This window comes from Myotis nattereri (assembly GCF_964212035.1).
Source record: "Myotis nattereri genome assembly, chromosome: 6".
Classification (NCBI taxonomy): domain Eukaryota; kingdom Metazoa; phylum Chordata; class Mammalia; order Chiroptera; family Vespertilionidae; genus Myotis; species Myotis nattereri.
Window position 1 is genome coordinate 70,513,471 of NC_138081.1, and position 72,089 is coordinate 70,585,559.

Sequence of the window (72,089 nt, forward strand, 5' to 3'; positions counted from 1 at the left end):
TTTGGTTTATTTTGTTGAACGAGGTGATCCAGTTGGCCAGTTACAACATGGTGTACCTACTATAATCCCAGGAGTTTTTATTTGTGTTGTACAAATAAAAATAGTAAATAGTAGTATTTACTATTTTTAAGACCCTGTGAAAATTTGGAAAATGTAATAAATATATATATATATTCTTCTGAATAAAAAAGCAGACCAAGCAAAGAAATAGTAGGTTGAATGGAATTAATAGCATCATGCTCTTCAATTTATTTATTAACAAATAATGCAATAGTAGGATGGAGAGAGGAGTTTGAAATTATATTTTATCAAACTGTAAGAACAGGCAGTTCTTTGTCATTTTTTTAACCAAAGAGTAAAGGAAAAATAAATTAATATGCTAGTGAATATAAAGGTTTTTTGAGTTATTCAAAATCTATAAAGGCCTTTAGGTGTTAGAAGAAATTTCCAAAATTTTCATTCCACTTAAACATTGAATTTAAGCCCAAACAAAATTATGCCATAGAATACCACAATATATAATTTTACCAAATTATATTCAGAGGACACACACGGGCGGGGGGGGGGGGGCAGGGGGCCGGGGGGGGGGGCGGAAGGAAACCTACCAACTTCATCTACTTTTAGTATTTTCAGCTTTCCCCTTCTAATTTTTGGTCCACTTCAGTCATGTTCCCTAATCCTATTCTGCCCTTCTGAGTATTCAGGTGTATCTTGGATGAACAAAACAGGTCCAGAGACATGGAATCATGGAACAGACTAAAGATTCTCAGAGGGAAGTGGAATGGGTGGGGTGGGGGTGGGGGCTGGAAGAGATCACACAAAGAACTTGTATGCATATATGCATAATCCATGCACACAGACAATAGTGTAGTGGAGGACTGGGGTGGATGGGAGCTGGGTTGTGGGGGACAAGGAGGGAAAAATGGGGGATATCTGTAATACTCTCAACAATAAAGATAACTTTTTAAAAAAAGAAGAACGTGCACCACTTTCTTTCACTTCCCAGTTTTACTTTCTCCTCTGCAAGTGCATGTTTTAACATCTTGCCACTTGGTAACATTTCTAGTTTGACAGGTTTCTTCCATGAACAGATGAAGGTTATGAAGAGAATCCATGTTACCTCATTTTATGCCCTTTTAAGGGAGCATTAGACCAGGGTAAACCACAGGGCAGGGCAAAAGAATAAACTAGTTAAACATTCCTAGCTGCAAGAGAAATTCCTGTCTTGTCACATGGAAGCTAAATAATTTCTTTTTATCTAGGGGTAACATTCCTCGTATAGCCTCTTTACCCGTAGATCCTCTTCTTGATTTTGTGCACAACCTGTTTTGAAAGAGTTGGAGCACCAGCTCAGCTGCTGGCAGCTGGGAGGCCCACGGGGCCATGCACCAGTAGCTCTGCCAGGTCAGCCTCCGCAGGGAAAGAGCCTTGTAGCCCAGATGAGCTCACAGCTCAATGGAAGGGCAGTGTAGGGTCCTCCAATCTCTCCTTGGTCTTCAACTCCTTCAGGGGAAGGAATGGTTTTTCACTTATTTCTCTGCACAATACACCTGCAAATCAACAGTTTTATATTGAATAAGCATTATGATCCCTAAGGAGTCTGTATGTATGTGTGTATGTGGAGTGGAGAGAGGCATTCCCCTACATACTTAGAATGGATTGAGGCATCTCAGGGTACCCTCAGATATAGAGACCTCAGTGATTGAGAACAGTTGAGGACTGATGCCCAGAGCCACTGTCTTGAATCACAGCCTTTCATGAGCAAAGAGCTAAGTACTTCACACAAATGACTCTGCTAGATGTCAAGATATATATATACACACACATACACACACACTAGAGGCCTGGTGCACAAAAATTTGTGCACTCGGGTGGTCCCTCAGCCCGGCCCCCTGTGCCCTCTCACAGTCTGGGACCCATCGAGGGATGTCCACCTGCTGGCTTAGGCCCGCTCCCTGGGGGATTGGGCCCAAGCTGGCAGTCAGACATCCCTCTGGCAGCCCGGCAGCCCTCAGGGGATGTCCACTTACCAGCAGGGAATGGGCCTAAGCTGCAGTCGGACATCCTTAGCGCTGCTTAGAGGCTTCTGCCACCACCGCTGTGCTGGCAGCCATCAGCCTGGCTTGTGGCTAAGCAGAGCTCCCCCTGTGGGAGTGCACTGACCACCAGGGGGCAGCTCCTGCATTGAGCATCTGCCCCCTGGTGGTCAGTGTGTGTCATAGTGACCAGTCATTCCCAGTTGTTCTACTGTTAGGGTCAATTTGCATATTACCCTTTTATTATATCGGATAGAGGCTGGTGCACGGGTGGGGGCCGGCTGGTTTGCCCTGAAGGGTGTCCTGGATCAGGATGGGGGTAACAACTGGGGTGCCTGGCCAGCCTGGGTGAGGGGCTGATGGCTGTTTGCAGGCTGGTCAAGCACCCCAGTGGGGACCTTCACCCCATGGGAGTGTGGCCAGCCTGGGTGAGGGTCTGAGAGCTGTTTTCAGGCTGGCCACGGCCGCAGGCTGGAAGCAGGTATCTGGGATTTCTTTACCTTCTATAATTTAAACTTTGTAGCCTTGAGCAGAGCCCAATGCCACCCAGGGCAGGTAGGAAGCTTGGCTTCCTCCATCGCCAGGGTAACCCAAGCCTCCTGCTCGCTCCAGCTCCGTGGCCACCGCCATCTTTGTGATGGAGTGACAGAGTGATGGTTAATTTGCATATCACCCGTTTATTAGATGGGATACACTAGAGGCCCAGTGCATGAAATTTGTGCACATTGGGGAGGGTCCCTCAACCCTGACTGCGCCCTCTCACAGTCCAAGAGCCCCTGGGGGATGTCTGACTGCCGGCTTAGGCCCACTCCCATGTCGGACATCCAGCCATGAGCCCAGCTTCTGGATGAGCAGCACTACCCCCGTGGGAGCACACTGACCACCAGGGGGCAGCTCCTGCATTGAGCGTCTGCCCCCTGGTGGTCAGTGCACATCATAGCGACCAGTCATTCCACCATTGGGCCCAAACCAGCTCTGCAACATCCCCTGAGGGGTCCCACATTGCAAGAGGGAGCAGGCCAGGCCGAGGGACCCCACCGGTGCATGACTGGGGCTGGGGAGGGACATGGAAGGTTAGCCAGCTTGGGAAGGGCCGCGGGAGGGCTCCTGGGTGTGTCCAGCCCATCTTGATCAGTCCTGATTGGTCAGACCCCAGCAGCAAGCTAACCTACTGGTCAAAGCATCTGCCCCTGGTAGTCAGTGCATGTCATAGTGAGCAGTTGAGTGGCCTTAGCATATCATTATACATTTTTTTAAAAAAATATATTTTATTGATTTTTTACAGAGAGGAAGGGAGAGGGAGAGGGAGTTATAAACATTGATGAGAGAGAAACATCGATCAGCTGCCTCCTGCACACTCCCCACTGGAGATGTGCCCGCAACCAAGGTACATGTCCTTGACTGGAATCAAACCCGGGGCCCTTGAGTCTGCAGGCCAATGCTCTATCCACTGAGCCAAACCAGTCAGGGCAGCATATTGCATTTCGATTGGTTGAACGGCCAACTGGATGACCAGTACTTACATATTAGGCTTTTATTGTATAGGATATATATATATATATATATTATATATAGATAGATATAGACATATAGATATAGATAGATATAGATATAGATGATATAGATATAGATATAGATATAGATATAGATATAGATATAGATATAGATATAGATCTCCATGAAACCAAAGCCAATACATTTTGTCCAAAAATTTTTACATAATCTTTGCTGGAAGAAAAAAGAAGAAAGGAAGAAAATCCTTTCCAGATAAAACTTAGTTTTACAATTGTCTTTGCATCCAACCTGAGCCTGTACCTTTAATAAGGTACAAAGTAGTGTTCCAGGCCAGTCGTGCTGGCTTCGGGTCCTGTGACTCAAGCCTTCGTTGTCTCACTGCTTAGCCTTTTCAGATTGACCATTCTCTTGGATGGTCTGCTTCAGTCCAAGTAGCTTCTTCTCCAATCACATCTCTCTTCCCCTCACCAAGTTCCATCCCCTGGGTCATGCTTTTGAGACACTGTCCCCCACACTGGGCCCAACACACACCTCTACTAGGAGGGAAGACTAGGTATTGGGCTTTATACTGTAAAATAAACACTTTTTAAAAGGTAGACATCACAGTAAACAAATTCTGCATATCTCTAATTCTGCATTTAAACCACAAACATTTGAATAACTTTTAAATAAAAGATACTATGCAAAAAAAATACTATGCAAAATGCTAAGATAAAAAAACACACAAATAAGATGCTATTGGTTGCCCTTAAAAATAAAAAAGCAACGTGGAAACAACCAAAGAGGATTGAATAAAGAAGAGGTGGTACACAGAGACAATGGAATACTACTCAGCCATAAGAAAAGATGAAATACTGCCATTTGTAGCATGAGTGGATCTTGAGAATACCATGCTAAGTGAAATAAGACAGGAAAAGTCAAGAACCATATGTTTTCACTCACATGTGGAATATACAACTGAAAGCAACAGTGGGCTCTCTCTGGAGCACGCCTACACCTTTCTTCCCTCTCAGGCGTGCATCTTTACTTTTCTCCCCTGAACTCTAAGGGTCCCCAGGAGGCTTGCAACCAGGAGAGCAATGAGCAGAGGCAGCTCGTCCCACGCCGTACCTGTCTCCACAGCCCCCTTTTATCTGACGTTTCAGTGAGCCAACAGCAGCTCCGCCTTGGCTCACTTCTTTCCTATAATATTTCTCGGGAGCCAAAGCAGAGCACCGCCTAGGCCCTAGGCTCTCTCCTAAGCTTTTTCTACCCTAAGCCAGTTCTTTATTTCACTGTCCCAGCTTTAAGAAATGTCCTCTCAGAATCACCTGGACCCGTATTGTGAAGTCTTTCCTGCACAAACTCAAGAACCCACATGCTACCGGCCAGCCAGAGGCCTGGTCCCTTTCTGGTGACAAAAGGATTTGTTTTTTCACTGTAAGGAAGAGGTTTTGAACTAATTAGGCCTACTTGATATGCTTGAATTGCACAGGAAGCTTTGTCAACTAAGAAAATAGTAGTGCTGCCCTAACCGTTTTGGCTCAGTGGATAGAGTGTCGGCCTGCGGACTCACCGGTCCCAGGTTTGATTCTGGTCAAGGGCATGTACCTTGGTTGCGGCCACATACCCAGTGGGGAGTGTGCAGGAGGCAGCTGATTGATGTTTCTCTCTCATCGATGTTTCTAACTCTCTATCCCTCTCCCTTTCTCTCTGTAAAAAATCAATAAAATATATTTTTTTAATAAAAAGAAAATAGTAGTGCTATATTTGTGTACATATATATTCTTATTACTAAATGGATATTATATACTAGAGGCCCGGCGCACAAAATTCGTGCACTGGCAGGGTCCCTAGGCCCGGCCAGCGATCAGGGCCGATTGGGGCCTTCTGGCTGCCGGTTGGAGCCTTCCTTCATTCTGTGCCGCCCCCTGGTGGTCAGCACATGTCACAGTGAGCGATCGAACTCCTGGTCTCCTGGTCGAACTCTCGTGAAGGACACTACATATTAGCCTTTTATATATATAGATTGGAGGTTACATAAAAAATCCAAGAGTCTACCAAGTCCTGATACAATATTCATTTGTAATTATTTCTATCTTAAAATGTTCTATGTTAGAGAAAAGCAAAGTTCTTGGTCAGATTATAATCAGATCTATAATCATGTCATTTTAGATTTTGTCATCTACAGACAGTCATTGTTTTACTCTGATGCTTTTGCAAGTATGTTTCATCTTCAACAAACATCTATGAAAGGAACTCTGACTCATTTTAAAACCAAGGTTTTCAGATAATAAATGTTTAGATCATACCTTTCAAAAAAAACTGAAAGAAATGAACAAACAAACAAAAAAAAAACCTCATAGACACAGACAATGTGGTGGTTGCCAGCGGGAAGGGAATAGGGCGTAAAGAGTAAAGGGGGCCAAATATACGGTGGGGAAACAAGATTTGACCTTGGGCGGTGGGCACACAATGCAATATGCAGATAATGAATCAGAGAATTATGTATTTGAAATCTATATAGTGTTAATAACTAAGGTCACCCCAATAAATTTAATAAAAAAGCAGTATAGCAGAGGAAGCACAGGTTGCTCAGTGAAGAGAGGGATGATGCTGGCCAGGAGAATGCACCTCAGGAGCAGTGCTGGTCCGGGCAGAGGGGTTAGAGAGCAGTGGGTGGTGCCATTTGCAAGATAGTGTGAACAGGAGCTGTGGGGGGGCGGGGGGGGGGGGGAAGGCGGGTTCTGTCGCATTAAAAGTGCTGGTGGAACATTTAGTTGCAGTTGTTTGATAGACAGTGGGAGGTACAGATCCAAGTCTCAGCTGAGAAATCAGGGCTTGAGATACCGATCTGGAAGCCATCAGCATAAGCGGTATTTGAAACCCTGGGAGTGAGAGGAATGGCCTGGGGAAATCAGGTAGGCTGAGAAAAGGCCTTGAATGCAAACTCAGCAGTGAGGACTGGGAAGAGGGAGAGGAATCTGCAAAGAAGGCTGAGGAGGAGGAGCTAAAGGTAGGGGGAGGTGAGGAATGTAGAGTCAGAAGTTCAAGAAAAGAACATGTTTTATTAACGTTACAGAGATTGGTCAAAGAAAATGTACATTCTCTGTCTCTTCATGCAATTTATGCTTCTAGATTGATGTTGACGTGAACATTCCTAGCGAGGAAGCTTAGTAATGTGAGAGTGAGAAACGGACACAGAAGTACATAACTATTGTCAAATATTAGAGGACTGGGTTCTTGGTTTTCATCTCTTCAAAAAATGCCAACAAGGAACACAGGCATTACACGTATGTTCCTATTACACAGCTTCAAGTGCTTTTCTGTTTGGGATAGCTAAACTGGGCATGTGCAAATACTAGTAACTGAGCCTATTCGAAAATAGAAATAAGGATATATATATATATATATATATATATATATATATATATATATATATTATGCTCTGTTATTTTTACCCACTGTAAAATATTATGGGATACTAGGGTATAGAGGGAGGAATATGTCTAAAGAAATGGCTATAGAACTATGAAAATGTTTATATATATATATAGTCCGAGTAGCTAAGGATGCTTACAATTAAAAAGGGTATAAAGAATACTTTTTTTTTTTTTTGCAAAGATGGAAATTATTGAAGAACAAGTACAGACTCCCACATGGGGAGCGGGAAAGAGTCCCTAAAGAATACTTTTAAAATAAACACCAGGAATTAAAAAAAATTATGATGGGACTTGTCTCTCACTCCTCATCTGTCAGGATATCACTGGTTTTAAAGCATCCTGTGTAGTATCACCCAGATTACCAGTTCAGAATGCCTTCTTTCTCGCTAGCAAATGTAAAATCTTTACAACAAAAGAATACCTTGTCTATTCTTAACACGTGTTGATAATAAAGATGCTCAATAGTTATGTGTTGGTGAAGTTACATTCTAGATCTTATTCACTTTCCATTTCTAATAGTCCCATTTCATTAATTGCAATGATTTTCAATTTTGCTTTCAAAAGTTAAGTCCACTGTTACTCTGATTACTACTGGATGTTTCAAACTATCCTCTTGATTATAAATGAGGGAATTGCATCCTGCAGATAGAGAGACTTGGCATATTTCAAAGAGAGGAGTAGAAATTATGTCTGATGATAGTAAATAGAATGACAGGATTAATACATAAAGTCTAAGACTACGCACACCCTATTTTATTATTTTTAATCTATCCACAGTCTTTAATAGTTTCCCATCAAGATCAGAACTTTATATTGTAGAGCCTGAAAAATATTTGCATATGACATTTAACTAACTGTTAACCATAAAGCATTGGGACTGTTTTTAAATAAACATAAAGCATTAGTACAAGAACACTACTCTTTCTCCAAGTCATTATCTTGAAAGGACAGAAACTTCCTCCCATGATGTCATAGTTCAAACATTTTAAAATCATTGATCGGCTTTTAAAAACCTGTAATTCAGCCCTGGCTGCTATGGCTCAGTGGATAAGCGTCAGCCTGCCGACTGAAGGGTCCCAGGTTTGATTCCAATCAAGGGCAGATGCCAGGGTTGCGGGTTCTGTCCCCAGTGTGGGGTGTGCAGGAGGCAGCCAATCAATGATTCTCTCTCATCATTGATGTTTTCATCTCCCTCTCCCTCGCCCTTCCTCTCTGAAATCAATAAAAAAAATATTTTTTTAAAAAACTGTAATTCAGCCCAGCCTGTATGGCTCAGTGGTTGAGCATCAACCCAGGAACCAAGAGTCACCAGTTCAATTCCTGGTGAGGGCACAGGCTGGAGTTTCGGGCGTCCTCCTCAGTAGGGAGCATGCAGGAAGCAGCAGACTGATGATGTTTCTCTCTCATCGATGTTTCCATCTATCCTTCTCCCTCTTCTTTCTCTAAAAATCAATGAAAACATATTTTAAAAAACAAAACTGTCCTTCAGATTATGCTAGATACTGATTCCTAGGGGAGCACCACTCCTATCCCTGATGTTTCTGGAGTTGTCACCACCTATAACCTATGGTTGTGGCTGGAAAGTGCAGCATTTGGTTAGTTGGAAGTAGTCATGGCCTATGTTAAAATAGCTTTAAAAGATTTCCACCTTCAGCCCCTGAAGGCGCTATTGTTCTTTGTGGTGGGTTCCTTCATTTTGTACATGAAATGACATTAGTGTATGAATTTTGCAGATTTACCACAAAGTCTTTTTGCCCAAAGTCACTCTTCAGAGCATCACAAGATTGGGGAAACCAACCTACAGCATCTCTGGGTGGCGCTGGAGGACCCTTCCCTGCACAGAAAGCCAGCATTTTCCCCACTGCTTGGCGTGGCAGTCAGAGCCAAGAAAGGCTTTGGGGAAAACAGGGCAGGATGTGGGAAAAGCCACCAGGTCCCTTCCCCTCGGTCTGTTGTGATGGGCCTCCACAGCTGAACTCCTTCTGGGGCTTTGGGACTCTCAGCTTGGGAAGAATCGGGGGAAAGCGCTTGCCAAATTGAGCGGAACAGCTGCTTTCTGCTCCACTTTTTTGAATGGAACATTGAATTTCTTTTCCAGGGCATGTATGGATGTAAGAAGGACTAGAAATGCCACTGTGAGAAATAGTTTTTTCATTGTAGGAAAAAAAAAGGCCTCGTAGTCAAAGAAGATAGGGTCTTGGTTTCCTTATTCCATTTTTCAAAAGACTTAACAGAAGAATAAGTGTTTAGTTTTCCTCAGACGCTAATAACTATTTATTTACTCAAGTCCTCGAGAAAATTACTTAATAACAATAAACATAGCACGTAGCATATGCCAGGTGCTTCCTAAGTGCTTTTACATATTTAATCATTTTATTTCTTCAAACAACTCTACGAGGTAGGGTGTGCCAATTTTACAGATGAGGAAACTGAGGCACAGGGGCTAAGTAGCATGCCAAGTCGTACCACTAACATGAGGCAGAGGCAGTGGGTGGGGTCCTGAATCTGGGCTCTTAGCCACTGTCACACCCACATGGTTACTAAAAGGCAGAAAGAAAAATTCTTACCTTTTCCTAGGCAAGAGGTAAGTAATCTCTTAGTATATTAAAGTGCAGTTTTTACCTAATTCTTCAATGTGAAATATGGGGAACTCAAAAGTACATGGAGCCTGCAAACGCCTTTATTTTTATGAATGGTTCTAAGCAAGGAAAATGCTTTATGGGTTTAAACAAGTCAAATGCATGAATTATTCTCTCTTGTGCAAACTAGCTGGTGGTCTGTATTCTCCACATCTCTTCTCTTCCACGAAAGACAATGGAGCTGTATGAAGAAGACTTATTTTTTAGGGAAAGGGAATTAGACCAAGTTCGGCCACAGGTGAAACATCCCTGGAGTTAGCTGAGAAAGAATTTGTGCAAAATCTGAGAAGAGCCTGGTGGGACTTGGTTTCCACAATTCTCATATTTAAGCATGAAATTAAAATTAGGTGCAGGGGTAGATTTTCACGGTCGTAAGCAGTTTAGTCAGCGGGTTACAGAGTTCACACATTCTTCGTTCTACTCCTTTTAAAATGTCCCTGTCTGAAGGACCTGAGAATTATGGCAGCTGAATAACTTCTCATTTATTAAATAATGAGTAGAAAGAGTTCAGAGTTGACTCAGGAGGAAGACCGGAAGCACGGTGAATGTGGGTTTAAGGACATTCCAAAGTTTGCAAATGAAAGCAAATCCTTAAAACATGATGATTTTGCTAAACTGTTGTAAGTAACTTAGGAGAGAAAGGAAGACACACTCCCCTATGAATGCTTTTTCATTTTTTTCTTCGCTATTCAAAGTTCCATCCAGATGTTGCAACTTTAAGAAGCTACAAGAATTTTCAACACAATAATTGAGAAAGTAAACTAAGGTACAAATACATAAAAGGGAAAATGTAATGTTTATTAAACTAACTTAAAAAGAAATATTTTAATTTAAATTACTCCATTTAAATGCATGAAAGGAATGGTCCATAGTAAAACAAAAGTAATATTTCCAAGAAATTTATTTTATTATCTAGTTCTGGATTTATTTTCAGCTGTTGACATCTGTCTTTATCACTATAACTGACACAGAGTTGTTCAAAATAAAGTTCCTGCCCAAATTGGACTGGATATGCAGATGGCAATGAGATAAACTCAAAACAAGACAACCAACACCAATAACCAGTAAAAGTGTTTTTTCTGATAGTTATAGTTTATATTTACAAAAGTAAAATGAAAAACAATTAGTCATTATGTACATGTTAGTGAATATTAGTACTTCACAATTTACATATGTATATGTGCATTTGTAACAATCAAGTAAAAAAAGATAAATTTTAAATTATTTTTACTTATGAAAAATATATAAAATGTGACTGATACACACATCAATTTCAGGGCTTGTTCAATACTCAGTGCTTAAAAATATTTTGGGGGAAAAAAATCCCAACTATATTCTGATGGAAGATATTAAAAGAGATAAGAAAATAGTGAGTGTTAAATGTGATTTTAATATGGAGGTGAGCAGGAAGGAAATAGGTATACTTCTAGACAGGAATCACACAGCATAAACCAGATGAGGAGAGGAAATGAAAGACGTGAAATTGAACAGAACCAACCAAGGTACTTTCAGGAGAGGGATGAATTTGTTTTGATGAGTTCATACTACTAGCCAATGCGGAATTGACTTCCTCCTAGAATTTCATTAGGAAACATGCCCGGGACATGTACCCTCCAGTTCGCTAGTCAGTTCTTTATGTGGCTTCTGTTAAGAGGGCAAGGATGCAATTTGCCATATAACGACCTCACACAACTTCAGGGTATCTCTGTCCTTACTGCAGAAACATCGGAAGGCATCAACTACAGTCCCAAGCAAGGGCTGGGTTGGAACTTTTGGATCTCGAGTTTCTTCTTTCTCTAAAAACTGAGGTCCATAGGAGTTGGGACAACTCGCCCCAGTGAAGGGAGCCCCCAAATCTTTCCCAGTGCGCTTCCCAGACCATTCCCGTTGAGAGGGGGTGCGGGGTCCCAGGCCAGCCTGCTAGTTGACGCAGGGGCAGCAGAAGCAGCAGATGGTCCGGCAGGGGTTCTTCTTCTTGTACTGCAAGGTCTTGCGCACCTGCGCCTTGGCCTGGCCTGTGTAGTCCACGGTCTTCTCCACGTTGAGCTCGATGACGTTCAGGGTGTCGGCCTGCTCCTCCACCAGCACCGCCATCTGCAGGAAAAGCTCGTGCACATCGCGGATGCGGCTCTCCAGCTTCAGCAGCTCGCGGTGGCGGCTCTCAATCTCGTTGAGGGCCGCCCGCGCGCCCTTCACGTCGGCCAGCAGGTTCTCTGAGAACACGTCCCACTTGCCCTGCTCGAACATGTCCTCGATCTGCTCGCCCGACACGTCCTTGCCCATGATCTCCAGCTGGCGCTGGATGCGGATCTTGCAGTTGTCGCGCTGCTTCATCTCGGCCTGGTTGTACTCGTGCATGGCGCGCTGGAAGGTGCGGGTGAGCGCGCTGTACTGCGCGCGGGAGATGCGCGCCACCGCCGAGTTGGGTCCGTGCTGGGCCTCGGCCGCCTCGCTCAGCACCTTCATGGCGCGCAGCTTGCGGTGGATGCTCTCGCCGCGGGCCTTGATGTCCTTGGCGATTGAGTTGGTGTCGCGCTTGATGCTGCTGAGACGCCGCATGGACGTGAGGAAGCGGGCGTTCTGCTTTCCCAGCCGCTTCACGTCGATCATCAACTGCTGGTTTTCATCCTGAAGGCCCTTGATGTCTCGGTACAAGGACTCCAGGATGTGGTCTGTCTCGAACACGAAGTCCTCGTGGGGCGAGTCCAATTCATCGTCCTCGTCGGAGAGCTGCTGGTCATACTGCTTGGTTAACTCCAGAAGTTCTGCTAGCCGGTCCTTCATGTTGCCTGCAGGTAGAGATACCGAAGTTAAATTCCTCTACGGAGAGCAATAAAGTATTCTAGCCTGGCTGGTGTGGTCCAGTTGGTTGGGCATTATCCCGTTCAGGGAACGGTTGCCAGGTTTGTTCTGGTCAAGGCACATGCCCAGTTGCATTGACGTTTCTCTCTTCCTCTCCTGTTCTCTCTCTTTAAAAATCAATTAAAAATCTTAAAAAAATAAAGAAACATTTTGCTCAGCAAAATTATTATACCCAATTCTTTATTTCTGGGTATAATAAATGAACTAAAATGAGCTAACAGTTCTATGACATTTTGCTTACAAGTAAAGGACGAATATGACTAAGAGTCATGAACACAGTTGTATTTTATACCCTATAGGTCTCTGCAGTTCAATATTACAGGTGCCCAGGATTCAATCAGCAATGTAAAATTGTAGATTGCATTGGGAACCAATCTTTTTCTTGCTTTTAAGTTCCCAATAATTGCAAATCAAAACAGACACAGAAAAAAAAAATTGCAAAGATTGTGATTTTAAATCAAGAGAGTCAATTTAGAAGGCTTTGGGGCCAAGTCTAAATGTCTGTTTTGTGTCTATTTCAGTCTCAGTCCTGTTCATCATAATGATTCTTTAAATAGTCACTATATAAATCATGGTTTAAATTTTTTTCTTTTAAAAATGTTATAAAAGTAAAACATGCTTGAAGTAAAACAACAACAAAATACACAAAGACAAAAATCTAATAAGGAAGTATAAAATTTGGAAGTTGAAATTCCCTTGTTCCTCTGCCCAATATCATTAATTTAGGCATCACTAACATACTTCAGGTTAAGTGCTTGTTCGAGGAAGAAAACCAAAATATACACTCATGGGAGATATTAAAAGTAAAGGAGATAAGGAAATGGTTAAGTGTTTAATGCAATTTTAATAAATAAGAGAGGTGAGCAGAAATACGATATCTATTTAGGCAGGAATCCCATAGCACAAGCCAGATAAAGAATCAGTAATGAAAGACACACAGTTTTCTCCAAGGTCTCTAGTGGGAAGCATCATTAACAAAGTTGCTTTAAAAACAAAAGATTACATGGAAAATTTCAATCCTACACCAGCTAAGTAGCAATAGCAACACACACTCCCATTTATCCATCACACAGCAGCAATATTTGCCCACTTTTAATGGCTTTTTGAAACAAGTTGGCAGCTCAAGTAGAATTCCCGTTTTTATAAAGGTTGTTGTGATCATTTCCTCACTTAGCAAGGCAAAATAATGCTTTCTATGTCCATATTATTTTCCATAAAAGTAGCTATTATGTAGGGCCAGTAACCAATTTCTAGGCACTTTTCATGCGATACCCTCTTTAATCTTCATACAGACTTAATGAAGTAGGCATTGTCATGATCAGAGTTCATAAGTTGAGCATAGGAAGATTAAAGAACTTATCCAAGGTCACCAATAAATAAACATTTGGGTTCCAGAGTACTCCACTTAACCACAATACTCAACTATCTTCAGCAAATGTACAAAAGTGAGTCATGAAAGACTGCCCTGTTAACCAAGGACATGTCAGGTCTGGAGCCTCTTGGGAGGGACTCCAGTGCAGGCTGAGACTGGCCTGCAACCGCTTGGTGGGAGCTAGGAAACAAGCCAAGGCCAGCCACTGCAGGTGCCAGCCTTGTGGCCTCTTGGGAAAGGCCACGATTCAAGCTGAGGCTGGCTGCCACTCGTGCTGGCCTTGGCGCTGCCTGGTAGCAGCTTCAATGTGAGCCGAGGCTGGTCGCTGCTTATGCCAGCTCGAGAGTGCTTGGGAAAGACTGTACTGTGAGCCAAGGCCGGCCTCCACCTATTTGGAGGGTCAGGAGCATGCTGGGGATGAACTTCTGCCAGGGTAAGCAGGTTGGGCAGGGGAGGATCTCTGAGGAATGCCATGCCAGGGCAAATGGTGTTAGCCAGGTTATTGGAGAGTGACAGATCTGGGCCAGCCAGGTGGAAGGAGAGCATAACAATGGAACAATGGCATTTGCCAAAATTTCCATCCCCAGAGAGATTTACCAGACATTCCTGCCCCTCCAGCCCTACCCTAGGGTTAGTCAATTAAATTTCTCCCTGTATGACCTGGGCACTTCTCCAACTGCTGCTTCTGCACTGGAGCTCAGCGTGAGCAAGCTCATGGATGAGTCCTTTAAGAATAATATCTTGGTCTTCCACAACCCTTCATTTCTCTCAGCTGTAATCCTCACTGGTTTTCAAAGCCAGATGTTATGGGGACTCCTCTTCCCGACACAAGTCCTCTGGGCTGGGGGGCTCATATGCATTACAGCCAAGTTACTATCTTATCTGGGGAAAGTACATTAGTTAGCTAGTATGGAGTTGAGCTGTATCCATCTGTTGTAGTTAGTATCCAATTTATTATACTATGCAAGAGGTAGATGGGAGAGAGAATGGATACATTTTCATGAACAAGGCAAGAATAGGTGATAATGCCTTCCTTGCATCTTGGCCATGCTCTATATTGCTCTACTAAAACCAAAAATCACTTCATACATAATATAAAGAGCAAAGCACACTTCAATCATACAGAAAATGGTCTTGGATGATGTTCAGGATGGTCATTTTTTTTCAAGATCTAACAACCATAAAGTCATGGGTCCTACATGAGGTGAAGGCCTAAGCCAGTGATGGCGAACCTATGACACGCGTGTCAGAGGTGACACGCGAACTCATTTTTTTGGTTGATTTTTCTTTGTTAAGTGGCATTTAAATATATAAAATAAATATCAAAAATATAGGTCTTTGTTTTACTATGGCTGCAAATATAAAAAAGTTTCTATATGTGACACGGCACCAGAGTTAAGTTAGGGTTTTTCAAAATGCTGACACGTCGACCTCAAAAGGTTCGCCATCACTGGCCTAAGCTTATTCAAAGGCTCATTCCATAATCTGGTAAGGAGAGAGAAAGAAAGAGTATGTGGAATAAAGATTCTCTATGGAGGTGCAGAGAAGATGGTGGCTTTCACCTTGCCTTTCTAATCCAGTCCAGCCCCTAGACACTAGTCCACCTGGACACTAGTTATATTCATAGAGTTGCTAAAATAAATCTTGCTTTGATTCACACAGAGATGAAGAATTCCAAAGAAAAATTATAACCAACAACCAGAAATCTGTTTCTGCTTTCTAATTCTCTTTTCAGGCATGTATATCATCTGTCCTGAGAACTAGATCTCTCAGGGAAGGAAGGGGAAATTGCACAACCCTTCTCATTGGGCAATAAGATTGGATGTAAGAGAAAATAAAGAAACAGACAAATGGTTAGCACAGTGGCTCTCAGACTTTAGGAAGCAACAGCATCTTCGGGACAACTACAAACATTACAGATGTCTGGGCCTTTTCAAGTTTCTGATTCTGTAGGACTAAGATGATCTGTTCTTCAAACGCACACTGAAATTTATGACCCATTCCATAGATAGTTATTGTGGTAGTTTTTTATACACAAACGCTACACAGTTCCAGACAACTTATAATAGTCCCCAGGTTAGGGCCAACTTGATGAGCAAGCAACTGATAGGGAAAGATTCACAAACGTAGGGAAAGAGAGGTTCAGAAAGCAGGTTTGTACTTATTTCAAAAGACCAATGAGTGGGGGTAATACCTACATAAATAATCCAAACTCTGGGTGCTACAATGATCAACCATGGAAGTCATTGTTCCCTACTTGCTTCCAAGAAAAGCAGTTATAAACACAACACATAGTCGTATCTCTGACCATAGAGAAGAGAGACTTTGTGCCTACTTACTCTAAGGAGAACAAGGGGAAAATGTTACTGCATGGTTACAAGCTGAATTATACACTCCCCACCCCCCCAAATTCATATGTTGAAGCCCTAAACCCAGTAACATAGAATGTAATCATGTTTGGAGATAAGGTCTTTGAAGAGAGAATTAAGTTAAAAGGAATTATTTATGTAATCCATGCATTATTATACATTAAGCAATATATGTATTAAGCAAAATTTTCCTATCAGGAAACAAACCTTTCCCTTGTTTCACAGAAATAAGTTAAAATATTTTCACAAGTGGAGAAACTTCAGACAATGCAGAGCAGGGCAAGGTGCAAGTCATGTGAGGTTTATTATAGAGAGGTATTTGTAGATTACACGAGGAAAACAAATCCAAAAGCATCGAAGGGCCTTCTTTTTGTAATTATGACAAAGAAATGTATTAGAGACTACTCCTCTGACATGTGAGTAGTCTCTAATACATTTCTTTGTATTAGAGACTTTTGCTTCATTTAGGAACTAAAGTACACATTCACACACACACACACACACACACACACACACACACTTCAGCTATTAGTGACTAAAAAGATTATATATATATTCCCAATGTCTCCCCTACTTCACAAATGCAGTTACCATGTTCTTATTTTCAGATTTTACCATCTATTTCTCCTATGCCTCCTAATTTTATTCCAATTTTTAAAGTCTTGTTAAAAGAAAATGATGATTTACAAATCAGAATGGCTTTATGCCTAGGTTCACCACTGCTCCATATGGCTCCTTAATGAGCCTTTGTGTAGCGACCACATGACATCTTTGTGAAAGCTAGGAGAGTGCCTCCTTTTCCAGGAGGATGCACCCCTGCCCCAGGGCACAGAGCCTGGTGAACTGGGCATTGGTGGCTCTCCAGACCCTCTTCTCCATGTGGCCAGGCACCCTTGTGCTGGGCACAAGTACAGCCCCATGTGGTCAACCTGAATACACCTCTCTCTACCACCTCATCCAGTCCCTCCAGCCCAGCCATCACCACAAGCACTGGTAGGGGCCAGGAAATCCCAGAGGTCCTGTGTCACAATAATTTAGTGGTACTTTATAGGACACGTCATAGTAATACAGTCCTTCAAGGATAACAAGTATACTTTCCCAAACAGATTGATTCAGATCCATAAGTGGATGAATAATTCATTCAATTGAGTAAAACCCATTGTTCTGCTCCATTTTTTTTTATTTTTTAAAAATGACACATCTAAGAGGGAAAAATCATTCTTTGAATCTCTAAAAATAAATATAGGCTGGGGGGAAAAAAAAGTCTTATCTTCTTGCTGCTCCAAAGTTAATTTCAAAACAAAACAAAAAACTTGTGCTGGATCCTAAAGTGTATTGGCAAGAACACACTTAATAGTTTAATTTCTTGGGGTTTACTCAAAGCACAACTTGAGAATTTGAAGAGTGTTAATTGGGATGGATTATTATAAAAGTGCAAGGCTAGAAGAAATAGTGAAAAATATGTCTTGTTTCTCTTCTAAAGCAAAATGCAGGAAGGAGTTTCTCCAAAGCATTACGGGAAAGTCTAATCAAAAAGAGCAGCCTCCACTCTTCAATCACTTCTACTCATTTGTTTCTCCCTGACACTTTCACTTTTCAGTCCCCTCAATCAGAATTTTTGGCCAATGTCTCAAGAGAAGAAGGGCCCTAGCTGGTTTGGCTCAGTGTATAGAGCATCGACCTACAGACTGAAGGAAGGGTCCCAGGTTCGATTCTAGTCAAGGGCGTATGCCCTGGGTTGCGGGCTCAGTCCCCAGTAGGGGGCGTGCGGGAGGCAGCGATCACTGATTCTCATCATTGATGTTTCTATCTCTCTCCCTCTCCCTTCCTCTCTGAAACCAATAAAAAATATATATATTTTAAAAAAAGAGAGAGAGAGAGAAGGAAGTTCAATATGCACAGTCAATAAACAGGCAGTGGGCAGCTTGGGTTTTACTTATAGCAGCATGCTTTGGGATGCATTCTGCAGAAATGCTCTATAAATCAAAGCAGCTGTTCCTTTATTTGATCCATACATCTTCTCTACAGCTAAGTGCTGTGCAGCCCCCCATATGGGGAATTAGCCCCATCCCCTAATTTGATAGCCCATCTGTAAACCACAAAGCTACACTAGCTTTTTTTCCCTGAACTTCCCTTAAAAAAGGTTTCTGAAGTCTTTAATTTTATAGAGAACTTATTCCCATCTAAGTCCATTTGAGCTGCTATAACAACATACCAGAGATTGGATAGCTTATAAAAACAGAAAGTTATTTCTCACATTTCTGGAAGCTGGAAGTCTGAGATCAGGGCACCAGCATGCTCATGTCCTGCATCTAGTGAGGGCCTGCTTCCTCGTTCATAAATGTCCATCTCCTTGCTGTGTCCTCACATGGCAGGAGAGGCAAGCAAGCTCTTGGGGCCTCTTTTATAAGGACACTAATCCCACTCGTGAGAACTCTACCCTCATGACCTAATCACCTCCCAAAGACCCTGCCTTCCAATACCATTGCCTGGGGGGGTTAGAATTGCTGTGGCCCAGTGATTGCTACTTGTATCCTGTCCATGTACCTTTATTTTTAATGGATGACATATTTTGGTAATCCTTTCCCAACCTCACCACTTATGTTGGATGTGTATGCGGAGATCATTTATTTCTAGTCCATTGTCTCAGGATTAAGAGGCTCCCATCTGAAGAGCTGAGTCTGAGGTGTCCCATCCGGATCCAAAATGATGCAAGTTGTGGATAAGCCTCCAGACTCAGAGATTAAGCCATTATGGGGTGAAACTTCTGGGAACCCTAGGATAAAGGTGAGCATATGTTTCTTGTAGAAGAAATGTGAATAAATTTTGCCAGAGGCAGACTATATTTGATTACCAAAGAAAATGGCCACAAATTCTTAGCAGTACCTCCTGTCAATTCCCCCACCCTGTGAATCTGGGTTTGGTCATGAAACTTGCTTTGACCAAGAGGACAGTAGCAAACCTGGTGCCAGCAGAGGCTTGAGTAGCACTCGCACATCTGGGCTTGCCCTCTCTACTAGTGGGAACACTGACACCACAGTGTGGGAAGCCAGGGCTAGCCTCCTGGAGGATGAAGACCACAAGGAAAGAGGCCAGCAGCCAGGTGACCCACCGCTACAGCTGTGCGGCTGAGCCCAGGTGAGCTGAGTGAAGGAACCACCCAGGACTTACTCTCTACCACGTACTGTGTGGAAGCTTTATATGAATTATCTCATTTAATTTTCATGATCATGAGAAATAACAATATGATTTGGGGGTGGTTTGTTATACTGACAAAGCTCACTGATACACCCCTCTTTTGTTTCTGTATTCCCCACAATGGGTGTTCTTTAAGGAAAACCTAAGAGGATGGCATGGATCACAGATAAATCATCATTTTGGAAAGTACATTCTCGGGCATTTAAAACAAAATTTCAGTCTAGCCAGTTTAGCACAGTGGTTGAGCGTTGGCCTATGAACCAGGAGGTCACGGTTCGAGTCCCCGGTTAGGGCAACCTGGCTTGATTCCCAGTGGGGGGTGTGCAGGAGACAATGAATAGATTCTCTCTATTCATTGATGTTTCTCTCTCTCCCTTCCTCTCTGAAGTCAATAAAAATATTTTTTAAAAGACGTAAATAAGACCAAAGTCCATTGCTATCACTTTAAAACACAAATATAAGCAGCACGTACCAAATTACCGTCCTGCTGATGCACGTCACCCACTTGATGATCCTGGCCTACTTATTATATGCCTTGGTTTTGATGCAGTGTATGTTTACAACATCCTACTCATGTTGTATATAAACGTTACAATAAAGCATGCACATAAAAGAAGCCTGCATTTCTTAACATGTGTGAGGACAGCCTTCCCTTCCTTTTGAAGACTGTGGTCATAACCACAGTAAGAAGAAAAAAGAACAATGCTAAAAAAGAAAAGAAAAGAAAAGAAAAGAAAAGAAAAGAAAAGAAAAGAAAAGAAAAGAAAAGAAAAGAAAAAGATGACCTCACCCACAAGCAGGCTCTGCAGATAATGCCTGTGCTAAATAGGAGTCCTCTAGCAGTGGGGGTGGGCCGGCACAGAGACACTGGGCAGCTTCAACCTTGGCTGAGTTTCAGTCTGATAAGAGGTTCTGAAAACTCGAAGAGCCAGTTTTGAAATGGAGGTGGATCGCCCTAAGTGTAACAGATCACCAAAATAGAGAACACTGGGCCGGTGAAATGCAACTTCTCACACAACTCCACTGCCATGTTCTACACCTTCCTTTGTCATCCAGGACTGGACCACACCTGTTTCTTGCTATTATACTACAAAGAATATCAATTAGTGGGATGTGCACTAAGTTGATAAGACCTTCAGAAGTTGATTATGGCCCTTAGAATGGTTCAGGAGGTGAAAGGCAAGCAGAATACTTCTTCTCAGAGTCGTAGAATCTGCTTGGAATTCCACACCTACTCAGAGAGTGGCCAACTGTTGAGCCTGGGGAGATAGTCAAATCCAGCTCTGCCACCCCTGGGACGAGCCTGGGCGACCTCGCTGGTTTCAGTGTTCCCAGCAGAAAGAGGTCCATTCCTAATGGATGAGTCTGTTCAGATCTCTGCTGGTCACATTTCTTTGTAGTCACCTTCTCTTCTCCGCGTATAATACCTACTACTTAGGATGGTGGAGAGAATTAAATGAGAGAGTCCACATAAAGTTCCAAGAACTCTGCCTGGCAGAGTAAGCACTCTATATGCTACTGATTACTGTCTATTCTGGGATTTTACTCTGCTCAAAAGACTAATGTAGATTCAGTAACTACTGTATAAATGGTGCATTTTCTCATTAACGTACCACCAACAGTTTATTACCTGTCTCATCTGCACTCACAAGTGAACACTAACACCTGTGCATTACTATATTATCTGGGGTTTTAAATTACTTTTTTTCTAATTCTGTTCTTGTAAAGTCTCTCTTTTTTTCTGCATATGATAGCAAGCCATGATCTCTGTGGGGGGAAAAAAGGGAGGATCAGGAAAAGAAATCAAATGATACAGAACTGTTTTACATAAAGTAAAAATTTCACATCATCTAATACTACTCTATATTAACCAATGATCAAGTCTATTATATATTCTTCAAACTCTCTTCTATCCTAAAGTTTGTGAAGAGTTAAGAGACAAGCATTCAGAAGAACTGACCAGGATAATATGAAATATAGAACATCTCCCTGGTAAACCACAGGAGTTCTCTGGCATTTCTCCTGCTGGGGGCATCTCTCAGGGATGCAGGGCCCTGGGGCAGGTCCCATGGTGCTTTCCCACCACCAACATTTTTGTGCAGGAGAAAATAGGTAAAAAGGAATGCCAAAGGCAAGCTGAAATGGGAGAGGGAATTTTAAGCTGGAAGGGAATCTTTATGTTTTACTTTTATGTTTAAGAATCTCAAGGTGGTTTCCGCAACTGCACCTGCCCCAGGAACTGCGAAAGAGTCTGGAAGTCCTAGGCCAGCTTGAGGACTGCTATCGTCAAGGCTCAGGGTTTACAGTCAGTGCCTAGGTTTTCTCTTGGGAGCAGATCGACAATTTTAATTCAATAAACACCCATTGAACGTTTCCCTCATCAACGTCTCAAGAAGGTAAGCCCCATTCCCCACTCCATTAGTTAGGTTTTGCTGATAGTGTTGGTGGGGTTTGTTCCATTTTATAGGGAATAGATCTTGCTCCTCAGTTAACTGACATGATTCCTGAAAGCAAATGTGGTGTGGAAGAAGGTGCTATTACTCCTTAGGAACCACGTGCAGATCATATGATCTACAATGATCCTGAGCCCGGACGGGATGGCTCCGTGGTTGAGCTTCGACCTACGAACCAGGAGGTCACTATTGGATTCCCAGTGAGGGCACATGCCTGGATGAGGGCTGGATCCCCAGTGTGGGGCATGCAAGAGGCAGCCCACCAATGATTCTCACTCATCATTGATGTTTCTATCTCTCACTCCCTCTCTGAAATCAATAAAAGTATATATATTTTAAAATATTTTAAATTATCCTGAAAACCAAACAACTATTCTATGATCAGTTTCTATATTACTGATAACTCAATGGACAGAATATTAATGTCCTATATTCACTCAGAACCTCGGGAAAGTATAAGTTGTTAGATACATTGCATTTACTGTATAAAAGAGGTCCAAGAAAACAAATTCACATATCATACTGAAAATTTTTATTTCAAAGTGAATATGTCACGAAGGCAGTTCAAGATGGTGGTGCAGGAAGATCCTGAATTCACCTCCTCCAGAGGTCACACCAAATCAACAACTACATATGAATCATTTCCATCTGAAAAAGGCCTGGAAGCTTTCTGAACAGCCCACTACAACAAAAGATAAAAGGACCACATTGAGATGCCTCAGGCAGAGATGTGATGACCCACAATGAGGAGAAATTTCACACAGTATCTCCTTGAGGAGTGAGGGATTCGTGTCCCACACCAACCACCCCAACCATTGGGACCTGCCCCCAAAGAGATGGGCCCTCAAAACATCTGAATTTGAAAACCAATGTGGCTGCAGTTTAAAAAGCACCTTGACCATATGTGAAGGAAATTCACTAGCTAATCTTTTTTGTTTGGGGCGGGGGCAGAGAGAAGAAGGGAATTTTGTGCGTTTTATTTAACTCATTCAGGCCAGAGGATATTTGTAATTTAAATTCCTTTTATCTACTACATGCATGTATCCCAGAGGAAACAGGAAGCAATGCTTGACAGGAAATGTTTTTCCGTGGCTTCTTTATAAAATCCTCAGTTATCTTCTCTTTTTTACATTGGGGTTCTAAAGTGATCATCAGCAAGAGACTTTTCTTTTGCATGTTGAATTTGCACCTCCATTTCCTGCCTTAACCACTCTTCTAATTCTGCATTCTTGGAGCATGATGCGCTATTAGAGCTGATCCTCCAATGATCTGTGGAAGTTTTCCCGCTCCAGGAGATGCGACCTTTCTGAATTTGTTGATATTCTTTAGTTTACCACAATCATCCTTTACACTGGGTGCATTTCTGGAGGCAGAGTTACTAACCACTAGCAATCTACATTCAGCCAGTAACACCTTCCTTGGAGGCGTCTCACCATCATCCTGAACACTGGTTGTGTGGATGAAAAGGGGCCACATGCTGACCTGACTAGCTCAGGGAAGGCCTGCCTGGCAGCCTTGCAAACTCAGAGACCTAAAGTAACCACAAAGGATGGTCTGAAATGAAAACTTTTCCACTAAAAGCAGTTTATGGCAGGTCGTCATGTCCTAGGCTAGATTCTTTCCTGACAAAAGTCAATCTTTACCGCAACTAAGACTGTCTGTTGTCTTTTGCAACTATGATAACACTAGTGGCCCGGTGGATGAAATTCGTGCGGGGGGGGGGGGGGGGGGTTGTCCCTCAGCCTGGCCTGCACCCTCTCCAATCTGGGACCCCTCGAAGGATGTCCTACTGCTGGTTTACAGGGATCAGGCCTAAACTGGCAGTTGGACAACCCTCTCACAATCCAGGACTGCTGGCTCCTAACCACTCACCTGCCTGCCTGCCTGATTGCCCCTAACCCTCTGCCTGCTGGCCTGCTTGCCCCCAAATGCCCCCTGCCAGCCTGATCACCCCAACTGCCCCCCCTGCTGGCCTGCTCACTCCAAATTGCCCCCCCCCCGTCCTGATCACCTCCAACTGACCCCCACTGATGGCCTGCTCGCCCCCAACTGGCCCCCCTGCTGGTCTTCTTACCCCAACAGCCCCGCCCCCCATTAGCCTGATCACCCACAACTGCTGTCCCATCCTGGCCTGATCAGCCACAACTTCCCTCCCCTCTTGGCCTCTAACTGCCTCTACCTTGGCTCCGCTACCATGGCTTTGTCCAGAAGAACATCTGCAAGGTCTCCTGGAAGGTCTCCCAGTCTAATTATCATATTACCCTTTTATTAGTATAGATAGAGGCCTGGTGTATGGGTGGGGGCCGGCTGGTTTGCCCTGAAGGGTGTCCCGGATCAGGGTGGGTGGTCCCGCTGGGGTGCCTGGCCAGCCTGGGTGAGGGGCTGATGGCCGTTTTCAGGCTGGCCACGGCCCCTGGTGACCCATGCTCTTAGCCTCTCCTTTTTTTTTTTCCAGCGCCTCCTTGAGTGGAGGCCAGGGTGGGCTGGAAGCAGGTCTCTGGGATTTATTTATCTTCTATAATTGAAACTTTGTAGCTTTGAGCAGAGCCCAGGGCCGGCCACGGCAGGCAGGAAGCTTGGGGCAACCAAAGCCTCTTGCTCACTCCAGCTCTGTGGCCGCCACCATCTTAGTTGGGTTAATTTGCATACTCGCTCCTGATTGGCTGGTGGGTGTAGCGGAGTGGTGAAGTGATGGTTAATTTGCATGTTTTCTCTTTTATTAGTGTAGATATCTTTGGAATGTCAGGGTAACTTGTAACTTCCCTTTTTCCAGACCTCTCAGGGCGCAGCCAGTGTACCAGGGTGCCAAGGCAGCGACCACAAATTCCCTCATTGTTACTATTATCATACTAATTGTTGCTGTTAACTATTCTGTACCCACCTATGTAAAAGAAGCATATGTCTATCATTTTACTGTTTATCCAATCCCAGAGGTTTCCCCACTTTGCTTTCTCCTGCCTCCCTAACCTATCACTAATGGATTTCATGTAACCCACTTACACCTTTGATTGTAATGTATAAAACAAGGTGAAACACCGCCATTCTCCAGAGCATTATCTCAATATGTTGAGATTCTGCTTCCTGGAAATTGTTGACATTTTGCCTCAAATAAACTCACAAAAAATCTTTGCAGGTTTGAATGTTTCTTACATTAACAGTTGTTAAGTGGCTCTTCTTTAATTGACCATAATAATTCTTTCTTGATCTCACATTTCTTCCCAATTTCATTTTCTTGAGACATTTTGTTACTTTCTGGTATTGTTTCATCATTAAAAGAGTCATTTGTTTCTATATCCAATCTTGGCATTTTTCTGATTTTGACATCTTTGTCCAACAAGTATTTAGTAAGTATCTACTATGTAACAGGCAATATAAGAGGTTGAAATTAGCTCAGTGAGCAAAACAGACATGATCTCAGTCCCTCAAAATAGTTTTAGATTCAAAAAAGCTTATATAGAGCATTTCTAAAGAAAGAAATGAAAATTTCAGAAATGTGAAAGACTTCTGAAATATTTAAAACAGAGACATAGCTGAAACCAAAACTGACTTAGGCAACTTCCTGATCTCAACACATTTAAAGACAGAACTATCAAGAGAATAAGGGAAATACAACATTGGTTTTCTGTGCAATTGCAAAAATTTTCTTAATTTTAGTAACTGGTGCCAACTATGACACAAAGATATAATAGGTTAGTGTTTAAAAGAGGCTGCAAAGGTGAATAAGCCTGCACTGAACTCCCAGCTCTGAGTACATTGGAATAACACTATCAACCCCAAGGGGTACTCAGGTGCCTGACACAGAGTAAGTGAATTCTCAACCCACGCAATCCTTATGATTTTACTCACGGTGGCAAACATATGCACTCTCCATGAAAATCAACAAGAAAATCTATAGATGATAGTTGAGTTATTTATTTTTTACTTACTGCCCTAAAACAAATAAACAACAACAACAACCCCTCCACTATGACCATTTTATCCTGCCTTCCTTCCAGACATGCCCTGCAAACAGAGATGTCCCTGGTGTGAGAGAATATTAAAAATCAAGAAGCCATAATACCTGTCCTCAACTAAGCTTACAATGTATGGGGAGAAATAAGCAGGTATTGAAATAATGAAAGCGTAAGAACTGGCCAGAAAAGGAGAAAAAGGACCTAGCTTGAGCTTCTTAGTGGGCTGGAAGCTACAAACCACAGCACAGTGCTCTCTCCTCTCACACCAGGGCCAAGAAAGTGAAGTGGGACAGTGGAAGGTGCAGACACTGACCTCTGAGCAAATGGGTTTCAAATCGGTCTATACCAAGGCAAAAGCAAATCTGTCAACCCCCTCCTAGGCCAGGATCATCAGATTCTTAAAATTCACTTTTTAAAAGCTGTAATGTAGTCTCATCATTTTCAGAGCTTTAAGGTTATTTTCTTTTAGAGTGTACTACATATTGAAAAATGAATACATTAATTTCTAGCAATGGCACATTGAATGAGATGCACAGAAACTTCCTTCTCTGCTCCTTACTATTTATTTTACTCAGTAAATGAAGAAGTAATTTTCGTGTCTTGTTTTTGCCAGTGCATGTGCTCACAAACTGGACACACACACACACACACACACACACACACAGGATTTGTTAGTTTTGAACTAGATAGACCAAAAATTTTCCTTTGTTAAAAAGTAGTTCCATGTCTTATAACCAAAGCTAGCCTTCTAGCTTCTATTTTTATATATATTACTAGAGGCCTGGTGCACAAAAATCTTTGCACTCAGGGGGGTCCCCCAGCCCGGCCTGTGCCCTCTCGCAGTCTGGGACCCCTCGGGGGATGACCACCTGTCAGCTTAGGCCCGCTCCCTGGGGGGATTGGGCCTAAGCTGGCAGTCAGACATCCCTCTGGCAGCCCGGGAGCCCTCGGAGGATGTCCAATTGCCAGCGGGGAGCAGGCCTAAGCTGCAGTCGGACATCCTTAGCACTGCTGAGGAGGCAGGAGAGGCTTCCACCACCACCGCTGTACTGGCAGCCATCAGCCTGGCTTGTGGCTGAGCAGAGCTACCCCTGTGGGAGCGCACTGACCACCAGGGGGCAGCTCCTGCATTGAACATCTGCCCCCTGGTGGTCAGTGTGTGTCATAGTGACCAGTCATTCCCAGTCATTCTGCTGTTAGAGTCAATTTGCATATTACCCTTTTATTATATAGGAGTGCCTGGCCAGCCCTGGTGAGGGCTGATGGCTGTTTGCAGACTGGCCACAGCCCCTTAAGTGTGGGGGTCCCCACTGGGGTGCCTGGCCATCCTGGGTGAGGGGCTGAGGGCCGTTTGCAGGCTGGTTACAGCCCCTTCAGGGTGGGGGTCCTGCTGGGGTGCCTGGCCAGTCTTGGTGAGGGGCTGAGGGCTGTTTTTAGCCTGGCTAAGCCCCCCAGCGGGGACTCTCACCCCATGAGGGTATGGCCAGCCTGGGTGAGGGTCTGATGGCTGTTTGCAGGCTGGCCACAACCCCCAGCCACCCAAGCTCCCAATGGAGGCTGGATGGAAGCAGGTATCGGGGATTTATTTGTCTTCTGTAATTGAAACTTTGTTGCCTTTAGCGAAGGCCACAGCTGGCTCAGCGATGGCGGGAAGCTTGGCTTCCTCCATCGCCTGGGCAACCAAGCCTCCTGCTTGCTCCAGCTTCATGGCTGCCAGCCACCATCTTGGTTGGGTTAATTTGCATATAGTCCCTCTGATTGGCTGGTTAGTGTGGCTTAGGGTGTAGCAAAGGTACGGTCAATTAGCATCTTTGTCTTTTATTAGTGTAGATGTTTCATGAGAATAGGTAACTTTCTCTGACCTCGTAACTAAACCTGGCTACTGGTTCTATGATCTCACAATTTCCAGCTCTTTCTCTTTCCAAATACTCACCATATTCTATTAATTTCTTTACTGAGTATCTTCTCTGTTTGCCCATAAGCTCCCTGGGGTTAGAATCTGTACACCAGAGCATCCAGCATGTAAGAGAGCCTCCATAAATATTTGTTGAATAACTATGTTCACCAGAATGGTTGTTTCTTTCAGTCATTTTTGATGAGTCTAGGTCTCTTCTACACAAAGATGAAACGATGGTCCTGTCCCTCAAGGTGCTTACAGGCTGGTAGAGGGTATAATGATAGTAAGTGTAATAATAGAGAGATAGACGGGAGTACTTTCTGAGCTCAATGGAGGGTGGTGGATTCAATCTGGGTGAGGGGAGGAAAGGTTTCTTGAAGAAGATAGTGTGTGAGCTGATTATAAATAGCTTAACAGGAGTTAGACGAGCAAGGAGAAGAGGAAGGAAACCCAAGCAGAGAGAACCTGAGTGAAGGCACGAAGTATTAAAGGTATAGGAACTGTAGCAATCTGATGTTGAAGGAGTGAACAAAACATGTCAAGTTGTCCTAGGAATTTATCAGATTATTCTTCTTTTGTTGTTATTTTTCCATTGATTTTTAGGGAGCGTGGAAGAGAGAGGGAAAGACAGAGAGAAACACATTGACTAGTTGCCTCCTGCACAAGCCCTGACCAGGGCCCAGGCCAGGGAGGAGCCTGAAACCAAGGTATGTGCCCTTGATCAGAATCGAACCCGGGACCCTTTGGTCCTCAGTCTAACACTCTATCCACTGAGCCAAACTGGTGAGGACTATCAGATTATAATCTTTAGGTGACTAGTATTTTATGTAATGACCTGACTCAAAATTGGTAAAAATTTAAAAGTGCTTTTCCTTTTGAAGAAAAATAATTATTCCCTAATTTCAACAAATCAGAGAATATATTTGCCAGTCATAGTCCTCTCTTTCATCTTATTGGATGGTCATTTAAGGTTTTAAGACAACACCTCAGAGCTTCATCTGGCAGATTTCCTGGAACCTTCTTTTAATCCTAGAAAATGTACTGATTCCTATAATTCTCTCATTCTCCATCCCCTTAACTCCCCCCTCTCTACAACTATTCAAGGAATTTGGCATCTCTCACCCAGGTATCTAAGTTACTAAAGGTGAAAAGACATCTCCCTCTCTGTCCAGAAGTCTTGGTCAGAAGCCAGGCAAGGAATTTGTGCTAGTCTCTCTATTGGCCACACCAGGAAAGTGTTATGAAAGATAAGGGATGACTGTCACTGTATTGAGCCTGCTGGGATTAAGGCTGAGGTATTTCTCTGCTGTCCCATGATTCTCATGACTTCTTGCTAATTTGAAAATCCCAGCAGGCTTGGTCACCATCAGGGCATGATAGTTTAGAGGAATGGTTCTGGAACTCTGGCCTGCATCAAAAGAATCTAGGGAAAATTTGTAAAAATCTCAATTCATGGGTTCCACTCCTAAAGATTCTGTTCCAATAGATCCTGAATGTAGACCTGGACTTTTTGTTTTCTTTGTTGTTGTTGTTTGGAGAGGAACGGTGTTTTTAAATATCCCAGGTAATTCTGATACTTATAAACCTACAGGCTTCAGAGATTCAATAGGCTGGTTTGGGGTCTTTCAAAGGCTTAAAAAGATGAGAGAGAAGGAGAGAAAGAAGAGAGAAGAAATGTAGCCTAACATCACAAAACTGTTTACCATTTAATAATGTTAAAGACTAGAAGTATAGCAAAGACCAATATTAATTATACTTTAGTTATCTGGATAGCCAAGGGATTTTGTTAGTCTTGTCTATTATGCACCATTACTCTACTTGTCCTGGTCTACTCTCTCCTGGTTCTTCCTCTGCTCTTAATCTTCCTAGGATTAAGATTACTGTCTTCTTGCTGTCTGGTCAGCTATTATAAATCCTTAAGGGACTTAGCGAAAAATGCCAACTTTTTGCTCCACTCAGCAGGGTAATGGTCTAGGTCAGAAACTCACAAGCAAGTTCTTGCAGCAGAGAATGCTCTCTTCCACGCAACTGTGGATGATGTGAATCTCAGATCCCCTATAGGACCAAGACCCTCATTTCCCCAGTTGCCACAAATACTGGCTCCAGGAATTGCCCTTGACTGAAGGAAGCTGTTAACCCAAGATTACACCTTCATCCTGGATGCAGCTGCATCCTAGTTGAGAGATACAATGACTAGTTCACTTGCTTCAAGGTGGCAGAACAATTCTGAAAGGCCACCCCAGCTCCAAAGTTCCCTTCTGCTGAGGTCACCCTTGTATGTGCACTATGGTTCAATTTCTCCCTCTGTGTACACCTGCTGACTTCACTCCCTGAGCACCTGCCAGTAAACTTCCTGTACATAAAATTTCAGAGGCTATTTCCAGGGAATGTCACTGACCTAAGGTATTAAACTTGCCTCCTTCAGTCAAGTACTGACAACACAGCGTATTCAGCCTCTGCACCTTACTTCTTGGGTAATGTTGAGTGGTCACTCAATCTCTCCAAGTGACTCCTTCTTCATCTTTAAAATTCTAATACAGACAACATCAACAATAATAATACTTATTATTTCTATGTTATGAGGCTTTTGTGGGAACGAAAACAGAAAATATGAGGGGATCCTAGATGATGGTGGAATAGGTAGAAAAATTACACTCACCTCCTTCCAGGACTAAACTGGAATTACAGCTAAAATATAGAACAATCAACCTGAATAACCACCAGAAGTCTTCTGACCAAGGATGTACAGATGAAGCCACACTGAGACGGGTAGGAAGGGTATAGATGCAAAAAGGGCTGGCCCTGCTTCCACGTGCAATGGCTGAGAATCTGGAGGGATACCTCAGCTGCAAAGGTTCTACCTGAGAAGCACTGGGTCTCAACCCCACTCCAGGCTCCCCAGCCCAGGACACCAGAGCCAGGTAGAGGAACCCACATAACATCTGGCTGTGAAAATCAGCAGGGATTCTGTCCGCCAGGGAGAGACAGGCTTCTGCTAGAAACTCAGGCGCCCTCTTAAAGGTCCAGCACACAAAATCTCATTTACAGCTACTTACTTGGGGCTCTGGCAGAGGAGGGTGGCTCGGAGCAGAGCAGAGCAGAGCAGAGTCATGTAAGGAGAGACTGGGTTGTGTGGCTCTGGGAAGAGACCTGAAGGAACCCCTGCCAGGGTCCCTGTGCTGAGTCCCTCTCCCACACCATAGATGCCATCTTTCCTGGGTGGAATACCCTCTTCCAAAGTTGAGAGGGGAAGGCAATAACCCACCCTCTCAACCTTCTGTACCCCCTCTCCCCCCGTGGAAATCATGCCTGTGAAAAAGTCAGCTGCCTGGGCCCAGGGTATAGAGATCCAGACAGACTCAGGGGTTGTCAGTGACTGATTTTTGTGCTTCTGGGAAAGGGGGCCACTCTCCCCAACTTCCCAGGAGTCTGACCAGTTCTGCCTCCCTAACACCGGAGATCCACTAGCCTACCCATCCAACTCCAGGTGCCCCCATCCTGTGCTGAATTCAGGCTCTCCAGGAGGTCCTGGCAGGAACCAAAACAAACTGAGCTATGTGGCTCTAGAACGAGGGCGATTTTTCCCTTGCATGCTTGACCAGCACCACTATTCCTGTGCAGAGCCCTCCCTTCACATGCTGAATCCAGGTCTGTTTGGGCCTGAAGAACTCTGCTGACCTCACCATGATGACTTCCTGAGACCCTGTGCCACCACACAGGTCTGCAGGCACTCAGCACTGGCTCTGAGTTTGAATCTGTATCTGTCTGGTGAATACCACTGGCTCCCACCTGGTGACTCATTGAGAACCTACCGAACACAATTCATGTACCTCCAGAGGCTCTTCCATGACTGAGCCTAACAGGCAATCAGCATGCAGAGGCAGGCAGGGGTGGATCTCAGGGTGCTTTGGACCTTTTGCTGACCTGCCCCAGGCTCAGTGTGGGTGGAAGCCAGCCTTGGTGTGCAGCTTGGCCCTTCCCATGCACACCCAGGCCTAGTAGAGGCAGCCACAACTTGCGCTTTGCTTCGGGCTGCAAGGTTGGTACAATATCCACAAATCAATTAATGTGATACACCACATAAACAAAATAAAGGATAAAAATGATATGATCTTATCAATAGGTACAGAAAAAGCATCTGAAGAAATCCAGCACCCATTTATGATAAAACCTCTCAGCAAAATAGGAATAGAAGGAACATAGCTCAACATGATAAAGGCCACATATGAGAAACCCACAGTTAACATCATACTCAATGGGAAAACTAAGCACTTTCCTTAAGATCAGGAATAATACAAGGATGTCCACTTTCACCACTCTTATTTGACACAGTGCTGGAAGTTATAGCCACCACAATCAGACAAGAAGAAAAAATAAATGGCATCCAAATTGGAAATGAAGAAGTAAAAACTGTCATTATTTATAGATGACATGATACTGCATATAGAGAACCCCAAAGACTCCACACAAAACTGATAAATAAATTCATTACTAGAACTGATAAATTAATTCAAAGTAGCAGGATTCAAAATAAATATTGAAAAGTTAGTTTGCATTTTTATACACCAATAGTGAACTATCACAAATGGAAATGAAGAAAAATAATTCCATTTACAATTACATAAAAACAAACAAACCACAAACCTAGGAATAAGTTTAACCAAACAGGTAAAAGACCTGTACTCGGAAAATTATAGGACACTGAATAAAGAAATTGAAGAAGATACAAATAAATGGAAGCATATCATGTGCTGATGAATAGGAAGAATTAACATTGCTAAAATGTCCATACTACCCAAGCAATCTATTGATTCCATGCAATTCCTATCAAAATACCAATGGCATGTTTTACAGAAGTAGATTAAATAATCCAAAAATGTATATGAAACTGAAAAAGACCCTGAATAGCCACAGAAATGTAGAGAAAGAAGAACAAAGTTGGAAGAATCATGTCACCTGATATCAAACTGTGCCCTAAGGTCACCATGATCAAAACAGCATGGTACTTGCATAAAAACAGACATAAATCAATGGAACAGAATTAAAACCATGCCTGTATGGTCAATTAATATTTGACAAAGGAGGCAAGAACATACAATTGGGTAAAGACAGTCTAGTCAATAAATAGTGTTGGGAAAAGTAGACAGATACATGAAAAAAAATGAAAGTAGACCACCTTCTTATACCATATACAAGAACAAGCTCAAAATGGATTAAAGACTTAAATGTAAGACTCAAAACCATAAAACTCCTAAAAGAAAACATGGCAGTAAAATCTCTAACATTTCTCATAGTAATATTTTTTTCTGATATATATCTCCTTGGACAAGGGAAACAAGAGAAAAAAATAAACAAATGGGACTACATCAAACTAAAAAGGTTTTTTTACTGCAAAAAAAACCATTAACAAAATGAAAAGATAACCCACTGAATGGGAGAACATATTTGGCAATGATACTTCTGATAAGGGATTAATATCCAAAATTTATAAAGAACTCATAACAACTCAACACCAAAAATACAACAACAAACAATCCAATTAAAAAATGGGCAGAGGATCTGAATAGACACTTCTCCAAAAAGTATATACAAATGGCCAATAGACGTATGAAAAGATGCTCAACATCACTAATCATCAGAGAAATACAAATTAAAACCACAATGAGCTACCACCTCACACTGGTAAGAATGGCTATCATCAATAAATCAACAAATAACTGTTAGAGAGAATGTGAAGAAAAGGGAACCCTTGTGTACTGTTGGTGGGAATGCATATTGGTGCAGTCGCTATGGAAAACAGTAAGGAGGTTCCTCAAAAGATTAAAAATGGAACTGCCTTCTAACCCAGTGATTCCACTGCTGGGTATGTTTCTGAAAAAACCTAAAACAATAATTTGAAAGAATATATGCACCTCTATGTTCATTGCAGTATTATTTACAATAGCCAGGCTATAGAAATAACTCAAGTGCCCATCAATAGCTAAGTGGATAATAAAGCTGTGGAACATGCCCTAACCAGTTTGGCTCAGTGGATAGAGCGTCGGCCTGTGGACTGAAAGGTCCCAGGTGTGATTCCGGTCAAGGGCATGTACCTTGGTTATGGGCACATCCCCAGTAAGGGGTGTGCAGGAGGCAGCTGATCGATGTTTCTCTCTCATTGATGATTCTAACTCTCTATCCTTCTCCCTTCCTCTCTGTAAAGAATCAATAAAATATATTTTAAAAATAAAAAATAATAAAATAAAGCTGTGGAACAGATAGACAGTGGAATATTACTCAGCCATAAAAAGAATGAAATATGGATGAACCTTGAGAGTATTATGTTAAGTGAAGTCAGCCACAGAAAGACAAATACTATATAATTTCACATACATATGGAATCCAAAGAACAAAAAAAAAAGAGAGAGAGAGAGAGAACAGATTGATGGTTCCCAGAGGGGAGGAGTTTGGAGGACTGAGTGAAAAAGGTAAAGGGATTGAGAGGTACAGATCAATAGTTACAAAATAGTGACGGGGATGTAAAGTACAGCATAGGAAATGTAGTCAATAACACTATAATAATTATGCATCGTGCCAGGTGGGTGCTGGAAATATCAGGTGAAACACTTTGTGAAGTATATGATTTTCTAACCACTATGCTGTACACCTGACACTAACACAAAATAATATTGAATATAAACTGTAATTGAAAAAAAAATTTTAAATTTGCCCTCGCCAATTTGGCTCAGTGGATAGAGCATCAGCCTGTGGATTGAAGGACCCTAGGTTTGATTCCGTTCAAGGGCACATACCCGGGTTGTGGGCTCAATCCCCAGTAGGGGCCATGCAGGAGGCAGCTGATCAATGATTCTTCTCATCATTGATGTTTCTATTTCTCTCTCCCTCTCCCTTTCTCTCTGAAATCAATAAAAATATTTTTTAAGTTACAAAATTTATAAAGAGAAAATAATCATGAGTTCTTTGTAAATAATGAAGAGCTATATCATATTGTCAGCTAACCTCACTACATGTTGGTTTATCGTGCAGTAATCAGGGACGAGGGGAGGAGGAAGTGGAATATCTACTGATATTATTAAATTTGGCTTACACTTTGTGTTCTAGTTTACCTCAAGCTAACAGCTTTGTGTCACTAACCAAGGTGCACACACACATAATAGAAAATTAGACATGAAATCAGGAGGTGAGATGTGCATTGCTACAATGCTGAAACTGAAACAGAAGACAAAACAATACTTGTTCACCATTTCCATCTGAAGATAGCAACAGAGCAATTTCCACTACTCTGTACTGTCGGAATTCACATTATTACCCAATAAGTTAGGCAATGAGTAATGGAATATCATTTTGGACAGAGAAACAAGTAAAACTGTTGGGTATACAAAATGGGGACTACTTTTCTAGGCAATTTAGTATTTTCTGGATTACCCTGATACTGTATCCACTGAAAAGAAAAGAAAAAAAGCACACAAATAAGTTGAAAACATTTGATTAGGTCAAGAAAGGTATTTGGAAATTACCAATTTTAAAACTCTGTTCCATATTAAAAGTACCAAATTATTAACCTTACAAAGAACTTGAATGAAATATGCAAATAAAGTCTGGCATCCACAGACTCAGAAGGAGTGACCGACCAACTAATGACTTACACTGACAGATGTTTTCATTATCAGAAAAAGTCACAAAATGGTTAGAACTACGAGGCCCTTAGAGACCTACCACCCCAAACTCTGCTCTCTGCTCTCAGGGAAACCACAGTCGAATCGAAGAGGCAGGACAAACCCACATGAAATATTAACCAAAACCTTTCCCTCTCTTGTTATCTGAGCAGTGAATGAATTACAGGCAGGGATATAGGAATTCACACCATGTGGGCTGGATCATCCATCCCACAAGGCTTCATGTTAGTCTCCAGTAATGGGAAACTATAAATAAATATCTTGATTTCCTAATAAAGCTGAAGAAATGCTGAAAGAAACCTTTTCTTCATGTGCTATTTAAAACGTCAAACTTAAAATGAGGTTGCCGAATCAGTTCAGGTACAACATTAATTCAGTACTTAAAATCCTGAAGTGGTCCAAAGTAGAGGTCTCTAAGGAAAAAATAATTAGAGCCTGCTAGCTGAACAAAAATCAGAGTCAAGGGAGGCTGAATCATGAGACAATGAGAACAGTGAAGAGTTGGGGCCAGTTTCTTTGGGGGGTGGAGAGAAGAGGGTGGGGTTGTGTGTCAAAAATACCAAAGGAATCTTCCTGTAGCTGCAAACAGAAAGCAGGGCCTGAACCCAGAGAACCTGGGCCATTTTGCACAGTCAAAATCAAGAGGCCAGGGGACACAGCAGGCCTCTTAATAAGATTCTGGAAGTTAAAGGCAGGAAGGGGCAGGTAAGCACCTGCTTTAGGGTAAAACCAGAACAAAATAGGCCCAGAAGGCAGATCACAAACCAGGAGCGTAAGAATTGGAGTAGTTATGGACCTGCCTGCATTTGTTGATGATTCTTCCACCATCGGACCATGCTCTGTAGTTTATTACCCCCAGGCCAGCCTTTCTGCTTCCCCTCAGGAGGGATATTACAGGTCATAGCAACAAAACTTTGAGTGCATCTAAGAAACACAAAGCACTCAACTGCAGTGCTTGAAAAGGGAGATAACCAGCGCAGCTTGAAGGACACAGTTGAAACTCTAGGGATCTTCAGTCACTGTGAGTCTTTACTAAAATGTTTAAAATTCCCAGGAGAAAATGTCTAATTATTCTAGGATCATTCCTAGACCCACCAGGTATATCTTGGGATGGAAGTAGAGGCAGAGTTGCTATGCAGCACAAGAGGGCCACTGGGGGCCCATTTTATGTATTGGGCTGTTCCTGGAAGAGGAAGAATTGTCGGGATCAGAACAATGACTCCAATTTTAGCTTACCACAGTGTCCGAGATTTCATTCATTCATTCATTCATTCATTCATTCATTCATGAAAATGGCATATCATAGCAGTATGGTTCAGAATGGAAGCTCCGAGTGAGCCCAGTGCTCAGGATCGATTTCTGGCTTTATCTAATACAAACACTGCACTTTCTTCACTTGTCATAAGCAGTCAGGTATAGTACCTCCTTCACAAGATTGCAGTGCGTAGTAAAAGACTGAATTCACATTATGAGCCTAGCGTAGTGCCTGTCACTAATAAGCACTCAATAAACTGTAGCTATTATTATTTTTCATTCATCCAAAAATGCTTAATGAATACTGATTATGCATCAAGCACTATCCTCATTATCCTTCCATTCATTATCCTACTTTTGTGTTCCTAACTTAGTCATTTACTAGGAATGTGGGGGTCATCTTAAACTCCTCCCTCTCCCTCACTAGTGCCCACTTCTAAAGAGGCCAGGTTCTGCCTATTAAACATACGTCACCTCCTTCTCTCTTTTCTATTCCTCACTATCACTGTCTGACTCAAACCTTCTTTAATTTCTCTTCTCAACCATGACAGTCATCGACTCTGTGTCTCCCAAAGGCTAGTGCCACCCTCATCCAATCTATTCTCTGTCTATATTCTAAATTGTCTTCTGAATACACGTATCTGACAAAATCATGCACTTGCTTGAGATAAACTCACAACTCCTACATGGCCACAGGTCTTTGTGATCTGACCCAGCCTGTGTCTCCAGCCCTCTCCCTAGCCCTCACCCTGTGCCCATGCTAACCAGGCTGGAGTCCCTACCGGATGACACTGATCCTGCTGCTGAGTCACCTATCCCTCCCTCCTGACAGCCCCTCCTCTTACATTAAGGTTCATTATTCAATCAGTGAATACTTCCTAACACTTAACAGGACTAAAATCTGTGCCAAGTTCAAGGAGTGTGATGATGAACACACTCAGTCCTTTCTTTCTCACAGAAAAGATGACTTTGAGGCTCTCGAGGGGGAAATGAAGTATAATTCAGGTAAAGCTGTCTCAAATTTAGCGCTGCTATCCTCATCTGTTGGATATCTTACAGAATTAGAGAAATTGAATAGATTTTGGCACCAAGTCCAAAGGTACTTCAGCAGATTTCAATCCCAACAGTAAACTGTGACAGTGGATTTACTCATTTTAACTCATACAGCTATAATGTATTTGAAAAGATTGATTTGAACTATAAAAACAATGATCAGGCCAGCTGGCGTGGCTCAGTGGTTGAGCATTGACCTATGAACCAGGAGGTCACGCTTCAAGTCCCAGTCAGGACATATGCCTGGGGCTGGGGGTTCGATCCCCATTATGTGATGCACAGGAGGCAGCCAATCAGTGATTCTCCATCATCATTGATGTTTCTATCTCTCTCTCCCTCTCCCTACCTCTCTGAAATCAATAAAAATATTTTTTAAGATTTAAAAACACATACAATGGTTTCACCTCTGTTAAAATCTTTTAAATAAGTGCCATGTTATTCATTGAAGACACTTTGCAAGCAACTGAATACAACTTGTATTGCTTCATTTAAAAAAAAAAAACACAACAAAAAATGATCAGAAAGTTGCTTCAATATCTATATATAAAAGCCTAAGGGACCGTTCAACGGGTAGCTATGATGAGCTCTGACCACCAGGGGGAAGATGCTGAACACACAGGCATGGAAACATGGAACAGACTGATGAATCTCAGAGAGAAGGAAGAGGATGGGAAGAGATTAACTGAAGATCTTATATGCATACTAGAGGCCCAGTGCATGGATTTGTGCACCGGTGGGGTCTCTCGGCCTGGCCTGTGGGGATCAGGCTGAAACGGGCAGTCTGACATCCCCTGAGGGGTCCTGGGTTGCGAGAGGGAGCAGGCCAGACAGAGGGACCCCACCAGTGCACAAATTCGTGCACCAGGCTTCTAGTAGTATTATAAAGTTGCAAGGCATTAAAAGTTAAGTAACTGAAAGTTTCTGCAATTGTCTAGGGGTAATAACAGGCTGGGTTTATTTCTACATGGTTAGGAAATAATACAAAATGTAGTCAATTCAAACAACTTTAAAATCATGCCTTTCTAATTAACATATGTTTACAGCATTTATTGAGTAAAATGCTTACTGAATAAGCACAACAGGCTGCTTACAAAAACAAGTAGACGATTAAGCTGGAAACTGTCCTCATTTTTCCAGCAATGGCGACCAAATTCATTCAAATTCCCAGACCTGCAGAAACACGGGGTCATATTGGAACAGAAACCCTGCTTGGCCCATAGATATGTCATAGAGCTCATCTCCTTCTATTTGACTTCCCAGTGGATTTCTGGCCTCCCAAAGGGGTCGCGACCCACAGGTTGAGAACTGCTGCTTTAGGGCCTTTGTGGGTAGGAGCCTGTCTTACTGAGCAGAGCTCAGTGAAGAGTCTGGCACACACAGGGCGCCCAATAACTGTAGGCTGGGCTGCCTGCGCTCAGTTCAGCTCCAATAGAGATGCTGTGCCTCCTCTCCTGTCTTTTGAGGTAATGGACAGCCCTTCCTAAGAGCTACTACCCAGCTGCAGTAAGGCCCATCAGTTTAAATTTCTCAGCCCCAGCTGCTACCTACCTTCTTCAAAAAGTTTCATGTGGTTTAGCACTAATTTACTAAAGACAAACCATCTGAAATATTTTGATTCTGAGAGTGACACACAATCACTACGTAAAGTGACACGTCTCTGCCATATCCTACCAGTGAACGCAATGGCAACTCAGTTACTGAATTACGAAATTCATGTTCCCTTGGGCCTCTGTGGCAAAGCATGTGATTTAAATGGTTATCTCCCATCAGCCCAGTGACCCTCGCTGGTATGTTGTACCATCAGGCAGGCGCTTGAGGAGATGGAAAACTTGAACTGTTACTTCTTATACCACCTGCCCCAGTTCAGCCATCCTACCTTTTAGTCTTACTTTCTATACAGCCAGAGCAAACCTCACTTTTCAGACGTTCGTTCGCGTCGTCTCACAATGAACACGGGAGCCTGGTGACTCATTTTTGGATGCCCGTGTGGAAATAGCACCTCCTCCCTTTGCTGAGAAACGGCTTAAACAAGCGTGAGAGAACCACAGGAAATAGTACTGCGCTCAGCGGGGGTGAGTGGCCTGGAGAATTTCTCGGACAGTGTGTCACTACTTCTTGTCTCCAGCCTTCTAAAAGAAATGTCTCCTGTGGGCCTAGAAGGAGCTGTGGCAAAGCTATATCTATTTCCCCGCATTTCCTGGCTCCTGACTTAGATACGTGAAGTCAAGAAATGACCATTCTAGTATTTTTGAGAATGTGTAATCTCATAGGAAGTGAAGAGGTGATCAAACCGAAGTACCCCCCTCCCATTAAACAAACAAACAAAACAAACCAAAAAACTCCAGCCTATGGACTTAAAGCAAAAGTATTCTTGGGCGAATACTTAAGGGAAGCCTGCCAACAGGTAGCTCTGAAATAGTTTCTAGGATTAGGAAATCACTCTGTTCTATCGGGGAACCCAGTGCCGCGCTCCCCGAGGGGCCGGGAGGTGGCGTGAGCACTGGGGTCTGACCCCAAATGACTCCGGGGGCATCCCTCGCGTCCCGGAGCCAGCCAGGACCCCCACCCCACCCCCCTGCCCCCGGAGGTTAAGGAGAGAAGAAGAAAAAAAGAACGAACCAGGAACAGGCGGAGCGTGGGAACCGAGACGCCCTGTCCTGCGCGGACGCCCGTGCCGCGCCGGGCGCAGTGGGATCAGGAAACCGGCTGCGCGACTCCCCGCGCCGCCCGCGGCTCCTCCGCCGCCGCCTCTGGGCGCCGCCGGCCCAGCCCCTCGGCTCGGAAGCACCCACCACCGGGGCCCAGGCCCCGCCCCAGGAGGACAGCGCCGGTCCCCGCGCGTCCCCGCCCCGCCCCGAGTCGGTAGCTCCATCCGAGGGGAGCCGGGCGGGCCCCCTCCTTCCGCCTCCCCACCCCTGCCGCCCGCCCGACGCTCCGGGTACCCCCTCCCCACCGCCCTTTTCCACGCCGCCCCGCGGAAAGGTGCCTGGAGGCGCCGGACTTTCCGTGGGAATCCCCGCTGCGCTGGTGACGTCGGCCTGCGGGTGGGCTTCCCGCGCGGATCCCTGCCCTGGGTCTCCGTGTGGGTGTGACTGCAGCCTGCCCTGCACCTGCCTCAACTCTTTTTTCCCTCCATTGATTTTTCCCCCTCCATTGATTGAGGGGAGGGAGGGAGGGAGAGGGAGAGGGAGAGGGAGAGGGAGAGAGAGAGGGAGGGAGGGAGAGAGAGAGAGAGAGAGAGAGAGAGAGAGAAGAAGAAGAAGAAGAAGAAGAAGAAGAAGAAGAAGAAGAAGAAACATCGATTGAAAGAGAAAAATCCATCATTGCCCACCCTTCCTCTACCTGCTTGTCCCCTTCTCCCCCCCTCCGCCCCCTGCTTCTGACCAGGGCCAGGATTCTGCAACCCAGGTATATGCCCTTTACAGGGAACCGAACCCATGAGCCTCCAGTTGTCCGGGCTGACACTCCAACCACTGAGCACACAGGCAAGGACCTGGCAGACTCTTCAGCAGACAGGGAGGCTGCTGGTAGCAGCCAGAAGGCTGAGCACCATCTTCCCAGAACCCACCTGGCCCCACCCCCTCTCAAGTGGGCCTCACCCCAATTGAGTGACCACTCAAGCACTGAGGCTACAACCGTGGTATGTGGTAAAAAATACCGCAAGACTCTGCCCCCAAGGACCTGGCATTCCAGTGGGGAAAGAGAAACAGATAAAGTGTATATTATGTGAGGTATTATATGTGAGGTACGTTATGTGGTCAGTATCTTGAAAAGTAAGGCTGATGCTTAAAAGTATAAGTGCTCAAAGAAAAAGCCCTACAAGGAAATGCAGGAGCTCCCAATGGCCAAAGCTGAAACAATTGGAGCTACAAAATAAATAAAGTAGTAATGGATTACATCCCACAGTAAATAAAGAAATCTATAAGTCCATAATGACATAAATAGGTGGTTGAATAAATAAGTGGTGAAGAGAGAAATCTCCCCTGAAGAATTCCTAGTAATTTATGCAGATACTGTACCCTCAAGGAGAAGTAGAAGATCCCTCTCCTTAAATATATAGCTTGCTCACGGTGCCTTTCTTCCCAAAAGTATGAAAGGGGGAAAATAGTAACTTTACAAAGGAAACCGCTGAAAAACTCTACCTAGTCGGGTGATCAAGGTCAACATGAACAGTGAGGAATTATCATATCGATAGTGTGTACTCTTGATATGATGTGATGAAAATGGCACTTTTCCTCTGTGGTCTTCCTCCCCCAAAACCATAACCCTAGTCTTATCATGAAAAAACCTCAGACAGCCCTGGCTGGTTTGGCTCAGTGGATAGAGCATCAGCCTGCAGACTGAAGGGTTTCAGGTTCAATTCCAGTCAAGGGCACATGCCCGAGTTGCGGGTTTGATCCCCAGTGAAGGGTGTGCAGAAGGTAGCTGATCAATGATTGTCTCTCATCATGATGTTTCTATCTCTCCCTCTTCCTTCCTCTCTGAAATCAATAAAAATATTTTTTAAAAAAGGAAGAAAATCCTCAGACAAATTCTAATAGTGAGACATTCTACAAAACATCAGACTAATATTCCTCAAAGCTGTCAGCTGAAAGGGCGAGTTGTCGTGGGGCCTGACCACGCTGCTGGCGGCCTTGGGCACCGACTCCCCAGCCCATGGCGGGAGCCCGGCACAGGCTGCCACCCGCCCGCCACCCCCGGACCAGACCCACGTGGCAGCAGCGGCGGCGGGGCAGGGCTCGTGCCCTCGCCCGAGGAGATGGAGGACGTGGACTTCCTGTCTGGGCTGGAACTGGTCGATCTGCTGGACCCCCAGCAACCGGACTGGCCCCTGGAGCCCGGGCTCAGCTCGCCCTGGGGGGGGGGGGGGGCTAGGACTGCGCCCTCCATCTTGCCCTGGGTCCTCCATTTTTGGGGCGGCCGCCATGTGCTCAGGAGAGTGCCTTCTTCCCGGAAGCCCAGGCCCCTGCTGGCCACGCCCAGGATTTCTTTAAACTAACCAATGACAATCAAGGAACGTGCGCGCCAGAGAGATGACCACATCCTGTGTAACAAGACCCGACTCGCCGAAGCCGGTTTGGCTCAGTGGATAGAGCATCGGCCTGCGGACTGAAGGGTCCTAGGTTCGATTCCAGTCAAGGGCATATACCTGGGTTGCTGGCACATCCCCAGTGGGGGATGTGCAGGAGGCGGCTGATCGATGTTTCTCTCTCATCGATGTTTCTAACTCTCTATCTCTCTCCCTTCCTCTCTGTAAAAAATCAATAAAATATATTTAAAAAAAAAAAAAAAACAAGACCCGACTCACGCCTGGCCAATCGGCGGGGCCCACAGTCCCCTCCCCTGCCCTTACTATAAAACCCACAATCCCATCAGGCCTCGCTCTCTCTCGGCCACTGGGCTACCGTTGCATCCATGAGTGTGGTCGGGGAGCCGAACTAGTTCGAAATGAAGGACTCTTTGCTTTTGCATCGGACTGACGGGCTCCCTGGGGGTCCTGGGAACCTTGAAATCTGGGCACAGCATCAGCATCATGAAAAACAAAGGAAGTCTGACCTAGAGAAGCCTAAGGAGACATGACAATTACATGTAATATGGTATCTAGGGTGGGGTCTTGGGGCAGAAAAAGGACATTAGGTAAAAACTAAGGAAAGTTGAATAAAATAGGGACTTTTGTTAATACCTAAGTATCAAGACTGGTTTCTTAGCTGTGATGATATGCCATACTAATGTAAGATGGTAATAATAGGGGGAAATGGGAATGTGGTTTATGGGAACTCCCTGTAGTATCTTTGTAATATTTATATAAATTTCAAAATAAAGTTTATTTTAAAAATAAAGCAAAATACTTGATGGAGGGAATAATGTGGCTATTCAGGTTAAGACCATTTAAGCTGGAGAATGTGTGAAGGTAAAGGCCCTGAGGCAGGAGCAAGCCTGGCTTCTTGAGGTAATATCAGTGTGGGTGGGACAATGAGTCAGAGAAGAGTGAGTGACAGGAGTAGGCACCAAATCATGTAGGGCCTTGTGGTCATGATAGTTTTTAATTTTACTTGGCTTGAGAAGGAAAGATATTGAAGAGTTTTTAGCTGAGGAGTCATATGATGTGTCTTTTTTTTTTTTTTTTTTTTTCGGTCAACTGTTTCTTTGAGGACAGATTAGAGAAGAGGGATGGAGCAAGCCAGCCAGTTAGAAAACTGTGATGGTTAATGTCATGTGTCAACTTGACTGGGCCTTGGGGTTCCCAGGTTGTTTATTCAACATTATTCTGGGTGTGCCTGTAAAGGTGTTTCTGGATGAGATTACATTTGAATGGGTAGAGAGTAAAACATTGCCCTCCCCAATGTGGGTGGGCCTATCTATTGAAAGCCTGAATAGAACAAAAGGCAAGGTAGGGGAGAATTCTTTCCCTCTTGACAACTGTCTTTAAACTGGGACATCAGTTTTCTCCTGCCTTCGACTTGCCTTCAAACTGGAACTTAGACCATTTGCTCGCTTCTTCTCAGGCCTCCAGACTCAGACTGGAATTAGATCACCAACTTTCCTGGGTCTCCAGCTTGCCAACTGCAGATCTTGGGACTTCTCAGCCTTGACAGTTGAGTGAGCCAATCTCTTATAATCTCTCTCTTTCTCTCTCCCCTCATATCTATCTACTGACTGATCGATAGAAATATCTCCTATTGGCTCTGTTTCTCTGGAGATGCCTGACTGATACAAAGATAGTAGTGGAGCTGGTGGGAAGTAGGCAGGTTCTGTGTTCACAAGGAGGAGCTGATAGGACTGGCTGATTCATTGGATGTAGGGTGTAGAGAGGAAGAGGAGTCAAGGATAGGTCAAGGTTTTCACTCAGAGCAACTACAAGAAAAGAGGTTCCTTATGCTGAGATGGGGAAACAAATTGGGGAGGAGGGAGGGAAAGTAGGGGAGGGAAGGGGAGGATTGCTTGAGATTAAGAGTTCCCTTTTGGACCCTTTAAGTTTGGAGTTGTCAAGCTGTGGGATAGATGAGCCTGGGATGAAGATATCAATTTGACAGTCTTTAGCACATAGATGGTTTGCTGATAGAATTTAGATGTCTGAAGTCTGAGTTCTGGGGTTACTTCAAAGTTCAGAGATGAGGAAGATGAAACATCAAGAAAGGAAAATGAGAAGGAATAATCAGTGAGATGCATGAACTAACAAAGAATGGTGTTCCAGAAGCCAAATGAAACATGTTTCAAGAATGATCAACTATCAAGTGCTGCTACAGTGGGTAAAATTAGGACTGAAAATTGAGCAATGGTCTTGGGCATATGGAGGTTAATGGAGAACTTGATAAGGAGAGTTTTGGTGGCATGTGGTGGACACAGCCTCTTAGGAGTGGGCCCAAATAGAACAAAAAGAGAGTAAATAGGTTCAGAGAAATGTGACTATAGCTAGAAGGAAATGTATAGTCAGGGGAGATTTTTTTTAAAATTAGAAAATATACATATTGTTATGCTATGAAATGAACAGAAAGGGAAGGAAGAAGTGATGATGCAGGAGAGAAAAGGGATCCTGGCTGGAGTAATGTTCTTGAGTAGATAAGCAGTAATGGGATCCAATGCACAAATGGAAAGTTGGCGTTAAGTAGAACATAGATTTCTTCCCTCGTAACAACTGGAGGGGAGGCAGAATGTGGAGCCATGAACCTGATATATCAATGAAGAAGCAAGGCCATCAGCTGTGAGGAGTAGAGAGGACGTTTGAGAAGAGAGGGGAAAGTATGAAATAGCATCTAGGGATAGTGAGAGATTAAATGGACTGAAAATAGATTCAAATTGTTGGTTAGTACTAAGGGTTTATTTGAAGTCAAGGATCATGCATATAAAGGGAGGCCAGTCGGTACAGTTGTGGTTCTCACCCGTCTCCTTTGCCTGTGTGGATGCAAATAAAACTAGGCAGAGGTCCAGAGATAACCAGACTTTGGAGTTGCCAGGTGAATATGCTGGAAGGGAGAGGGACAAGAGCACTGAGTGTCCATGCAAGGGAATAATTATTTTTAAAAAGGAGCATGGCATCTAAATCAAGTAAGGAGAGAAAAGAGGACATGAATGGTGTTGAGCCCAAGTAAAAGGTGTTAGGTAAATGGGTTGGAGGTTCCAGGACACCAAGAAATTGTTGCATTTAAGGGGTAGAGAGATTCTGTTGAAAAAATACAAGTTGGTTATCAGAGAACGGGATTTTGAGACTTGGATTATAAAAGGATGCAGACACTGATGATGACAAGGTCTAGACCAGGGGTGGGCAAACTTTTTGACTCGAGGGCCACAATGGGTTCTTAAACTGGACCGGAGGGCCGGAACAAAAGCATGGATGGAGTGTTTGTGTGAACTAATATAAATTCAAAGTAAACATCATTACATAAAAGGGTACGGTCTTTCTTTTCAATAGTTTTATTCATTTCAAATGGGCGGATCCGGCCCTTGGGCCGTAGTTTGCCCACGGCTGGTCTAGACTGACCTTCGTTCTCTCTCTTTTTTGAAAATATTTTTGAGGTTTTTTTTTTAAGTTGATTTTAGAGAAAGGAAGGGAGAGGGATAGAGAGAAACATCGAGCAAGTGAGCCTGAAACCAGACCATGTGCCCTGACCGGGAATCAAACCAATGACTTCTTGGTTCATGGGTTCACTGAGCCACACCAGCTGGGCCTGACCTTGGTTCTCTGCAATTGATCAGCCCACCTTCGGCTCGAATCCCAAGTAGGTCTTCTGTGTTTTATAGATTTTCTGGAGAAGTTGGCTTTCACTTCCAGTCTGGATTTTTTGAGCCATGAAGACTAAAGAGGACTTTAAGGTAAAACTCAGGTAAAGTAGGGCAACCATTTGGAGATGAGCGTAGCTGCCACATGAAGGCCTGTCCCCTTGTAGACATCATCTTATATACCACTGCCATCCCTAAGCTGAAGGGCTCATAAATCTATTGAATCTTAGGGTTGGAAGGTCATCTAGCCCAGCTGCCCCACCCACGTGCAATTCATCCATAGTCCTCAGCTAAACAGTCATTGTATATCCCCCACGCAAGGTAGCAATCACCAGCCACTATTTCTCTTTTCCATGCTAGTTTGCAAACTCCTTAAGGATATGTGTTTAACTTATCATTGTTTATTGTAACATAAAATTTACCACTGTAACCACTTTATAGCATAAAGTTCAGTTTTGTTAAGTACATTCATATTGCAACCATCACCACCCATTTCCAGAACTTTTCCATCCTCCCCAATGACAACTCTGTACCCATTAAACACAAATTCCCACTTCCTCTTCCCCCAGCTCCTGGCAACCACTGTTCTACTGTCTCTCTCTATGAATCTGACTACTCTAGATACCTATGTAAGTTGAATCATACAATATTTGTCTTTTTGTAGCTGACTTATTTCACTCAGCATAGTGGCTTCAAGGTTTACCCACGTTATACACAGCATGTGTCAGAATCTCCTTCCCTTTTAAGGCCAAATAATATTGCTCTTTCATATCTGCTTTTATTTTTCTGGGGTATATACCCAGCAGTGGAATTGCTGGGTTATACTGCAATTCTTTGTGTAATTTTCTGTGATATCATCAAACTGTTTTCTGCAGAGGCTGCACCATTTTATATTCATACCAGCAACACACAAGGGTTCCGATTTCTCCACATCCTTGCCAACACTTGTTATTTCCATATAATCTATCTTTAATTTACTCTCTATTTGACACCTTTCTGGGCACGTGCTGTTCTTGTATGAGTAAATGAATAGCTGGTTTTTAACCCCATTAAAAGGGAATTGAGGTTCAATCAGTCAACTTGTACTCAACAAGCTCCCCCCCCCCCCGCCCCTCGTTCTACATCTGCACTGTCCATTAATGTAGCCACATACAGTTATATTTAAATTCAGATTAATTAAACAAAATTTTAAATGCAGTTCTTCAGTCTCACTGGTGACATTTCAAATGCATAATAGGCACCATAACTAATAGTTACTCCTGGGTCACTGTCTTCTTTCCATCTGCTTGGTTTTCTTCTTGTATCAGCTGCAAAATTTTCACATCTTGTTCTGCTTTTTTGTCACTGCCCCTGGTTTAACCTCTAGCCCTTTTATAACCGCACTGGTAACTCGGGAAGGAGTCTGGCCAGATGCCTGGGGAGTACGCACTGATAGTTTCCTTACTGGTGTACCATGGGCTGTGGAAACAGGATAGAGGCTGGCATCCGATAGTAGGGACCGTCTGAGTAACCACCTTTGCAGTGATTGCTGTTGTTGGACTAGTGTTGGTTATTAATGGTGCACCTGCATTAACTGACTGAACTGCCTGAGTTGAAATTTTCTGACCCACTGTTGTCATTATGACAGGAGTTAAAATAAAGTCCGTTGGAAAGACATCATGAAGTTTTGTCAGATGGCTAAGATTTGCAGAGGAGAAATGGAGGGGATCTGGCCTCTAGGTGCAGAGGTTCTTAAATTGGTGAGAGACGAGAAAAGAATTCTGAGAAGAAGAAGGGCAGGTACTGGTATGTACGTCACCACTAAGTCACCAGGTCACCTGTAGGTTCCTACTCACGATCCCTTTACTAAACTCAAATCCAGGTCCAAGTTACAGGCTATGTGAGAACCTCTACGGGCGGGAGGCCTTCAAAGCAGGCCCACTGCCACTCATCTAAACACCGATATTCTTTCTCTAGCATTTCATTCTGAATTTCCCTGAAAATTCAATACATCTATTAATCCATTAAAATATCAAAGTAAGCTTAGAAGAATTACATAAAAAGCAATGCAATAGATTACTCTCATAGAAAAGCAAATTTCTTGTTGTTCTGTAAGCTTATTTTTCGGTGCTTGGTATACAAGGAGGGGTAGAAATCAAGGGGTAGAAATCAAATTGCATTATTTTGATTTTAATTAAATGTTTTCCCTGCCTATCATTCGTTAAATGACACTGTTGTATTCTTTTTTTAAAAAAATAGGTCTTGCCGTAACCGGTTTGGCTCAGTGGATAGAGCGTCGGCCTACGGACTGAAAGGTCCCAGGTTTAATTCCGGTCAGGGGCATGTACCTTGGTTGCGGGCACATCCCCAGTAGGAGGTGTGCAGGAGGCAGCTGATCAATGTTTCTCTCTCATCAATGTTTCTAACTCTCTATCTCTCTCCCTTCCTCTCTGTAAAAAATCAATAAAATATATTTTTAAAAAATATATGTCTTTATTGATTTTTAGAGAGAGAGAAAGAGAAACATCTCTATACATACTCTGACTGGGGATCAAACCCGCAACCTGGGTATGTGCCCTGACCAGGAATCAGACCAGTGACCTTTTGGTGCAGGGGACGATGCTCAAACAACTGAGCCACTTTAGCTAGGGCTGTTGTATTCTCATTTTAACCCAAATTGCAAGTTAGTGAAAACTTTCCTCTGAAATACTGGCATATTTATAAAAGGCCTGAAATTACATGTATGGCTGCCTGCTGTATGCATACAAGTAGAATATTTTCTGTGAAAGAGAATGCGCTTAAAAATTCTGGTCTAGAGATAGAACTGATTGGCTCAATAACTCATAAAGGAAACCAATTTTTTTTGCAATTATGATTTTGCATAACAAGTTGCAAAAGTATTTTAAAGTGAGACTGTTACTCAATAGTCATTTCTGGTAAAAAAAAAAAAAAACCCTTTTGCGCCATGGCCCTGTCCTGCGGAACTAATAAAAGTGAAACAAAAGTATAACAAAACAACAAATAAGCCATGCCTTCTACAGATAACTATTCAGTCATGATCCTTTAAATGTTGCTTTAGAATTTGAATCATTCAATTAATTTTCAACAAATGTAATTCACAAATAGGCTAAACATTTTTACACCCATACTTTGTTTTCTTTGACATGAATTTGTGCTATCTGTTTAGAAACTGTGTATTTCCACACCAAAAAGCCTTACTTTGGGGGTGAGCCGTGGTTTTCTTCTCTTTTTCCTCCTCTTCATCCATGTCATCCTCTTGCTGCAGCTCCATATCTTTATCTGTCTTCCTTGTCCTTTAACACACTCTTCAGATGGACTGCTTTCTTCCTTCAGTATGGTTTATAATTTCTGTGAGTGCATCCCTTCGTGACCCTAAAGAAAATTTAAAAGTACAATATTGGCACCACAAAAAACAAACCTGTTTCAAAAGATGAATATTTTTTAAGATGAATTTACCAAAAGTAATAGTGAGAACAGACTGAAATCTAAGCAGCGAATTCACAATGAACTCAAAGAATTCAGCGGGTGAAGTCTTTCCTGGAGAATCCCCGCCCTTGGGGTGATGATCTTGGGGAGACCTTGGAGGAGCGGACAGGTGTTCCTCTCAATCCGCAGCTCCTTACCTTGCTGTGCAACCCGAGTGTGAGGAGGAGTCTTTGGTAGGAGCTGATATGACCTTGCATCACTAGCTCAGGGTGTTGAAAGCAGGCCACTCCAGCTAATTTCTTTAAACCCCATTTTCTACAGGTTGCTGATGGACAAAAGTGATTTATGAAACAGGAACTTTTGCCACAACTCTACATCCCTTAGTCGCAAAGAAACAGTTACAAAACAAATGCCCCCGTGCAAATTGGAATTGATTACAACGCAAATGTAAGTGGGGGACATATACTATTCACATCTTATTTCTTTCATGGTCCTGGTACCTCATCTCTCCAACTTAAACAATGAGTAGACCCCTCTTCAAGGAAAAGGAACATATGGCACCCAGTGTTGACAAATTATTTCGACTCTAACGTTACCTGAATATAAATAATATAAATACAATATTACTTACATAAATATGGTATAAATACCTATGGCTACAGACTATAAAATCCAAACCAATCTACACATTAAAAGTATAAAATTAATAATATTAAAATAAACATTGATTTAATGTTGTTTTGATGAAGTGAAACAACAAATGTGTGTTCTAAAAGTAGAAAAGTGTGCCTGGCTGGGGTTGCTTAGTGGTTGAGCATTGACCCATGAACCAAGAGATCACTGGTTCAACTCCTGGTCAGGGCATATGCCTGGGTTTCGGCTGGATCCCAGTAGAGCAGCGTGCAGGAGGCAGCTAATCAATAATGTTTCTCTCATCATTGATGTTTCTATCTCTCTATCCCTTCCCCTTCCTCTCTTTTTAAAAATCAATAAGATCATATTTAAAAAATAATAATAAAAAACAAAAGTAGAAAAGTGCATGGAGCTATTCTGTTATTTAGGATTCTCTTTATTTTTAAGACAATAGATACTCATTTGAATGATCTTCATTATCATTTCTATGATTTTTCCTTTAAATGTTCATCTTGAATGATTACTTCATTAATTTTTTAGCTTTGCTGAGGTTAATTTCAAAATATTTAAAGTGTTCAAAGTGTGCAATGATATATGTATATATTGTGAAAATATTCCCACCATCTAGCCATCTAGTTAATTAACACATTTATTACCTCACATATTTATCTTTTTTTTGTGTGAGGACATTTAAGTTTTGCTTTCTTAGCCAATTTCAGTTATATTATACAGTATTAATTATAGTCACTGTGTTTATATTAGACTAGAGGTCCGATGCACAAGATTCAGACCCCCGCCTCCGCCTCCGCCTCAGCCCCTTGCCCACATGGCATCTGGAAGGTCGTCTGGTCTAATTGGCATATTACGCTTTTATTATTATACTAGAGGCCCAGTGCACAAAAATTTGTGCACTCGGCGGGGAGAGGGGGTCCCTCAGCCCGGCCTGTGCCCTCTCGCAGTCTGGGACCCCTCGGGAGATAACGACCTGCTGGCTTAGGCCTGCTCCCGGGTGGCAGAGGGCAGGCCCAATACCTAGGTGCAGCCCCTGGTCGGGCTCAGAGCAGGGCCGATTGGGGAGTTGGGGCGCCGCCCCCTGTCATGCACAGAGCAGGGCGGATCGGGAGGTTGTGATGCCACCCTCAGTCATGCTCAGGGTAGGGCCAATCAGGGGGTTGGGGCGCTGCCCCCTGTCACTCACAGAGCAGGGCCCATTAGGGGGGTTGGGGTTCCATACCCTGTCACGCACAGAGCAGGGCCCATCAGGGGGTTGGGGCACAGCCACTGTCACACTCAGGGCAGGGAGGATGGGGAGGTTATGGCTCTACCCCATCACACACAGAGCAGGGCCGATCAGGGGGTTGGGGCACTGCACCCTGTCACACACAGAGCCGCAGGGCAATCAGAGGGTTGGGGAGCTCCCCCCTATCAGGCACAGAGCAGGGCTGATCAGGGGGTTGGGGCACCTTCCCCTGTCAGGAACAGAGCAGGGCCGATAGGGAGGTTGTGGCCCCACCCCCTGTCACACACAGAGCCGCAGGGCGATCAGGGGGTTTGGACGCTGCCCCCTGTCATGCTGATCCCGGTGCCGGGAGGCCTCTTGGCTCCGCTGATTCCGGTGCTGGGAGGCATATTACCCTTTTACTATATAGGGTAGAGGCCTGGTGCACAGGTGCGGGCCAGCTGGTTTGCCCTGAAGGGTGTCCTGGATATGGGTGGGGGTTCCCACTGGGGTGCCTGGCCAGCCTGGATGAGGGGATGATGGCTGTTTGCAGCTGGTCACACACCCTTCAGGGTGGGGGTCCCCACTGGGGTGCCTGGCCAGTCTGGGTGAGGGGCTGAGGGCTGTTTTCAGGCTGGCGGGTGACTGAAGCTCCCAACCACTACTGTTTTTCTTTTTCTTTTTTCTTTTTTTTTTTTTTTTATTCTGGGCCAGCTTTAGCTCTGAGGCTTGGCTCCAGCTCTTAGGCCTCTGCTGTTGAAAGCAGGTATCTGGTTTGTTTGGGTTCTATAATCGAAACACTGTTTCAACTCCAGCTCTGAGATCCCGGCTGGCTGAAAACAGGTTTCTGGGGTTTTGTTTAGCTTCAATATTTGTAACAATGTTTCAAACTGCAAGCTCAGAGGCCGGCAGCGGCAGGCGGTGAACATTGGAGTCCTCTGTCACTGAAGCAAGCATGCCTCATGCTCACTTCAAGCTGCCTGGCTGCCGGCCGCCATCTTGGCTGGCAGTTAATTTGCATATTGCCCTGATTAGCCAATGGGAAGGGTAGCGGAGGTACGGCTAATTACCATGTTTCTCTTTTATTAGATAGGATATCCTCAGACCTTATTCATCTTATAGCTGAACATTTGTACTCTTTCACCAACCCTCACCCCATCCCTGGTGATCAGTTTTCAATTCTGTTTCTATGAGTTTGCTTTTCTTTTTTTTCTTTCTTTTTTTTTTAGAGTCCACATAAAGTAGTAAATGATACCATGCAGTATTTGTCTTTCTCTGTCTGGGTTATTCCACTTAGTATAATGTCCTCAGGTTTGATCTATGTTGTTGCAAATGGCAGGATTTCCTTCTTTGTTATGGCTGAATACTATTCATATATACATGAAATATATATATATATATATATATATATATATATATATATACACACATATATATATCACATCTTCTTTATTCATTCATTTGTTGATGGACATTTAGGTTGCTTACATATCTTAACTTTGTGGTTATATAATGCTGCAATGAACATGTGAGAAAATATATCTTTTTTAGTTAGTGTTTTTATTTTCTTCAGATAAATATCCAGAAGTGAAATTGCTGGATCATGTGGTAGTTCTAGTTTTAATTTTTTGAGGAACTTCTATACATAGTGGTTGCACCAATTTACATTTCTACCAACAGTGAACAAGGTTTCTCTTTTTCCATATTCATGGCCAACACTTATCTCTTGTCTTTTTTATGACAGCCATTCCAACAGGTTTGAGGTGATATCTCATTGTTTGTTTGCATTTCCTGATGATTTGTGATGTTGAGCATCTTTTCATGTACCTGTTGGCCATTTGTATGTCTTCTTTTGAAAATGTCTATTCAAATCCTCTGCCCATTTTTTAATAGAATTGTTTGTTTATTTGGTTTTGCTATTGAGCTATATGAGTTCTTTACATTTTTTTGGATATTTGCCCCTTATCAGCTATATGATTTGCAAATATTTTCTCCCATTCTGTAGGTTGCCTTTTCATTTTATTGATGATCTCCAATGAAATGAAGACATTTTTAGTTTGATGTAGTTCCACTTGTTTGTTTTTGTTTTGTTTTACCTTTGCTTTTAGAGTCAAATCCAAAAAAATTGTTTCAAAAACCAATATCAAAGAGCTTACCCCCTGTGTTTTCTAGGAGTTTTATAGTTTCAGGCCTTATGTTCAAGTCTTTGATCCATTTAGAGTTGATTTGGTAACATGGTATAATATAGGGGTTCAGTTTTATTATTTTGCAAGTGGCTGTCCATTTTTTCCAGCAATACTTACTGAAGAGACAATCCTTTCCTCATTGTATATTCTTGACTCCTAAATTAGTTGATCATACACATCTGTGTGTGTATTTCTCTGCTTTCTTTTCTGTTCATTAATGTATGTGTCTGTTTTTATGCCAATGCCATATGTTTTGTTTACTATAGCTTTGTAAAATTGTTTGAAATCAGGAAATATGATGCCTCCAGATTTGTTCTTTCTCAATATTTCTTTATTGAAATTGGTCTTTTGTGGTCCCATACCATTTTGGAATTATTTTTCCTAGCTCTTTGAAAAATGTCATAACAATTTTGATAGGGGTTGTATTGAATCTTTAGATTGCTTGGGTAATATGGACACTTTAACAATATTAATTCTTCCACTCCATGAACATGGATATCTTTCCAATAATGTGTGTCTTCTTCAATTTCCTTCATCAATATCTTACAGCTTTCAATGTACAAATCATTCACCTCCTTGGTTAAATTTATACCTGGGTATATCATTCTTTTTTAAATATATATCTTTATATTATTCTTTCTGATGAAATTATAAGTATTGTTTTGTTAATTTCTCTTTCAATAGTTCATTATTAGTATATAGAAATGCAACTGATTTTTGTATATTAATTTTGTACCCTGCAATTTTACTGAATTTGTTTATTATTTCTACAAGTTTTTTGGTGAAGTCCTTAGGATTTTCCATTTATAGTATCATGTCATCAGCAAGTAGTGACAGTTTTACTTGTTCCTTTTCAATTTGGATGCCTTTTAATTATTTGACTTCCTTAAGTGCTTTGGCTTAGATTTCCACTACTATGTTGAATAAAAGTGGTGATAGTAGGCATCCTTGTTTTGATCTCAGAGGAGAAGTTTTAAGCTTTTCACCATTGAATATGATGTTAGCTATGGGCTTATCTTACATAGTCTTTATTATATGGAGGTACATTCCTTTTACACTCACATTGTGGAGAGTTTTCATCATGAATGGATGTTGAATTTTGTCAAATGCTTTTTCTGCATAATTGAGATGATCACATGTAAAGATCTGAGAAGCATTGCTTGGCAAGTAGTCAGAACTCAATAAAAACTATTATCATTATCATTGTGAATGGCGGGAAAGTGTCAAGTGAGAGTAGACCTTCTAGAAAATATGTGTCTGAGAAAACCTTACATCTACCCTGTGTTCTCCAATGCTTGTTGAAGAAGATTAATTGACCAATAGACTTTTGACAGGGTTCCTCTTTCGAGCTGATTTAGGAGCTGGTTGGTTATGTATGTTTCAGATGTTTTTGATGACTTCTGTCCCTATAACCAATTCATTATCTCTTGACTTAAAGAGTGGCTTTTAAAGGTCACTACTCCCACCTGCACTTTTTAAAATTACTATGGAGCTGATAAGCTTACAAAGAAATGTAAAAAATAATAAAGGCCTCTCTATAAGGCTATGTTAACACATTACATTCCTCTAGCAAGGCAGGGCATTCATAGGCATGAAGTCAGAAGACTGGCTTTTAGGATGACAGGTCACAGAAAGTATAGGTTATAGAGTCAGCAAGCAGATAAATGGGTCTTTAAAAATATTACAGAATATTTTATTAAAGCAAGGAATGTTTGCATACTTCAAAGACCTAGAACAAACTCTCCAAAAATTCATCTGGAATAAAAAAAAAAGACCCTTAATAGCTGCAGCAATCTTGAGAAAGAAGAACAAAGTTGGAGTAATCACAATGCCAGATATCAAGCTATACTACAAAGCCACTGTTGTCAAAACTGCCTGGTACTGGGACAAGAACAGACATATAGAAAATGGAACAGAACACAGAACCCAGAAATCGACCCAAACTATTATGCTTAATTAATATTTGACAAAGGAGGCAAAACAGTCTCTTCAATAAATGGTGTTGGGAAAATTAGATACATGCAAAACATGAAACTAGACCACCAACTTACACCATACACAAAAATAAACTCAAAATGGATAAAGGACTTAAATGTAAGATGGGAAATCATAAAAATCCTAGAAGAAGCCATAGGCAGCAAAATAGCAGACATTTGTTGTAGCAATATCTTTACCAATACAGCTCGTAGGGCAATGGAAACTAAGAAGAAAATAAAAAAGTGGGACTACATCAAAAATAAAAAGCTTCTGCTCAGCAAAAGAAACCATCAACAAAACAATAAGGAAGCCCACTGCATGGGAGAACATATTTGCCAATGTTATCTCTGATAAGGGTTTAAACTCCAAAATAAGGAACTCATACAACTTAACCAAAGGAAGATAAATAATCCAATAAAAAAATGGGCAAAGGACCTAAATAGACACTTTTCGAAAGAAGACAGAAGGAAGGCCGAGTGACATATGAAAACATGCTCAAAGTCACTAATCATCTGAGAGATGCAAATCAAAACAACTATGAGGTACCATCTTACATCTGTCAGAATGGCTATCATCAATAAATCAACAAAGGACAAGTGCTAGAGAGGATGCAGAGAAAAAGGAACCTTCGTGCACTGCTGGTGGACATGCAGACTGGTGCAGCCACTGTAGAAAACAGTATGGCGTTTCCTCAAAAAATTAAATGTGGAACTTCCATTTGGCCCAGTAATTCCACTTCTAGGACTATATCCCAAGAAAACAGAAACACCAATCAGAAAGGATATATGCACCCCTATGTTCATTGCAGCACAATTTACAGTAGCTAAGATTTGGAAACAGCTTAAGTGCCCATCAGCAGATGAGTGGATTAGAAAACTGTGGTACATCTACACAATGGAATACTACGCTGCTGTAAAATAGAAGGAATTCTAACCATTTGCAACAACATGGATGGAACTGGAGAGCATTATGCTAAATCAGCGGTTCTCAACCTGTGGGTCACGACCCCTTTGGCGGTCGAACGACCCTTTCACAGGGGTTGCCTAAAACCATCCTGCATATCAGATATTTACATTACGATTCATAACAGTAGCAACATTACAGTTATGAAGTAGTAACAAAAATAATTTTATGGTTGGGTCACAACATGAGGAACTGTATTTAAAGGGCCAGAAGGTTGAGAACCACTGTGCTAAATGAAATAAGCCAGTCAGAGAAAGATAAATATCACATAATCACACTCATTTGTGGAATATAATGAACAACATAAATTGATGAACAAAAATAGAACCAGAGTCATAAAAGCATGGAACAGACTGTCCAACCTATGAGGGAAGGTGGGGGTGAGGGGGTAAGAGATCAATCAAAGGACTTGTGTGCATGCATATGAGCATAACCAATGGACACAGACCGGGGGTGAGGGCATGTGCTGGGGGGTGGGGGTGGCCGGGGAGAGGTCAATGGGGGAAAAAAGGAGACATGTAATATTTTATACAAAAAGGAATTTACATTAAAATAAATAAATAAATAAAATAAAAATAAAGTAACGTTTGGAAGCAGGTTATCTGCTTTTTTGTTGTTGATCTGCACCCAAGGATATTTTTCCATTGATTCTTAGAGATAGCAGAGGGGAGGGAATGAGACAGAGAGAGAGAAATATCTATGTGTTGCCTCCTGCATGCAGGCCAGTTATGGAGCTTGCAACTGAGGTGTGTGTCCTTGAATGGAGTCGAGCCCAGGACCCTTCAGTCTGCAGGCCTGCGCTATCCACTGAGCCAAACCGGCGAGGGCAGGTTATCTGCTTTTAATGTGTGAGTTGTACCTTTTCTAGCTGGAGAGAGTGAGCAAGCTGTTTAAAGTTCCTCATTTTCATCCTCTGCATTAAAGTGACCCAGTTTTATTTTCTGAATTATGGGGATAATGTCTGTATTCAGGATAAAATAAGACAGTGTACATGAAAGTGCTTGAAAACAGAAGGAGAGAAGGAAGGGAGGGATGGGGTAAGGGTGAGCCCCAAATATAATCCAAAGAAATAGCCATAAATTTACGCTTGACTTTTTAAACTGATACTTACGGGAAGAGTGCACTTGAGAATATTTCGTTATGGCATTGACTTTGAGTTTAACTTCACCAACGCTATGAGGTGAACTCTGTGCATTGAGTGCTTTGACTTTGTTGAGCTGCTTGCTCTCCTCTGTTACTACTCGACTGGCATATTAACCCGTTATACACTTTCACCTTTAGAATAGCTGAATTGCATTTCAGTGCCTGGCCATGAGTTAGTGTGACTCAGAACCTTCAGGAAGTTGACTACATGCAGAAATTTTATGAGTATCAGAGTGAGAACATGGCAGATTTCAATAAATCACTTTTATTGAGAGTTGAGTCACTCCTTGCTATGAAAGTAATTTACAGGGCAGTGTTCCATTTGAGGAAGAAATGAAAATTAGTGGCATTTGTCAACACCAGTGGAAAAAAGCAAGTTTGAAAAACCCTACACCAGATTATTTATTGCTGTAACTATTTCAGGCTCCTTGATAAAATGTTAGGAAGTTTGGCTGAATTAGATAGCATGGGTTATTCATCATGTGTCCTCCCAGGCCCATTTCCAGCCTCTCTATCCGCTGCTCTGAGCCCCACTTTTCTTCTCCACTCCTTGCAGGGTTCTGGCAGTAGCTGCATCCCTCACCATCACAGCTCCCTTGGGTGTGAGAAGAGAAGGCTCCTTGTTCTGCATGCCTCTTGGTTCTTTTCACCCTGCTTTCACTGGGTTATTTTAATAGATTATCGTCAAAATCCTACCCCAAAAGGACTTGTTTTCTTTTGGGGCCTATTCAGATATGTTCTCCATTAAGCAAAGTTTATGAAATTCTTCTGGGGTGTGTACCCCACAATAAGTTAGATCTCAACCTGCCAATATGCACACTGCTTTTTCCAGATGGTTTTCAGGTATCGTCATCACCATGTCCACTTCATTAAAAATTTTCAAGGCTCTCAGTTCCCAGAACTCCTCTTCCTGTATGTTTCTAACTAGGGAGGTTCCACGGGATATTTGGAGGAAATTTTTGTAGCTCACACACATTGTTGTTGATCTGTGGGATGACCTCCCTGATGTGAGGCACAGCCAGGCCTCCAACTGCTCCACCTACCCCAGAATCCTCCTTTTCCAACTCTTGAGTCAGGTGAGTGTGATTAGTTCCTTTGTGAGGGCCTCAGATTCTGCAGGACACTCATCCCATCAAGATCGGAACAGGCAGGTGATCCAGCCAGTCCTTGTAAGCTCAGTTTGTTCTTGCTCATCCACCTTCCTTTCCTGTCTGCCTGTCCTCTAACTCCAAGCTCCAGCATCAGCCCTACAGAGTTTACTTAACCAGCAATACAATTGTGTAAGGTGTGTACTATGGATACATGAAAATTAAAATATTCCTTTTATACCTTCCCTTTCAGCACTTTAAAGTCTGTATTTAATATACTTTTTCCTTAGCTCCCTTTAAGATTTTTCTTTATATCAACTTTCAATAGGTTGATTCTGATGTCTTCTTTTTCATCTTTTTAAAAAATCTTTATTGTTGAAAGTGTTATAGATGTCCCCTTTTTTCTCCCATTGACACGTTATAGCCCGCCCTCACCCCCTGCCCCAGACCTTCACCACCCTACTGTCTGTGTCCATGGGTTAAGCATATATGCATACAAGTTCTTTGGTTGATCTCTTCCCTTTTTCTTCTTCTTCTTTATTTTTGGATTTTGTGGGACAGAGCTAGGCAAGAAGTTTTTAGATATGACACCAAAGTCATGATCCATAAAAGAAGAAATGAATGAATTATCAAAATTAAAAACATTTTTCCTGTGAAAGGTGTTGAAAAGAGAATGCAGGATTTGCAAGGCATGTATCTGACAAAGTCCTGATATCTAAAATATATAACAAATCTCAAGCTTAATTGTAAACAATTCAGTTATAAGAAAAAGAAACCAATATTTTACCAAATAGGAGAATTAGGATTTAATATGTGAATTTGGGGGCCACAAACATTCCGTCTACAGCACTAAATTCTAACCATAGAACGGAAAAGCCTCTTCCTTTAATATCATTCACAGAATTGCACAGGCTGTTTCCATTTACCAGTACATCTGTTGGCCAAACCTTAAATACATGGCCCCACCTAACTGCAAGGGAGGCAGGGATTAATCTTTACTCAAAGGAAGAAGGTGAAATGGAAGACAATAAGCTGACCTTGTCATGCGTGCCTAACACCTGAAGGCTCTCCAAAATTTGACCTCTTTCCACCTAAATGATCACCACAGCCTAACTAGTCTGTCCATCTCCACTTTCAAATTCTCCTAGGTCACTGTCATTATAGTTATCAGTTCAAAGCGCAGGTTTAATTAAATTACGTTCTTGTCCCATAATGGTCAGTGAGTCCCTATTACTTACAGATTAAGTTCAAACCTTTTTACTTAGTATGATGTGAGTGTCCTCCATAATACCATTTCACCTTGACCACCCTCACCTTCCCTACCCTTCCATACTCCTCTGACTGGCCATTCCCTGAATACACACGAGCTTTCAGTTCTCCCTGACTTCTCATAACAGACCCTCCACCAGGATTATCATCACCAACTTCTGAAACACATCACAGACTTCCAAACCTATCCCCAATGAAACTCCTTTTATCAACTCAGATTTCATCATTTCTATGAAAAAATAACCTACCCATTCTTTGAATAGTCACTTTTTTATACTGCCTTACATTATAATAAACTAGAGGCCTGGTGCATGAAAATTTATGCACTGGGGGTGGGGGGGGGGGATCCCTCAGCCGCACCTGTGCCCTCTTGAAGTCCAAGAGCACTCGGGGGATGTCCACGTGCCAGCTTAGGCCTACTCCCCAGGGAATCGGGCCTAAACTGGAAGTCAGACATTCCTCTGGTAGCCCAGGAGCCCTCAGGGGATGTCCGACTAATGACTTACTGCTGTGCTGGCCAGCCATGAGCTGGCTTCTGGCTGAGCAGCCCTCCCCCTATGGAAGTGCACTGACCACCAGGAGGCAGCTCCTCCGTTGAACGTCTGCCCCCTAATGGTCAGTGCATGTCATAGCGACTGGTCGTTCTGCTGTCAGGGTCAATTTGCATATTACCCTTTTATTATATAGAATTGTAAATGCTCTTATTTATAACTATATTCATATTGCAAATTACATGTTATTCACCTTTATAGTCCTGGGAATCCCAAGTCTCTGAATTTTTACCTAACAGCTGCATAATACATATTTAATAAATGGAATTGGTATGTGATCACTAAATTTATTAAAGGAAAGAGAAAAACCTCAGGTCAGCTCTCTTAAAACCCTCATTTAAATTGGGTTAAATGCTATATAAACAACTAGTATTATTCATTACATAATTTTCTCTAAGTCTATATGTACTCATTTGGAATTGTTTTGAGTGAATTGTGTGTTAACATACAAAGTTTAATGTGGATTTGCATCAGGAAGAACAGTTTGTAAGAGCTATTTTCAGCTCTAACAAGGAAGTGACAGTTTTAAAATTTTTAGGAGAAGCATTATAACTTATCTCAGTCAAACATTTGCTAGGTCATTTTGTGTGTCACTTATGTTACTTTCTTTTTTAACTCCCAGGCCTATTCAGAAATAATAAAAGAAACTTTTAGTTTTGCTTGCTGCTAGTTTTCTTGTGAATAAGGTAGAAATGAAAATAGTTTCAATATTGAATTGTCTCTGTGTTAAAATATTATAAGATCTATTTCATATTAATCTTTTGTCCATGTTGGCCAATTTCAGTAGCTCTTTATTAGGTTCAGGCAGGAAAATTATGGCTATCAATTTTGAAATAAACAATATATTTGCAATTAATATTAGTAAATTATTTAAAAATATACCCCACATTGGACTTAAAAAGACACTTCTTTCTAAAAAATAGGTTTTCAAACTAACCTTTTTGTGATTTTATGTTATTTGTCCCCCCTCTGTGCCCTCTCTGACCTCTGTTTGTGTCCATAGTTCTTATTTCTGATCTGATGAAAACTATTTCATGTACTTTGTATTAATCCTGGTTGTATGGGAAGAGTTTGAACATTGATCGGAGCTCAGGATCATACATCACTTCAGCTAAAAGAAGGCTTAGGGAAGTATATGGGTGGATTGAAAGCAAACTATAAGGGTAATATTTTTCATTCTGACTCTATAACCAATGCTGAGCCATTTTTTAATATATATTTTTATTGATTTCAGAGAGGAAAGGAGAGGGAGAGAGAGATAGAAACATCAAGGATAAGAGAGAATCACTGATCAGTTGCCTCCCGCACGGCCCCCACTGGGGATTGAGCCTGCAACCCAGGCATGTGCCCTTGACAGGAATCAAACCCAGGATCTTTCAGTCCACAGGCCGACGCTCTATCCACTGAGTCAAACCGGCCAGGGCCTGAGCCATTTTTTAATACAAGGAAAGTCAGTTAACTTTCTAGGGCAGTGACTCATGGACTCTTTCAGGTACAATGAATGCTGCAGAGCTCCCACAGATTCAGCGGAAGTGCATCTCCAGCTGAGCTCACATGCCTGCTTAGCCTTCTCCCCTGCCCTGTCCATCTTTCCTCACTCCCTTTCTGCTGAGAGCACTCTTTCAATACATCACGTGCACCAAAGTCCTGGTCTCGGGTTCTGATACTAGGAATTTCAGCCTAAGATAATTGGTCCTGGAATTAATCCTAAGAAGATTCTAGAATGAGGTTCTGGAATTGATTTACTTGCTGGTCAGATAGCAACAAGAACCCCATCACTAGTTGCAGGTGGAGTAGTGGTAGCTCCTGGCATGCTGTAGAGATGAGCTTGCCAAGACGTTCACCTGCGGTGAGTGGGATGGCCTCTGAAAGGAAAGAGATACAGCAGCTAGTGCACTGTCTCTGTCCTTTGAGAATCCTGGGGGAAACGGAAAAAGTAATTATAAACTCTAGAATTGGGAGCCCATTGCTAAGTGACACTGATACACTGAGGAGAGAAAATAACAGGGTCTAATACATCAGTCAGCAATTTAGAGCAAAGTGTGAAAGTCAGTGGACCTTCTTGGCAGCATTTAAAGAGACCTTCATCCCCTGCCGCCAGAAGGAGATGGAGCATAGGGTTTAACTGTGAGAGGAGCAAAAGTTCAGAGAAGGCTGAATCCAAAGCCTGGTCAAGTCTCCTAGTCCAGACTCAGGGTCCTCATAGGAAAGGAATGGGACCCTAAGACTCAGAGTGGAGATTTCTGGGTGGATGCCCTTGAGTGCCTTGAGCCCCCAGACTCTCCTGAACTCTCTGGGTCTGCAGAAGTGGGCAACTGTACTTCGTTGGAAGATAGAGGTATTCTCAAAAATTTTGCAAATGCCTCAAGTAAGACAGGCACCTTACCAGGCAATGCCTGTGCTCCCTCAGGATCTGTAGCCATCTGCCTTCCTGGTCACCAAACGGATAACGAGGCCAAGTTTCAGCATGACCACACTGGAAACACAGAGCCCGCTAAGGCAGGAGAGGGCTTACACGCCAAAGTGACCACAGGGTCTTACCAGCGTGCACTGCCAGGAGCCGGTGGGGGACGCCTTGAAGTGAATCAGAGGGTGCTGGATCAAGGGGGCAGAATATAAAGCTTATGAAGGGAAAAATTATCAACAGAGAGGCAATATCCTTATATGGGCCCCCAGAGATGGTTCTAATACATAGCAGGGATTACCTTTGGAAGATTTGAAAGGCAGTCGTTCATATAAAAACAAGTAGAGATGTCAGAACTGTCCAACAGACCATGGAGAAGAGATTGAGAGGTCAACAGGAGAAGGTATGCTAAAGAGGGTCTACTCCATGAGACTGGAAAACTTTCAGCTGACCATGATCATTGAAAGAGCATTCAGGACTCTATGCATGAAGCAGTAAGAAAATTACTGGAGGAGTGGGGCACCAGAGTCATGGAGAAGCTCAGTGGTGATCTCTGTAGGCCAGAGTTGATGATGAGATGCTGTCATAGAACTAGGATTCCTAATAACCCTGGAGGTGATAGGATCCCAGAATAGCAGAAGCTATTTACCACCCAAATCAAATTGGGTATGATTTCAATAAATGGGCGCCAAATGTGCATTTTTAAAATGTTCTCAGGTGATGCTGACACTGTTGGTCCAGGAACCCTACCTTGAGAACCACTTCTCTAAAGAAGGTATCTAGGAGTGAAGCCACTTGGACACAAGGCACGGCTATCTTCGACTTAGATAATCCCAACCATCTTCCAAACTGGCTGCATAATTTATAGTATGTGCCCACCAAAAATTAGAACTCCTTACCACTATGCAGTATTATAAAGCTTTTAAAAGTTTGCCAATATGGTGAGCATGCAGTGGCCCCTCAGTATTTTAATTAACATCCCTCTGTTGACTAATTCTGTTGAGAACATTTTCAGTGTTTACTAGCCATTTGGATTTCCTCTGTTGTGAAATGCATGAGTCTGTCAGTCTGCCCCTGGCCTGGTCCGCTTTCTTCCAGCCACCCCAGCTTTCTGGTCTGATTTAGGGTCTTCTCTTTCATGACCCTGGAGTTTGTTTGGATATCCCCGTGATTCAGTAGCAGTGACTGGGGACCCAAAAACATCACTGGTCTTCCCACCAGGTGGGTTCAGATGCCTTCCATTTGTCAGAGATACCACTTCCTCTCACCAGGGGAGTTTGTGCTTTTAGGTATGTTTGAGGGACCTCAGTTGGTGCAAACATAGTAGATGACATTCTCTTGGGCCCACTTGAAGGAACAGCTTCTTCAGGACTTAAAATGGCCCTGGAACTAGCTGGCCAGCCACCTTCTCCAGCTCTTGAAGTGTTGCTTGCTGGGAAGCCTTCCTCAGCCCTCCTAACCTTCACTTTTTGGTGAATGCATTGTGTGTCTCACTTAAGAAGCCCTTCTCTATCCCAAGTCGTAAAGATCTTCTCCTCTATTAGTCACTGAGCAATTTTAGAATTTGTCTCATACTAGATCTCATATCCACCTGGAACTGACTATTATGTATAGTGTGAATTAGGAATCCAATTTCATGTTCCCCACATGGTGCACAGTTGTCCTGGCACCCCTTATGGAAAGATTATCATTCCTCCCACTTCCCTGCATATGCTTCTGTCACATATCAAGTATCCCTTTGTGTGTGGGCCATTTTATTTTCTTGTTGCTGGAATATAGAAATGCCATTATTTTTAATATTAATTTTGTATCCAGCAACTTCCCTTTAGTATTTTAAACTGCATTAATGGGTTTAATATGTTTAATTTTAAGCATTTCAAATGCCTGACCAAGCAAGTTCATGTTCCTAGTTAAGAAAAAGCTTCCAAAGCATTTCAAAGGCTCTTGTCAATCTAATTTTAACTTATATATCTGATAAATTTCATTTCTCTTAAATATTGGAATACCACTCACACACTTGCTCACATTCTTACTTCTTTTAATTTGAAATTATAAGTCAGTTATACATTTTAAATAAATAGAATCACATCATTAATCTGTCTGATAGTCTAAAATGCCAAAAATTTTTTAAGTATGGCAAACACTTTAAATAACATACATAAATAGATTATTCCTAAACCTCAAGTGAAAGTATTAATATTAATGTATGATTTATCATCTTCATATTTAATTATAAATCTTCCTTTGATTGAAGTCACTTCCCGCTTTAAATAACATCATAGGTGATCAGAAGTTCCATTTCAGGAGAACTGAGATTACTACCCAGAACAAATAATTATTACTCTGCATGTCTAGTTAATGTCTTTAAAATTATTTGCCAGTAAGAAATTTGAGACTAGATGGCGCTGGGAGGAGTTTAAGAACAGGGTAACCTTTTCTGAACTACAGGTAGACACCTGAGTTCTTCTAAAAATCATTTCTAAGTCAAGAGTGTCCTCCAAGCCCAAACCCTTCCGATGGCATTTCTCAACCTGCCTCTCTGAGTTCACAAGGTAAACACCAGCCAATAGCCATTCCTTGGGCACACAGCAGGCCCAGGGGTACCCACGTGAACAGCAAGGCCAGCCTTTGGGGGCATGGACCCAAGAAAGAAGCCTCCCCAGGCCCTGGAAGTGGGCTTGGGCTTTTGTACTTGGAATTTGTGTTTCAAACTTAGTCTGTGTTTGAGCCAGGAATTGGGGAAGTGGGAGCATGGGTGGGTATGTCCCCTTGACTCATGGAGTTTTCAGCTCAGGGGAGGGAGACAAAACAGTCCTTCTAGAGTGCGGGGGCCCAAGGCAAGGTCCACTCTTGTCTTGGTCTAAGGGCAAAACTGCACTAAAACTAGGACAGAAAGAGTGCTTTTCTGACCTCTTTAAGTAAAGTTATTAAGCCAAATACAAAGATTACCCTAGCAAATTAAGGGACACAAAAGTAGACACGAAAGGGTACGCCAACAGCATTTTCCTATCTTGAGGGCCCCATTGATGAGACTTTAGCCATATGTTTATAGCTCTACAAAACATATCAGTTCTTCAGACAATTAAAGCAGTTGACTCACTGAAACTTGTTATTAAAACAGCCCTCAGCAGCTGTCATGCTAGAACTTCTTTATAGGAGAGACTGAGAGGCAGGTTATCTCTTTGGAATGGAGAGACTTGAAGCTGCATTTGCACAGTGGTTTACATAAGCTGAAGAAAATGTGAAAGGAACAGGTGGGAGATGGCACCATTGGTCCTTTGCCATAGCAATGTGTGCCAATCTGTTCCACCCCCAAATTCCTTTTTGGCCTGAAACTATCATAAACAACTTAACACCATTAAAAATATTAGTCTTGCTTCTGTGTCATTTGGTGGGAGCGGGGCGGGCTGTGCACAGCATATCAACACAGATGCTTTGGGGGACCTTTAAGTTAGGAAACACTCATAGGAGGCATAGGAAGGAGGTAGAATACAAATGAATAAAATTTCAAAAATACATAGAGAACCATGGTTCTGTTTTGTAAAATTAAGTGCAACTTATAAAAAGTGAGAAAAACAGACTTTGATAAAGATTGTCATCACTTCTCTTCAATACACAAACCTGTTCTAAAAAGTAAAGATGAAACAGCTTCCATATTGATTTAAAACTGAGAGGCATTAAGTCTTCCCCAGGAACTAGACAAATCATACACTTGCTCCAATTCAAAGCAAAGGAAAGCTGTAAGTCAGATTCTGTCCTTCCTATTTACCTGTGACTTCTATTCTAGGTAGACTATGATAAACCACATCTTGAATTGGATACCTGAGATGTTGTATAGAAGGCCAGTCCTATCCATTTCATTTCTTGCTTTCAGATTTCATATTCTAATTTCTGATTACTGATGTGATCTACATCTCTTAGGCTTAGGGTAAAAGGTGGTTGTGACTTTGAGGTGGCCAGTTCCAAATAGTAGGGGATGCTTTTAAGATTTTGGGTATCTCCCTGCCTGATCCAGTGTGAGAACAATATTCTAATTCAACAAGTATTTATTGAGTGCTGATGATGGGCAAGTCATTATGCTAAATTAATGAAGAAAAAGTTACATATTTGAAAGGAACTTATATTCAAACTAGAGGCCCAGTACATGAAATTCATGCAAGGGTAGGGTCCCTAGGCCTGGCCAGCCCTGAGGGCTGATCAGGTTCCCTGTCTCCCCACCTCCTCCTTCCCTCTCTCCCTCAGTGCTCCCCCGCTGCTGGTCACCCACCATGTTCTGCACCGCCCCCTGGTGGTCAGTGCACATCATAGTGAGTGATCGAACTCTGGGTCTCCTAGTGGAACTCCCAAGGGGATAATTTGCATATTAGCCTTTTATTATATAAGATGAGATATGCCATATGTAACCAGATTACACCATAATTTATGTAATTATTTTTTTTATTGTTGACAGTAAAGTTGTTTCCAAACCTTTGTTATGAGGCAAGATGCTATCATGACCATGCATTTATTCAATAAATATTTAGTACTTATGATAGATCAGTCATTAATCTTAGTCCTGAAAGATTTCACATCACTGTAACAAATGCAATATGTTTATAATACTTCAAACTTTCTTTGTGAAATTTCTCCTGTGAGAAATAGTTAACAATTATACCGGCTTGTGATTTAATGTTCTCTCTAAAGAGCAGAGACAGGCCAGCCTATTTCATCTCAAATAAGGAGTTACAGAACGCATGTCCATGGCCATCAGACCTGCCCCAGGAGGGACTATAGAAGTTACAGAACCCTTTGTTCTTTTGAAGTATGTGCCCAATTAAAGGCAAACCCTCCAAAAATGGAAGATTCTAGATCTCCTCACAGATAGGAAACCCATGATGGGTGAAAAAAGAAAGCAGGAAATGTTTTTGTAATATGTTTTTATTGATATTAGAGAGAGGAAGGGAGAGGAAGAGAGAGAGCAAAAAAAAAACAAAACGAACAAACATCAATATGAGAGAGAAACATCAATCAGTTGCCTCCTGTACACACCCCAACCAGGGATCGAGCCTGCAACCTGGGCATGTGTCCTGATTGGGAGTCGACCCCGCAATCTTTCAGTGTACAGGGTGATAATCCAATCCACTGAGCCCCACCGGCCAGGGCTGAAGATAATTTAAACCACAGAAAAATGAGAATGTCTAGCAAACTTTTTAAAATATCTTCCCTAAATTTAATATCACTTAAATTCCACATCCTTGCTTAATCCAACAAAATATAAAACTCCAAAATATAAAATTTAGAATGAAAAGGGTAAGATTATTGGCTTTTCTCCTAAATTATCTAATCTTAACTACTTTAAAACTATAGCAACGCAAATTTTTGTCTTCAGCATTTCAGTTACAAGGTACCCTTCCTGCTTACAATTGATAAGAAACTCAAGGTGCCTAATTGTAAAATGTTCTCAAGCACTAGTGTACCTTCTGGTGTTAAATACTGTTTTGGCGACCTCTAGTGTAAAACATGGTATCAATGCCTAAACAAGTAGAAAATCCTTTTAATATTTAAAAACTTCCTTTACGGCAAAAGTGGCATGTAAAAGAGAATATTTCACCAAAGGAAATGTAACTCTAGTTCTTTTTTTCTACAATTAAAATAAAATTTAAATATAATTTCTGGATTCACAGGCATTTGACAATCAATAGGAGGGTGGTTATATGTAGAATATGCTACACCTATGCAATGGAATATTACACAGCTGTAAAACAGGACCAAAAAATGAGGAGCTCTTCATGTACTCATATGGGATAATCTCCATTATATGTCAAAGAAAGTAGATAAAAAACCAAAATAGAACAAAATGCTATACTGAGCATTTTGCTACTACCCAAATTTTAGAAGGGGTAAAAAAATATATATTTTTATTTGCTTATTCATCCATTAAAAGTCTCTGGAAGGATACACATAGCATTGGGACGGGAATGAACAGATGTTGGAAACTGCATTCCTTTGTATACTTTAGTGTTTTGAATGATGCTTTGACTATTCACAATATTAAAAGACTTCTTAAAAAAGTTAAAGCAGCAGCACAAGAACAAGAAAGATGAAAAAGAAAAAAATGTTGCCTGACATTTCCAGACTTAAAAAAATAGACTAGACAATATGTAATTTCTAAAACATATTTTTTGTTATAAATCTTTAATCATATATCTTTTTCCATGAATCTTTTCTTGCATATCTTTTTCTTACTCAAATGCCAAATTGTAAGACAGCATTTGATAGTTACATAGAAGCAGCCCAACTGCCAGGATTAACTTGAGGTTATATCTTGGAGCATGAAATAGTCACAGCTGTCCTGGCATGTCTTGATTGCAAGTTCACTGATTCCAGACCAAAATTCTTTATTTGCAGCAAATGTAAAGAAATTGTGATATTCCTTACTAGGTCACAATTTAAGACTCAAGGAATATCTTTAAGTAAACAGGGTGGGGCAAAAGTAGGTTTATAGTTCATATGAAAAATAATACAGTAATTAATAAATGAGTACAAGAATAAACTGTTAAAAAAAAAAAGAATAAACTGTTTTTGCATACTCACAACTATAAACCTACTTTTGTCCCATCCTGTACATAGCAGATACCCAGGAATAAATCTTAGAGAAAATGTAAAAGATCCAAGTGAAAATTATACAAGCTTTATTTAAAGTCAAAGAAGTAGAGATAAATAAATGGAAATATATGCTATGTGCATAGGTGAGAAAACTCAATATAGTTATGATGACAATTCTCCCCAAATAAGTCTATGAAGTCAATGTAATTACAATTAAAATTGAAGCAGTTTTTCTTTTTTGCCTTTGAGGACCATTTGGGGGGGGGGGGATGCAGAAAGCACTCTTCAGAGATTTATTTAGCTTTTTTAAATTAATATTTGATTTATTAAAATTAAAAATTAAAAAAACTGTTCTCCTAAAGCTTTTATATTCAGCTAAAAATCCCAAACTATAAATCTAGCAAATTTTCACAATCACTTCTAAGGGATCTTTGGGTAAAATTTAGTTCCACTCAAAATTTTAACTCTCCAACATTTTAAATCACACTTATAAATGTAATACATTCATTTTTCTTGTAAATATTGTGCTTGTCTGTTTTAAAAAATAAAATCTTTTCACATGCCTAAATTATTTTCACAAAGCTAATTAATTATATTTAAAATTTTTAAGAAGAAAATTTACATATTCCACAGCTGAATTGCAACACCTCACAATTCTCATGTTGAAGTCCTAACCTCCAGTAACCCAGAATGTGGCTGCATTTGGAGATAAGAAGAGAATATTAAGACACAGACACACACAGAGGAAAAACCATGTGAAGACACAGAGAGGAAATGGCCATCAGCAGGCAAACCAGGAGAAAGAACTAAAAATAAAAGCAACCCTGCCTCCTTCTTGATTTTGTACTTCTAGTCTCCAGAACTGTGAGGAAATAAATTTCTATTTTTTAAGCCACCAGTCTGTGGTAGTTTGTTTTGGGAGCCCTAGCAAAGTAATACTAGTACACCTTGGCTCTTAATTAATACATGTAGATGTGAATGTATTACTTTGAATTGGAGGAATTTCCTCATATCCTTAGAGTCATTCTGAAATGATATGGAAATAATATTAATTTTCATGGCTTTGTTTGACTAGTCAATCACAATTTCCATTAGGCTTTTACTGATAATTCTAAATTCAGGTAGAAGAGCAAAGGATCCAAAATGTTACAACATTTGTGAAAGAAGAAAATTGTATAGGCTTTCACCTGTCAGATATCAGGATTTATTATAAAGTTGCAAAAACTAAAATCTTGTGTTACTACTGTGGGCATAGACTAAGAAACTAATGGAACAGAATACCCACAACAGACCTATCCTTATACAAAAGAAGCACTAAAGATGAGTTGGGAAAGGATGTACTGTTTAATGAATGACTGGTTATCAATGGGAACTAGTTAACCATATAGGAAAGTATTAAAAAATTAAATCCCTAAAGCAGCAGTTTTTTACCTTCTTCATCTCATGGCCTACATAAACTAATTACTAAAATTTACAGCACACCAAAAAAAATATATTGTATTTTTTTTCCAGTCTGATTTTAAAAAATAGGTATAATTTTGATTCACTCACACCAGATAGTTATTGTTGTGTTGGCTGTTGTCATTTTTTTATTTGACAATCTAGGGGGAAAGAGGTCAGTGCCCCTGACTAAGTAGCCAGATATTGCATGCAGCAGTACATCAGTGTAATTCTTGAGGGACACCAGCTGAAAAATCCCTGCCCTAAAGCAAAATAAAGCAAAACAAAAACTCCCAAGTGGACTGAAACAATTCTAATAAATTTTTTAAAGAAAACAAAATTCTAAAACTGTTAGAAGACAACAGATAAAAACTCTTTTTTATGGCCCAATGGTAGAAAAAGTTTTGCTTGATTTTATTTTTTTAAACCAAATGCAAAAACCACAAAACATGAAGGAAGGATGACACATCTGACTGCTTTAAAGTTGACTTCTGTACAACAAATTATGCCATAAAGAAAGGGTAAAGATGAGCCGAAGACTAGAAAAAGATTTTCATATGGGTCATTTCAAAGAGAGCTTGTGGGACCAAAACCAGGAGCTCTTAATGCTGTGGCCTAAGATTGAAGTTCTCCATAGGATATAACAGACTGTTTTAGAGTTATCTTTCTCCCAGTAAAGAGTTCTTTCCATTTGGCTGTCATACAGTTGTTTATCCATAGGATATAATAAACAATAGTGCTATGTTTCCTAAGGAGATATAAGATTTAAAAATAATAATAAAATAAAA

The 72,089-nt window shown here is 42.0% G+C and overlaps 1 protein-coding gene across 2 annotated transcripts; it reads right to left on the minus strand.

Annotated features, from left to right (window-relative positions):
* Positions 1–10,396: 10,396 nt before the first annotated feature.
* On the minus strand, positions 10,397–50,062 carry STX11 (syntaxin 11). Of its 2 annotated transcripts, XM_081094316.1 has the most exons (3): positions 49,874–50,062; positions 49,616–49,789; positions 10,397–12,401 (listed from the first exon to the last, which is right to left on the minus strand). In XM_081094316.1, the coding sequence occupies exons 2-3, from the start codon at positions 49,686–49,688 to the stop codon at positions 11,533–11,535; spliced, it is 942 nt and encodes a 313-aa protein (XP_080950442.1). In that variant the 5' UTR covers positions 49,689–49,789; positions 49,874–50,062; the 3' UTR covers positions 10,397–11,532. The 2 variants fall into 2 exon arrangements, with proteins under 2 accessions (XP_080950442.1, XP_080950443.1); XM_081094317.1 differs by lacking the exons at positions 49,616–49,789; positions 49,874–50,062 and adding an exon at positions 40,319–40,460.
* Positions 50,063–72,089: the final 22,027 nt, after the last annotated feature.

Coding starts and splice junctions, on each gene's coding strand:
- STX11 (XM_081094316.1), bottom strand. CDS start 49,688: ATGGAGCTGCAGCAAGAGGATGACATGGATGAAGAGGAGGAAAAAGAG. Junction 12,402..49,615: donor AACCACGGCTCACCCCCAAA/GTAAGGCTTTTT, acceptor CTCTACCTGCAG/GCAACATGAAGGACCGGCTA.